The sequence below is a fragment of the Triticum aestivum genome, chromosome 4A (genome assembly GCF_018294505.1).
Source record: "Triticum aestivum cultivar Chinese Spring chromosome 4A, IWGSC CS RefSeq v2.1, whole genome shotgun sequence".
Classification (NCBI taxonomy): Eukaryota; Viridiplantae; Streptophyta; class Magnoliopsida; order Poales; family Poaceae; genus Triticum; species Triticum aestivum.
In genome coordinates this window covers 520,349,550-520,421,638 of record NC_057803.1, presented here as the reverse complement: position 1 = coordinate 520,421,638, position 72,089 = coordinate 520,349,550, and the positions used below count along the sequence as shown (strand labels likewise).

General features: G+C 46.3%; 1 pseudogene; it reads right to left on the bottom strand.

Moving 5' to 3' along the window:
• Window positions 1-19,245: 19,245 nt before the first annotated feature.
• LOC123086680 (SWI/SNF complex subunit SWI3C homolog) lies at window positions 19,246-57,451 on the bottom strand (annotated as a pseudogene).
• Between the last annotated feature and the right edge of the window lie 14,638 nt (window positions 57,452-72,089).

The window sequence follows — 72,089 nt, the reverse complement described above, 5'->3', positions numbered from 1 at the left end:
AATATACCTCAGGAATGGTCTTTTCCATCCCCTGTATATTGAAGTTCATCGCAAAGCTCTTGTAGCTCGGTGGAAGCGACTGAAGTATTTTGTCAATGACCGCGTCATCCGGGAGATTAACTCCCAGCTGAGTCAAGCGGTTATGCAACCCAAACATTTTGAGTATGTGCTCACTGACAAAACTATTTTCCTCCATCTTACAGCTGAAGAACTTGTCGGAGACTTCATATCTCTCGACCCGGCCATGAGCTTGGAAAACCATTTTCAGCTATTCGAACATCTCATATGCTCCGTGTCTCTCAAAACGCTTTTGGAGCCCCGGTTCTAAGCTGTAAAGCATGACGCACTGAACGAGGGAGTAATCATCAGCACGTGACTGCCAAGCGTTCATAACGTCTTGGTTCTCTGGGATGGGTGCGTCACCTAGCGGTGCTTCTAGGACATAATCTTTCTTGGCAGCTATGAGGATAATCCTCAGGTTCCGGACCCACTCCGTATAGTTGCTAACATCGTCTTTCAGCTTGGTTTTCTCTAGGAACACGTTGAAGTTGAGGACAACGTGGGCCATTTGATCTACAAGACATATTGTAAAGATTTTAGACTAAGTTCATGATAATTAAGTTCATCTAATCAAATTACTCAATGAACTCCCACTCAGATAGACATCCCTCCAGTCATCTAAGTGAAACATGATCCGAGTTAACTAGGCCGTGTCCGATCATCACGTGAGACGGACTAGCCAACATCGGTGAACATCTTCATGTTGATCGTATCTTCGACTCATGCTCGACCTTTCGGTCTTCCGTGTTCCGAGGCCATGTCTGTACATGCTAGGCTCGTCAAGTCAACCTAAGTGTATTGCGTGTGTAAATCTGGCTTACGCCCATTGTATTTGAACTTAGAATCTATCACACCCGATCATCACGTGGTGCTTCAAAACAACGAACCTTCGCAACGGTGCACAGTTAGGGGGAACACTTTCTTGAAATTATTACAAGGGATCATCTTATTTAAGCTACCGTCGTTCTAAGAAAATAAGATGTAAAACATGATAAACATCACATGCAATCAAATAGTGACATGATATGGCCAATATCATTTGCTCCTTTTGATCTCCATCTTCGGGGCTTCATGATCATCGTTGTCACCGGCATGACACCATGATCTCCATCATCATGATCTCCATCATCGTGTCTTCTTGAAGTTGTCTCGTCATCTATTACTTCTACTACTATGGCTAACACTTTAGCAATAAAGTAAAGTAATTACATGACGTTTATGTTGACACGCAGGTCATAAATAAATAAAGACAACTCCTATGGCTCCTGCCGATTTTCATACTCATCGACATGCAAGTCGTGATTCCTATTACAAGAACATGATCATCTCATACATCACATATATTATTCATCACATCCTTTGGCCATATCACATCACAAAACACTTGCTGCAAAAACAAGTTAGACGTCCTCTAATTGTTGTTGCAAGTTTTACGTGGCTGCTATAGGTTTCTAGCAAGAACGTTTCTTACCTACGCCAAAACCACAACGTGAATTGCCAATTTCTATTTACCCTTCATAAGGACCCTGTTCATCGAATCCGATCCGACTAAAGTGGGAGAGACAGACACCCGCCAGCCACCTTATGCAACTAGTGCATGTCAGTCGGTGGAACCAGTCTCATGTAAGCGTACGTGTAAGGTCGGTCCATTCTGCTTCATCCCACAATGCCGCCGAATCAAGATAAGACTAGTAACGGCAAGATAATTGACAAGATCGACGCCCACAACTGCTTTGTGTTCTACTCGTGCATAGAAACTATGCATAGACCTAGCTCTGATACCACCGTTGGGGAACGTAGCAGAATTTTAAAATTTTCTACGCATCACCAACATCAATCTATGGAGTCATCTAGCAACGAGGGAGAGAGGAGTGCATCTACATACCCTTGTAGATCGCGCGCGGAAGCGTTCAAGAGAATGGGGTTGATGGAGTCGTACTCGACGTGATTCAAATCACCGATGACCTAGTGCCGAACGGACGGCACCTCCGCGTTCAACACACGTACGGTTGGGAAGACGTCTCCTCCAACTTGATCCAGCAAGGGGGAAGGAGAGGTTGATGAAGATCCAGCAGCACGACGGCGTGGTGGTGGATGCAGCAGGATCCCGGCAGGGCTTCGCCAAGCGCAAGGGGAAAGGAGAGGTGTTACGGAGGAAGAAGGAGGCGCCAAGAGCAAGGGTGTGCGGCTGCCCTCCCTCCCCCCTCTTTATATAGGGGCCTTGGGGGGCGCCGGCCCTGGAGATGCAATCTCTAAGGGGGGCGGCGGCCAAGGGGTGGCTTCCCCCCCAAGCCAAGTGGGGGGCGCCCCCACCCCTAGGGTTTTCCAACCCTAGGCGCAGGGGAGGCCCAAGGGGGGGGTGCACCAGCCCACCAGGGGCTGGTTCCCCTCCCACTTCAGCCCATGGGGCCCTCCGAGATAGGTGGCCCCACCCGGTGGACCCCCGGGACCCTTCCGGTGGTCCCGGTACAATACCGACGACCCCCAAAACCTTCCCGATGGCCGAAACTGCACTTCCTATATATAAATCTTTACCTCCGGACCATTCCGGAACTCCTCGTGACGTCCGGGATCTCATCCGGGACTTCGAACAACTTTCGTATTACTGCATACTAATATCTCTACAACCCTAGCGTCACCGAACCTTAAGTGTGTAGACCCTACGGGTTCGGGAGACATGCAGACATGACCGAGACGCCTCTCCGGTCAATAACCAACAGCGGGATCTGGATACCCATGTTGGCTCCCACATGCTCCATGATGATCTCATCGGATGAACCACGATGTCGAGGATTCAATCAATCTGTATACAATTCCCTTTGTCAATCGGTACGTTACTTGCCCGAGACTCGATCGTCGGTATCCCAATACCTCATTCAATCTCGTTACCGGCAAGTCACTTTACTCGTACCGTAATGCATGATCCCGTGATCAACCACTTGATCACATTGAGCTCATTATGATGATGCATTACCGAGTGGGCCCAGAGATACCTCTCCGTCATACGGAGTGACAAATCCCAGTCTCGATTCGTGCCAACCCAACAGACACTTTCAGAGATACCTGTAGTTTACCTTTATAGTCACCCAGTTACGTTGTGACGTTTGGCACACCCAAAGCACTCCTACGGTATCCGGGAGTTGCACAATCTCATGGTCTAAGGAAATGATACTTGACATTCGGAAAAGCTACAGCAAATGAACTACACAATCTTTGAGCTATGCTTAGGATTGGGTCTTGTCCATCACATCATTGTCCTAATGATGTGATCCCGTTATCAATGACATCCAATGTCCATAGTCAGGAAACCATGACTATCTTTTGATCAACGAGCTAGTCAACTAGAGGCTCACTAGGGACATGTTGTGGTCTATGTATTCACACATGTATTACGATTTCTGGATAACACAATTATAGCATGAATAATAGACAATTATCATGAACAAAGAAATATAATAATAACCATTTTATTATTGCCTCTAGGGCATATTTCCAACAGTCCGAGTGCGGCGCCTGAGAACCTCCGAGGAGGGCTGCGACGGCGCATGGTGCCGGTGCCGTGAAATGCGCGACGAAGAGGCCGCACAGCTCCTCCCAGGAGGCCATTGAAGACTCCGGCAGGCTGAGAAGCCAGGTGCGCGGTACGCCATTGAGGGCCATGAGGAACTAGTTTGCCTTGACCTTGTCATCACCGCCTTCCGCCCAGACGGCCTCCACATATGCCTGGAGGAAGCGTGTCGGGTCCGCCGCGCCGTCGTACCGAGGCGGCAGGGCTGGCCTGAACTTGGACGACCACTACTCTCGCTGCCAAGAAGGGGTGAAGGCTCGAAGGCCCTTGGCACCTCTGCGCAAGCCGGTCGATCGAGCCGGAGGGGCGGCGCCTGCCATGGAAACCGAACGAGGAGACGAAGCAAGCAGAGGGACGGAGCGACGGAGAGGCAAAGCTTCGACGCACCCCTACCTGGCGCGCCAAATGTCAGATTAGGGGTTCCGCAGACCCTTGAGAGGTTCGAACACTGGGGTGCATGCGAAGGACTCCCTCTTTCCAACCTATCGTCTCAACGATCCTACGGCCTAGCTCGACGAACCCAAGGGACAAGAGACACAATAGTTTATCCTGGTTCGGGCCACCTTGCGGTGTAATACCCTACTCCAGCTTGGTGGTGGATTGCCTCAAGAGGCTAAGGATGAACTAGTACAGTGGATGAACAGCCTCGGGAGGTGAGATGTTCTTGAGCTCGATGAGCTAGTGAGGTGGTCAGGATGGAATGGATCCGATCTCTTCGTCTTTCTCTTCTACGGTGGTGGCTAAGTCCTATTTATACTGGCCTTGGTCCTCTTCCCAAATGTAGGCGGGAAGGGATCCCACAACGGCCAAATTTGAAGGGAGACAACTAGTACAAGCTATCCTGACAAAAGTAGTCTTCGCCTGCAAAAGGCTCTGGTGGTGACGCTGCGGCGGGCTCCGCGATGACCTCCGTCCCGCCGTCCTGGCGATCTTGGTCTTGTTGCCCCGACATGGAAACCTTTGCTTGATTCCTCGGGACCCCGCGCCTGCGCTTGCCTCCTTAGCACTAGAGGGGAAACTAGTACACTGCACTCACTAGCGCCCGCCTGGCCTTGGTCATCATGGCTCACATCACGTGAACCTCGCGAGGTGCACCATTGATATCTCCGCTCCTCAGGAGCTAGCCTAGTGAGGCCGCCCCCTAGGGAGCTCTTGACGTCATCCGCCTCGCGAGGCTTGGCCCCTCGTGAGGGTCTGGGGTTGTTGTTGCTGAAACTGGGCCATACCGGGCCGTCGATCGGGCCACGCCATGGGCCGCGGGCAAGCAAGTCTGAAACCCCCGTTCCTAGGACTCCGACAAAAAGAGAGAAGAGACAATGTTACTATCCTTTTTACCACACTTGTGCTTCAAAGTAGCGCCATGATCTTCATGATAGAGAGTCTCCTATGTTGTCATTTTCATATACTAATGGGAATTTTTCATTATAGAACTTGGCTTCTATATTCCAGTGATGGGCTTCCTCAAATTCCCTCGGTCTCTATGAGCAAGCAAGTTGGATGCACACCCACTTAGTTTTCTGTTTGAGCTTTCATAAACTTATAGCTCTAGTGCATCCGTTGCATGGCAATCCCTACTCACTCACATTGATATCTATTGATGGGTGATACGTCTCCAATGTATCTATAATTTTTTATTGTTCCATGCTAGTATATTATCATTCTTGGATGTTTCAGAATCATTTTATATCATTTTTGGGACTAACCTATTGACATAGTGCCAAGTGCAAGTTGCTATTTTTGCTTGTTTTTTACATCGCAGAAAATCAATATCAAACGGAGTCCAAATGCAGCGAAACTTTTTGTGGATTTTTTATGGACCAGAAGACACCCAATGGGCCGGAGAAGCACCTGGGGGTGCCCCGAGGGGGGCACAACCCACCAGGGTGCGCCTGGGCCCCCAGGCACCCCCGGGTGGGTTGTGCCCACCTCAGTGGCCTCCCGCACCACCTCTTTGCTCCATAAATACCCCAATATTCCAGAAACCCTAGGGGAGTCGACAAAAATCAATTCCAGCCGCCACAAGTTCCAGAAACCACAGATCCAATCTAGACACCATCATGGAGGGGTTTGATACGTCTCCAACTTATCTATAATGTTTTATTGTTCCATGTTGTTATATTATCATTCTTGGATGTTTTATAATCATTTTATATCATTTTTTGGTACTAACCTATTGACATAGTGCCTAGTACCAGTTGATGTTTTTTGCTTGTTTTTTACATCGCGGAAAATCAATACCAAACGGAGTCCAAACGCAGCGAAACTTTTTATGGATTAGAAGACACCCAATGGGCCGGAGAAGCACCTAGGGGGTGCCCCAAGGGGGGGGGCACAACCCACAAGGGCGCGCTTGGGCCCCTAGGCGCGCCCAGGTGGGTTGTGCCCACCTTGGTAGCCTCCCGCACCGCCTCTTTGCTCTATAAATACCCCAATATTCCAAAAACCCTAGGGGAGTCAACGAAAGTCAATTGCAGCCACTGCAAGTTCCAGAAACACCAGATCCAATCTAGACACCATCATGGAGGGGTTCATCATCCTCATTGGTGCCTCTCCGATGATGCGTGAGTAGTCTTTTGTAGACCTTTGGGTCCGTAGTTAGTAGCTAGATGGCTTCCTCTCTCTCTTTTGATTCTCAATACAATGGCCTCTTGGAGATCCATATGATGTAACTCTTCGTGGTGTGTTTGTTGGGATCGATGAACATTGAGTTTATGATCAGATCTATATTTTTATCCATAAAAGTTATTTGAGTCTTTTGATCTCTTATATGCATGATTACTTATAGCCTCGTATTTCTTCTCTGATATTTGGGTTTTATTTGGCCAACTTGATCTATTTATCTTGCAATGGGAAGAGGTGCTTTCTGATGGGTTCGATCTTACGGTGCTCGATCCCAATGACAGGGGAACCGACACGTATGTATCGTTGCTATTAAGGATAACAAGATGGGGTCTATTTCTACATAAATAGATCTTGTCTACATCATGTCATCGTTCTTATTGCAATACTCCGTTTCTCCATGAACTTAATATACTAGACGCATGCTGGATAGCGATCGATGTGTGGAGTAATAGTAGTAGATGCAGGCAGGAGTCGGTCTACTAATCTTGGACGTGATGCCTATATAATGATCATTGCATGGATATCGTCATGATTATTTGAAGTTCTATCAATTGCCAAATAGTAATTTGTTTACCCACTGTTTGCTATTTTTCTCGAGAGAAGCCACTAGTGAAACCTACAGCCCCTGGGTCTCTTCTTTATTATATTTTCCTTCGCGATCTATTTTTATTTGCTTTTATTTTCAGATCTATTAATCCAAAAACCCAAAAATATCTCACTGAATTTTATTTGCTTTTATTTGCATTTATCAATCTACTACAATTTTTATCCCATCTACTTGCCAATTTCTGGCGTCGTTACCCAAAAGGGACTGACAACCCATTTAATACGTCTGGTTGCGAGTATTTTTTATTTGTGTGTAGGTGATGTTCACGAGTGTTGTGTGGTTCTCCTACTGGTTCGATAACCTTGGTCTTATCACTGAGGAAAATACCTACCGTAGCTGTGCTGCATCATCCCTTCCTCTTTGGGGAAATACCGATGTAGTTCAAGCCGCATCAGGGTTCATCATCCTAATGGGTGCCTCTCCGATGATGCATGAGTAGTTCTTTGTAGACCTACGGGTCCGTAGTGATTAGCTAGATGGATTTCTCTCTCTCGTTTGGTTCTCAATACAATGGTCTCTTGGAGATCTATTTGATGTGTGTTTGTTGGGATCCGATGAACTTTGAGTTTATGATCAGATCTATGTTTTTATCCATGAGAGTTATTTGATATCTTGTATGCATGGTTACTTATAACCTCATATTTTTTCTTCGAATCTTTGATTTAGTTAGGCCGACTACATCAATTTTTCTTGCCATGGGAAAAGGTGCTTTGTGATGGCTTCGATTTTACGGTGCTTGATCCTAGAGACAGAAGGGGAAACGGCGCATATGTATCGTTGCTATTAAAGATAACAAGATGGGGTCTATTTCTACATAAATAGATCTTGTCTACATCGTGTCATCGTTCTTATTGCATTACTTCGTTTCTCCATGAACTTAATACACTAGATGCATGCTGGAAAGCGGTCGATGTGTAGAGTAATAGTAGTAGATGCAGGCAGGAGTCGGTCTACTAATCTTGGATGTGATGCCTATATAATAATCATTGCCTGAATATTGTCATGAATATTTGAAGTTCTATCAACTGCCCAACAGTAATTTGTTTACCCACCGTATGCTATTTTCTCGAGAGAAGCCACTAGTGAAATCTACGGCCCCCGGGTCTCTTCTTTATTATATTTGCCTTCGCAATCTATTTTCATTTGCTTTTATTTTCAGATCTATTAATCCAAAAATACAAAAATACCTTGCTGCAATTTCTATTTATTTATTTTATCTCGCGTTCCCGCAAGACCTATTTATCCAATCTACTGCAATTTTACCTATCTTTTTACCCGTGAGGGATTGACAACCCCTCTCTTACGTCAGGTTGCAAGTATTTGTTCTTTGTGTGCAAGAGATGTTTATGTGGTGTTGCGTGGTTCTCCTACTAGTTCGATAACCTTGGTCTCATCACTGAGGAAAATACCTACCGTAGTTGTGCTGCATCATCCCTTCCTCTTTGGGGAAATACCGATGTAGTTCAAGCCGCATCAAAAGGAATTTTTAGAGCCGTTGTCGGGGAGACATAATCAACAGCTACCAGGTTCCTAACCACAAATCTCATCTCCTTGCAGTTTACATTATTTACCATTTGCCTCTCGTTTTCCTCTCACCCACTTCACAAAAAAATGCCGTTTTATTCGCCCTCTTTTCTCGTTCGTCGTTTTTTCATCATATCTGCTTTTAGTGCAATCTTGTTGCGTAGTCACGATGACTCAAGAGAACACCAAGTCGTGTGATTTCTCCAATACAAACCACAATGATTTTATTAGCACTACGATTGCTCCTCCCGCCACTAGTACGGAGTCTTGTGATATTAATGTCGGTTTGTTGAATCTTGTTATAAAAGATCAATTTTCCGGTACGCCTAATGAGGATGCCGCGTCCCATCTTAACACATTCGTGGAATTATGTGATATGCAAAAAAAGATGTGGACAATGATATTGTGAAGTTGAAATTATTCTCGTTTTCTTTGCGAGATTGTGCAAAATTTTGGTTTTCTTCTTTGCCTCGCAATAGTATCGATTCTTGGGATAAGTGCAAAGATGCCTTTTGTTACTAAGTATTTTTCGCCCGCAAAAATTATTTCCCTTAGATCCTAGATCATGAATTTCAAGCAACTTGAACATGAGCATGTTGCACAATCTTGGGAAAGGATGAAATTAATGCTAAGGAATTGCCCAACTCATTGGTTAAATCTTTGGATAATCATACAAAAAAATTATGCGGGGTTGAATTTTGTTTCTCGTAATCTTTTGGACTCAGCCGCGGGTGGTACTTCTATGGAAATTACTTTGGGTGAAGCCACCAAATTGCTTGATCATATTATGGCAAATTATTCACAATGGCATACCGAAAGAGCTCCTACTAGTAAAAAGGTTAATTCGGTTGAAGAAATTTCTTCTTTGAGTGAAAAAGTTGATGCTCTTATGAAATTGGTTGCTAATAGAAGTGCTCCTATTGATTTTAATGATGTGCCTTTGTCTAGTTTGATTGAGCAAAATAGTGATGCCATGGATGTGAATTTTATCTCGCGAAACAATTTCAATAACAATGCTTATAGAGGTAATTTTAATCCTAGGCCTTTTCCTAGTAATTCCTCTAATAATTATGGTAATCCTTCTTACAATAATAATAATAGGAACACCTCTGATTTTAAGAATAATATTAAAGAATTTATCAATACTCAAAAGGTTTTCAATGCTACAATAGAAGAAAAGCTGAATAAGATTGATGATATGTCTAGAAGTATTGATAGAATTTCTCATGATGTAGAAAATCTCAAGATTAAATTTTTTGTGCCTAAGGTTGAGGAATCAATTAAGGCTCTTTATGTTTCTATGGATGAAAGTAAGAAAAGAACCGCTATGCTTAGAGGTAGAAGAGAATTTTTAGAAAAAGAAACATTTTCTAGTGATTGCTTTCATAAAAGTGCTGAAGATCTTAAAATGATTGGTGTTTCCTCTATTGATTACTTGTTTAGTAAGATTAAGATTCATAATAAATGGACTGAAGAAGATTCAACTTTAGCTAGAAGGCGTCCCGATAATTCGGAGGGTGAAAATCTTGTTGAGAAAATTGATAAGAGTGGGTTTGAACAGGTCAAAACTTTAACTAGTGATGTGCCCACTCTTTTGGATTACAAAGACTTTAATTATGATAGTTGCTCTTTGATTGATTGTATTTATTTGTTGCAATCCATATAAATTCACCCCATGCTTATGAACAAAATAAAGCTTTTACTAAACATATTGTTGATGCTATGATGAAAGCTTTGGAAGAGAAGTTGGAATTAGAGATTTCAATTCCTAGAAAATTACATGATGAATGGGAACCAAACTATCAAAGTCAAGATTAAAAATTATGAGTGTTTTGCTTTATGTGACTTGGGTGCTACTGTCTACAATTCCGAAATCTTTATGTGATGAGCTTGGTCTTACCGATATTGAAGAGTGTTCTCTAAATTTGCACTGGCGGAATCTACTACTAAAAAACCTATCGGAAGAATTAATGATGTTCTTATTCTTCCAAATAGGAATTATGTGCCCATAGATTTATTGTTCTTGATATTGATTGCAATCCGTCCTGTCCAATTATTCTTGGTAGATCATTTCTACGTATTACTGGTGCTGTGATTGATATGAAAGAAGGCAATATTAAATTTCAATTTCCAGTAAGAAAGGGTATGGAACACTTCCCTATAACTAGAATTAAGCCACCTTATGAATCAATCATGAGGGCATCATATGGATCTAGAAACAAAGATGACAATACTTAGATCCTTCGAATTATGCCTAGCCAGGGGCGTAAAACGACAACGCTTGTTGGGAGGCAACCCAACGAATAAAATGTATTATTGTCTTTTTCTTTCTGTTCTTGAGTGTTTACACAAGTATGCTACTGTTATGATTGTGTTTTTTGTGTTTTAGTTAGTGTTTGTGCCAAGGAAAGCCTTTGGGATCATGTTGGGTGATAGTTGATTTGATCATGTTGGGATCATGCTTGGTTCTCCGACTGGATTGATACCTTGGTTTCATAACTGAGGTAAATACCTACCGTACATATGCTGCATGATACGTCTCAAACGTATCTATAATTTTTTATTGTTCCATGCTATTATATTATCTTTTTTGGATGTTTTATATGCATTTATATGCTATTTTATATTACTTTTCGGACTAACCTAATAACCTACAGCCCAGTGTCAGTTCCGGTTTTTCCCTGTTTTTGAGTTCCGCAGAAAAGGAATACCAAATGGAATGAAACCTTTCGCGATGATTTTTCTTGGACCAAAAGCAAACCAGAAGACTTGGAGATGAAGTCGGAGCAGCCACGAGGCGGCCACAAGGACGGAGGGCGCGCCCAGGGGGTAGGGCGCGCCCCCACCCTTGTGGGCCCCCTACACCTCCTGACCTAATTCTTTCGCCTATACATTCCCAAATATCCCCAAACCACCAGAAGCATCCACAAAAACACTTTTCCACCGCCACAACCTTCTGTACCCGTGAGATCTCATCTCCGGACCATTTCCGGCACCCTGTCGGAGGGGGATTCGATCATGGAGGGCTTCTACATCAACTCTATTGCCCTTCCGATGAAGCGTGAGTAGTTTACCACAGACCTACGGGTCCATATCTAGTAGCTAGATGGCTTCTTATCTCTCTTTGATTCTCAATACCATGTTCTCCTTGATGTTCTTGGAGATCTAATTGATGTAATACTTTTTTGCGGTGTGTTTGTTGAAATCCGATGAATTGTGGATTTATGATCAGCTTATCTATGAATATTATTTGAATCTCCTCTAAATTCTTTTATACATGATTTGATATCTTTGTAATTCTCTTCGAACTATCGGTTTGGTTTGGCCAACTAGATTGGTTTTTCTTGCAATGGGAGAATTGCTTACCTTTGGGTTCAATCTTGCGGTGTCATTTCCCAATGACATTAGGTGCAACAAGGCACGTATTATATTGTTGCCATCGAGGATAAAAAGATGGGGTTTCATCATATTGTTTGAGTTAATTCCGCTACATCATGTCATCTTACTTAATGTGTTACTCTGTTCTTAATGAACTTAATAATCTAGATGCAAGCAGAAGTCGGTCGATATGTGGAGTAATAGTAGTAGGTGCGGAATCATTTCGGTCTACTTGACACGGACATAATGCCTATATTCATGATCATTGTCTTAGATATCGTCCTAAGTCAGCGCTTTTCTATCAATTGCTCGGCAGTAATTTGTTCACCCACCATATTATTTGCTATCTTGAGAGAAGCCTCTAGTGAAACCTATGCCCCCCGGGTCTATTTTCCATCATATAAGTTTCTATTTTCCATCATATTAGTTTCTCATTTACTATTTTTGCAATCTTTCACTTTTCGATCTATAAACTAAAAATACCAAAAATATTTACTTTATCTTTTATCTATCTCTATCAGACCTCACCTTTGCAAATAACCGTGAAGGGATTGACAACCCCTTTATCGCGTTGGGTGCAAGTAGTTTGATTGTTTGTGCAAGTATTCGGTGATTTGTGTGTGGTCTCCTACTGGATTGACATCTTGGTTCTCAAACTGAGGGAAACACTTATCTCTACTTTCCTGCATCACCTTTTCCTCTTCAAGGGAAAAACCAACGCAAGCTCAAGAAGTAGCACTGCATCATCCCTTCCTCTTTGGGGAAATACCGACGTAGTTCAAGCGACATTAGCTCACGACGCCCGTGTTCACAAGGCTGGCGACGAGCTCCGATGGCTGGAGGCTACACGCACCTGCTAGCGAGGCTCCTCATGGTGCTAGCGTCATCCATGGGGCCGACCGGGGCCTAGGGCAAGGACGTGCTAGTGCTCGACCTTGCCAGAGCGCACTAAGGCCCATGGGGATAGGCCGTTTGTCGTTGCCTTCCAGATTGGCGACCGGATTGAACAGAGGAGGGCTCATGCGTGGCGAGCAAGGAGGGGAGGGAGGGTCAGTGGTAGCTCGGCACTCCTGTTGGGAAACGTTGCATGGAAAAACAAAAAAACTTCTACGCTCATGCGAAGATCTATCCATGGAGATGCATAGCAATGAAGGGAGAGTGCGTCTACGTACCCTCATAGACCGAAAGCAGAAGCGTTTGACAACGCGGTTGATGTAGTCGAACTTCTTCTAGCTCCGACCGATCAAGCACCGAACGCACGTCACCTCCGAGCTCTGCACACGTTCAGCTCGGTGACATCCCTCGCCTTCTTGATCCAGCAAGGTGTCGAGGTAGTAGATGAGTTCCGTCAGCACGACAACGTGGTGACGGTGATGGTGAAGTGATCAACGCAGGGCTTCGCCTAAGCACCGCGAGAATATGACCGGGGGTGTAAACTATGGAGGGAGCGGCGTACACGGCTAACAATTGACGTTGTGTGTTCTAGGCGCCCCCTCCTCAAGTGGGGCCGAATCCCACTTGGGCTCCTGCCCTGGTTCGCGCCCCCTTCCTTGTATAGGCGCCAGGGGAAGGAAGGGGGAGGTGGCACCCCCCTTTCCTTTCTCCCTTGAGGAGGGGAAGAAAGGAGGGACTTGACCTCCCCCCTTTCCTTTCCCTAGGACTGGCCGGCCTGATGGAGGGGCGCACCAGCCCCTTGTGGGCTAGTTTGTCCCTCCCTTGGCCCATTAAGCCCATATCTTTGCCGGGGGTGCCAGGAACCCCTTCCGGTGACCCTATATGTACCTGATACCCTCCAGAACACTTCCGGTGTCCGAATACCATCGTCTTATATATCAATCTTTACCCCTCGACCATTTTGAGACTCCTCGTCATGTCTGTGATCTCATTCGGGACTCCGAACAACATTCGATCACCAAATCACATAACTCATACTCCCTCCATTCCACAATGTAGTGCTTCCTCTATCTCCGTGCTTCAACTTTGACCGTAAATTTAACTACCAAGACCGATTGCGGCGGGAGCAAAAGTTATATCAGTGAATGCGTATTCGAAAGAAGTTTTTAATTATGTAATTTTTTCTCCCGCCACAGTCGGTCTCGTTCGTTAAATATATGGTCAAAGTTTGACCTCGGAAAGCGCGGGCGCACTATATTTTGGAATAGAGGGAGTATAATACTATATCGTCATCGAACGTTAAGCGTGCGGACCCTACGGGTTCGAGAATTATGTAGACATGACCGGGACACCTCTCCGGTCAATAACCAATAGCGGAACATGGATGCTCATATTGGCTTCTACATATTCTACCAAGATCTTTATCGGTTGAACCGTAATGACAACATACACAATTCCCTTTGTCCATCAGTGTGTTACTTGCCCGAGATTCGATCGTCGGTATCATCATACCTAGTTCAATCTCGTTATCGGCAAGTCTCTTTACTCGTTCCGTAATACATCATCCTGCAACTAAATCATTAGTCACTTTGCTTGCAAGGCTTCTTATGATGTGTATTACCGAGAGGGCCCAGAGATACCTCTCCGATACTCGGAGTGACAAATCCTAATCTCGATCTATGTCAACCCAACAAAGACCTTTGGAGATGCCTGTAGAGCATCTTTATAATCACACAGTTACATTGTGATGTTTGATAGCACACAAGGCATTCTTCGGTGTCCGGGAGTTGCATAATCTCATAGTCGAAGGAATATGTATTTGACATGAAGAAAAGCAATAACAATAAACTGAACGATCATTATGCTAAGCTAACGGATGGGTCTTGTCCATCACATCATTCTCCTAGGTTGACTCATGGCCATGGTTAGGAAACCTTAACCATCTTTGATCAACGAGCTAGTCAAGTAGAGGATCACTAGGGACACAGTGTTTGTCTATGTATTCACACATGTATTTGGGTTTCCGATCAATACAATTCTAGCATGAATAACAAACATTTATCATGAATAAGAAAATATAAAATAACAACTTTATTATTGCCTCTAGGATATATTTCCTTCAACTCCGGTGACGAGCTCAACGGCGGGAGTAGTTTTGGCCGTCGAGTGCGCTGCAAGAGAAGAGTGTGGGCGGCGATGGACATGTTGCACACAACAAGCTCGAAATAATGCACAAGAGGGTGAAGTGTATGTGTCTACTGATGGGTGGGCCCCTTGTTAATTTAAGGTTCCGGTAGACGACATTAGATTTTGGTGCCACGTCAGCCCTAACAGCATGCCTAGCCTGTCATATATCGCATCAAACTTCTCTCAATCGAGGGTTTATTGCTTTCAACAAACAATTATTTAAAATCAATGTTTTCGGTAAACTTGTACTAAAACGATGGTTTTGGCAGATGCAATTGTGGTGGTTTTTGGCGATTTAATCAACATAGGGTGAGGGTGAAGCGACTCGTAGTGAGAGTTTGGAGCTTAAGAGCATCTCCACTCGCCCCCAATAGGCCCCCGGGCTCCTTTGTTATCGCTGGCTCGGAAAAATCGGCCCAGTCGCACCCCAGAAGCCCAAATTTCGCCGGTTAGGGCCGAAATTGGCGCCGCGGACCCAGGCCGAACCCAGGGCCAGTCCTCAGATTTGAGGGGCCCGGGGCGAAAACAAAACTCGGGACCTGGGGCGAAAACAAAACTCGGGGCCCTTTATGCATCTTGCATGGTATGATTATTTTTAAACACATGTTACCCTTAAATTTTATTAAATTTTATCAATGGAGTGAGTACAACCCAGCATGTCGACCTAGTTTCCTGATTTAGTTGTATATGGTTATATTAATTCTATCTTATTTTAGATTTTGCCAAGAAAACTGCATGCATTGTATATTTCACTATATAGTTTGCCACACACACAAAAAATACACAGAGCACACATACGTGGGCCCCCCTATGTATCGGGGGCCCGGGGCAGCCGCCCCTGCCCCCCCCCCATCCGGGCCGGGCCTAGCCGAACCCGACACGCTGGGGGCGTCGAGGGAAATGAATTTGGTGCAAAAACTGGTGGACCCGCCAAGTCAGCGATTGGGCGACATCGGGAACCTTCGCCGTCCTCATTGGCTCGGTTCCCACGGAAATCAATGCGAAGGTTGCCGCCAGTCAGCCTTCCCTTGATTCACGAGCGACGCAGTGAAGGCGCCCCGCCTCGCATCCCGCCATGCGTCCACATTGCGGCCGCCCGCTCGCCGCTATAAAAAGCACCCTCCCTCGCCGATGGCCGCACACTTGCCACAACCTCTCTCTCTCTCTCTCTCTCTCTCTCTCTCTCTCTCTCTCTCTCTCTCTCTCTCTCTCCGCCGACGCCCCTCTCTCCTTCGCCGCAACGCCCTCTCTTCCCCCATCTCAAGACGTGACCGATGGCCGAGCGTTTCCCCGGCGACGGAGCGGCGGCCAATGGCTTCGGTGTCGCTATCTCCATGAGTGGAAGGTGCGCCTCCTCCACGAGGCGGACTACCTGGAACGGGCCGACATGTGCGTGCTGGGCTCGTGGAGGCTCAGCACCGAAGGAGTCCCCCTGCCCCCGCCGCCCACTAGCGCTGACCGCGGTGCCGAGATCACGCGGATCCGATCGACGTTGCCGAAGGAAGTGCGGCAGCAGGCGAGATACGCCCCCGACAACACCAACCTATGGACGGCGTACTTCAAGCGCCGCCACGCCGACCAGCTCGTGTCGACAAACGGCGCTCCGGCACCATGGGGGCGGCACAACTCCGACGGCCGTCGCCAATGGTGGGGAGTCCCCGGGTGCACTCTCCACGCCGTCCTCGAGCACATCGAGGGTGGAAACCCGCCGCGGATGGTGTACCCGGCGTCATCCTTCTCGCCCCGGAGCGGTAGCTCGTGGCTGCCGAGGCACATGGCGGGCGCGTCCTCGTCTTCCTCCGACTCCCACTCCCCCGGCACCCCGCCGCCGCTCACCGCCGTCTAGGCCGAGCCCTAAGAGACGCCAAAGCGCAGGCGCAATGGGAACCTCGTCATAAACGAGGGCCGTCGTCGCCAACCTTCTCCTCCCCGCGGCCATATTCGCCTGGTCAGCCGAAGAAGGAGCCGAAGACGTCGCCTGCCGTCGTCAAGCAAGAGCACATCTCCATGGCCGCTGACCTCGAGACTAGCCTGAAGTGGGCGCGAGACGACTACGTCCGGGAGGAAATGGAGTGTCAGCGCCACGCCCTCGAGGAGATCACCGCTCAGCGCCGCGACCGTGACGAGGACGACATCGTCATCCTCGACGACGGCGGTGAGGAGGCGTCGGCGCCGTCCAACCCCATCCGCCTCGGCGACCCAGGCCAGGGCTGCAGCAAGGACGGCGGCGTCCAAGACGACAACGACGATGACTACACCAGCTTCTACAAGCTCCTCGACATGTAGAAGGCTCGGGACGGCGGCGGCATAGTTTTAGGGTTTAAACATGTCTTTTTTAAATTATGTACAAATATGAATGAATGTCGTCCAAATTCTTCAAATTTTAGCTGAACTACATTTCAAAAAAGGGCGTCTGAGGGCCAACTTGGGGCGGCGAGTGGGAACTCAACCACCCCCATGGCGAAAATAACGTCGGCTCGCTCCCCGGGAGGCGCTATTTCAGTCCGTGGGGCGCCGAACAAGTGGAGATGCTCTAAATGCTCTGACTTAGTTAGATTTAGTGTGGGAACAGTGGTTCCTTGGAGTATAGTGATTGGGAACAGTTGCAATACAGGTTGGCTCGATTCTGATACAATTGATATTGCCCGAGCATTATCTCTGAACCATTCCCTCAAAAATTATGGACGCCAATAAGTGCCACACGTGTGGGCGTTAGAGGGTCTGCCCACACATTTTGTGTGATGTATAAGAGGAACAACTCACACACCTACGTGTGGGCAAAACAAGTAATGCCCACATATCTCTTTTTTCCCTCCCGATCCCTCTCACACGCGTGCATGTGGGCAAAATAGATAACACCCACACGCCCCTTCATCAGGCCTCGTACCTCGTGGTCCCGCACGCCCCGCGTGACAGTCACCGCGCGTCCCGCAGTTGCCATGATCCAGACCCTCGTCCATGTTCATTTAACTGTAGTTGCCATGTCGCTGAATTTCGTTGCCATGTCAGACAACTACAGTTGCCATGGTTGCTCAACTGCAGTTGGCATGTATGGTCTGGTCTACTGTAGTTGCCATGATTTCAAAACTTTAGGGGTTGCCACTCACTAACACTAGGCAAGTTGTCGTGTAGCACTACAAAAAGGCATGGCAAAAAAGCATGTTCGGGTAAAAGAAAGAGTTGTCGTGTGTTCACAAGCACACTAGGGCAGTTACCATGTAAAGAGAAAGAGTTGCCATCTACTTACGTGCACGCTAGGGCAGTTGTCATGTACCATGCAAAAAAAAACATGGCAACTCGGGTAAAAGAGAGTTGTCACCTGCTTACAAGCAAAACTAGGGCAGTTGTCATGTACCCTGCAGAAACACATGGCAACTGCCAGCTTTGGGTGTGAGTGAGGAGACGGGTGTGTGGTCGAAGTGATAAACACCTACACACCAGCCCCCTCTGCGTGCGTGAAAACTGGTGTGTGGACGAATTGTTAAACACCCACACATCAGCCCCCGTGTGATGAAAAAAGACATGTGGACGACCAGATGAATGCTCACACATCAATTTAGTCCTACGTGGCACACAAAAACTGCCAGAACGCGCCAAGATTCATGCAGAATTGGTTGGACGAGAATTCATGTGTGTGGGCGAGTTGCCAGACGCCCACACGTGTAGGCGTTAGTGTTTTCAAAAATTATCTCTAAACCATTGGTTTCGAGCTCTCTGAGAATATATGGTGTCCGGGACCGGTTCCGATACAGACCGGAGCGGTTCCGATACAGGCCGATACTGCGGGGACAGCTTCCTACGCGATAGTGGTACTATGCAGCTTGACTTGTATATCTGATATTATCTGGAGACTGATCATGGCTTTCTGTGTGATTCTATGCGGCTTGACTTGTATACCTTAGATCTCGGGTCCCAACAGATTCTTTGAAGATCCATGGCGCACTCATCAACCTTACCACAGACGTCGACTCCAAAGTGGCATAAAACTTCTGGACTGATTTCTTTCATTGCATTTCGCGGCAAGCGTTGTAAAAGCAATCCCAAGCAATCCCATCAGACAGATTTCATTGCATTTCTTTGACCTGAGCCAACCTTTCAGAGTTCGCACATATGTTGCTCAAGTTGGCCAGTCTGAGAAAATCCACGGTGGTTACTAAAATATTTTATTAACACTTCCCCCAGTTTTCGTTGTGACTATTCAGTTTCAAAGATACTGAAAAGTCTGAATGTTGTCGAATAAAAGTCACTGCTCACCAATTCGGGTGCATTTTCTCTACTGGGGGCGATAACTGGTCCCTTGGCTGTTTAAATAAAAAAACACAGGGTACGCTCCCCCACTCAGGCTTCTGCAGACCATAAAACAAACGGAGCTCTAATCATAAATATTCACACGGCCAACAGAAGGTGTCGAACAATTGAACTGCAATTGAGATGCTTGTAAGAACTACTCCCTCTGTTCCTAAATACAAGTCTTTGTAGAGCTTCCACTATAAACCACATACGGATATAAATAGATGCATTTTAAGTGTAGATTCATTCATTTTGCTTCGTATGTAGTCCACCTAGTGGAATCTCTACAAAGACTTATATTTAGAAATGGAGGGAGTATATAAATCTAGCTAACAAAATTGAGCTTGTTAACTATCTATCCTTGAGTAGAATTGTTTCCTGAAGACTTATATTTAGGAACGGAGGGAGTATATAAATCTAGCTAACAAAATTGAGCTTGTTAACTATCTATTCTTGAGTAGAATTGTTTCCTGAAGACGACTACCTCAACAGCTGATGATGGTGATTTGGAGTTACCGAACCGGGCATTGCACCAGCACTGAACATAATGTTCGGCGCCTGTGCAGCTTGCTGAGTCTGGATAGCCGAAAACGGTGAGCGAGGCCCAAACGAGAGCATCCGTGGCCGCCGCTGCACGGACGGCATCTGTGGATGCACATGCACATGCCCATGCCCCTGCCCCTGCATGTTATTAGCGTATGCCGCTGGTACCGTGGCTTCAGCCATGGAGCGTGGCATGGCCAACGGTCTAGGGCTTATATTCGTTGGATTGGGTGACATAGTGCTACAGCCACTGGTGGGCAAACTAGTTTCCGGGCGATTTGAGCAGGCTCGCATCGCCTGGATACGGCCAGCTGAAATCCTCTGTCTCGCTCTATCCACTTGCTCGCATTCCTTCAAAAGCAAGGTCTCAACTTCAGCAAACTGCTTCAACTTTAACTCCAGCCTCTTCAACTGCAAGTTCAGTAATTGCAGATGGTATCAAAACAAATATGTAAGCATCAAAACTTCCAAAGTGCCTAGGAACTAACTGTGATACTCCATCCGTTCCTAAATATTTGTCTTTCTAGAGATTTCAACAAGTGACTACGTACGGAGCAAAATGAGTGAATCTACACTCTAAAATATGTCTATATACATCCGTATGTGGTAGTCCATTTGAAATCTCTAAAAAGACAAATATTTAGGAACGAAGGGAGTAGATGGTAAGAAAATATTGATCATGAGTTTAACTTTCTACCCTGGTTTCAGGACATTAAAATGTAGGCATGAGGACAAAAACCTTCAAAAACTCTTTAGATTTCACCATCGAGCAACTTCTAGACAATTAATACAGCTAAATGATTATTGCATAGGAACATACCTGTATTGGGTAACCAGAGCGACCGAGGTATAATCTTTTAGGACTTCTGTGCCAAGTTCGACTATTAACAGATTTAGATGTGTTTTGTTCACTGGCTATCCCTGGGTGGGATATAGAGGGCCAGTTTTTAGTTTGTTACCACCTGTTTCGTTGAGAGGATGATGGATAGAGACAACCACATATATGGAATATACCCTCCAGATGCTGGTTGAGCAGACATGGAAATTTTGCTGAATCAGGACAACCACCCGCACTCGCTCCGCTCGTCGCCGCTTGCCTCACATGGCTCGCTCCGCTCGTTGCCTCACGTGGAACTTTCTTTTCCTGTTACATCACACACTACCCCAAAACCAAACCATATCTCTTCTCCCATTTCTCTCGTGCGGCGGCGGCAGGACCTAGGGCGACGCTGGTGGCTGGACATCAGCGGCGAGGGAGATGCATGTTCACTGGACATCTTCACTTGCAAGTTGTTGGTGCCATAGGAGCAGGAAGAGTCTCTAGATGGAGGACATCTTGGGAAAGCACACATTGTCGAGCCGAAGAAGAGCACAGGGTGGGTTCATAAGAGAACGTATCATAGTGAGCTCAGATGCCAAGAAGAAAAGGGCTGAACAATTGTGACAGTGATCCTCGGACACACAATATATACTAGTCATATGTAGCATCTGAACTGTTTGTATCATTGAGTAGCAAAATTAGGCTTATATAGAGAGTTTGAGTAGATGCCAGTCTATGCCTGGTCCATTATTAATATTAAAAAAGGCGTAATAAGTGCCGAAAGCTCCCACACAAGGTGGGGTCTGGAGAAGGGAATTTCTAGAAAGCCTTACCATGCATAATAATTCTGCAAGGGGGCTGGTTCGAACCCAGGATCTCCAGTGCCACAAGTAGAGAGACTCTGCGTGCACCATGCCCGCCCTTCTGGTCCATTATTAATATAATGGGAAAAAGAATCAAAGCTAACTTGTATTTTGAAGTGATGATTTTGACATGTGGGATTTTCTAGTGATGTATTGTGTTTTTGAGTGGCTAGAATGAGAAAGAAAGGAAGAAGTGAAGCCACACACGCATGGATATTCTTTCATGCTAAACTTTTCCTGTGTTGCAATTGCATGTGGGCTAAATTTTTTTTTTGAACAGTCAACGGGGGGGAGAGCTTCCCCACCTGAATATATTACCACTCAAAGAGTTCAGGGGAATACAGGCAAATTATTGTTACAAGTTCAGCTAGAAGGGATTGCAGAGGAGAGAAAATTTAGCCACTGTCTAGCCGAGTTGCTGTCATCAGTTTTTTTTAACCGTAAGACCCAGAGAGAGAAGTCTGCTACAATATTTCTTAGCGTTAATCTGTGAGAGTGATCATCGTTCCTGAACACGAGAGCATTTCTTGAGTCACAGAGCTTCCAAGTTATGGTCAAGGCCACCGATGGCCAGATGTTGGGGTTGAAGCCCTGAATCGGTGGGTGTTGGGGAAGAGCAGTGAGGGAGGTCGGAGCAGACAGGCCCAAGCTGGACCAAACTTGTGTAGCAAAGGAGCAGGTGGAAATGAGATGAAGAGCATCCTCATACGGGTCTTGACATCGAGGGCAAGCTGCGGATTGAGCCACATTTTTGTGAAACATGTTGGCCTTCGTATTTAGCCGATCGCGGAGGAGAAGCCAAGCGAAAATTTTGACTTTGATCGGAACCTTAGAGGCCCAAACAAAATCATGGTGTGGATTGAAGGAGTCATCAGCAACAATGGAAGAGTAAGCGTTCTTGGCAGAGAAAGGAAGCCCATGTGTGAGGGACTGCTCGTCTGGTCGGTCCACCTGCTGGAAATCCTGCAACAACAACAACACACAGTCCAACTCTCGAGCAGCAGCATTAGTAAGACGGTTCCGCAGGTTCGATAATAAGCTGGTTTGCTAAAGTGTAGCCACTAGAACCTTGTCATCTATGGAGTGGAGTATAGGTGGGGGGAAACTTTTTGTAGAGGTGATTCAAGAATCCATTTATCTAGCCAAAAGAAGGTGGAGAAGCCGTTGTAGGTGATCACGAAGGAGTGCTCAATTAGGAGAGGTAGGTTTTTGTTTATAATCTTCCAAAGGAAAGAGGGCCTAGGAGTTTTTGTTGCAATCCCAAGTGGATATTGGTGATGATACCACTGGGTCCAGGGGATGTTTGGGTGTTGCAAAATTTTGAAAGAAAATTTCATAAGCAGGCAGCGGTTCTGAATTTCAAGATTTTTAATGCCTAGACCACCAAGTTCCTTAGGCCTGCAAACGTTTTTCCACGCGACCAGACACTTTGCACCAGTGCAAGTTTCTTCGTTGGACCAGAAGAAAGCTCTCCGGATGGTGTCGAGCTTAACTAGGATAGACTTCGGTAGGCGGAAAACGGACATGAAGTAAATAGTTAAGGAATCGAGGACAGCAGAGAGCAAGGTTAGTCTTGCTCCACGTGAGAGCAGACGCGCGACCCAACCAAAAAGGAGTTTTCGAAAGCTATCTAAGATAGGGTCAAAAGCTGAGAGTGGTAGTTTGGTAGGGGAAAGAGGGAGGCCTAGGTAGATTAACGGGAAGGAGGAGAGCTTACATCCAATGGGTTGCAGCGATGTTATTTTGGATGAGGTCATCTGTGGCAATGGTGAGAAGCGAGGTTTTTTGGAAGTTGATGACTAGGCCAGTCGCTAGGGCGAAATCATGCAGGGTGTTTTTGAGAATAGTGGTTGCTGCGACGCTGGCAGCAGCAATAATAAGTGTGTCATCGGCGTACTGTAGGGTTACGGGTGGTTCATTCGAACGGAGGGGGTGGCATAGTTCGTTTTGCCGGAAAGCCTGTGCGATCAGTCTTTGAAGGATATCTGCGACGATGATGAATAAATACGGCAAGAAGGGGTCACCTTGTCGAAGGCCAGCTCTACATTGGATCCAGGATCCCGGAGTGCCATTGAGGAGAATAGCCGTTTTGCCAGTGTGGAGAATGTTTTGGACCCATGCACAGAAGATAGGAGGGAAACCTCTCGCTTGTAGGATCGATGTTAGAGAGGACCAAGAAATGGAGTCAAAAGCTTTTCTGAAGTCCAGCTTGATGACCATGGTGGGGGCCTTTCTTGTGTGGCAAGCGCTGAGAATATCAGCAGCGTAAATAAAATTTTCTGGCAATGTTGCGGCCATGAAGAAATCCTGTTTGGTCGTAGTGAATGAGTAGAGGGATGAGTGGTTTGACCCTGTTTGTAAGAACTTTGGCCACCGCTTTTGGGGTACAGTTTTGCAGAGAGATTGGTCTAAATGCATCGGGGGAGGTTGGGGCTAGGGTTTTTGGAGGGAGGACCATGAATGCTCGGTTAAAGCGATCGAGAGAAGCTGTTTGATCATGGAAAGCAGCAAAGAACGTGAGGATGGAGTGTTTGATTTCGTGCCAATATTTTCTAAAGAAAATAGGGCCAAATCCGTCTGGTCCAGGGCTAGCGTTTGTGTTCATGGAGAGAAAGGCTTGATGAATTTCCTCCAGGGAGAACGGAGCAGCAAGATCACATAGCTGGGGTAGAGTTGCCGGATAGAGCTGTAGTAAGTTGAAGTTCCAGGTTGCAGTTTTTGTAGTACCGATGAGTTTTTGGAAATAATTTTTTAGGATTGCAGCTTTGTGTTCGTGCAGGAAGATTTCAGAGTCATTGTGGATGAGCAACGGGATTTTATTTGAGCGAGATCGTTGTGTGGCAGAGGCGTGGAAGAACCTGGTGTTTTCATCGCCGTCGACGGCCCCTCTGATCTTACCCCTCTGTTTCCAGAAGGAAATCTTCTGTTTAATAGCAGCTTGTAACAGGTTTGAAATTGTGAGCCTAAGCTTTAGTTCCAGAAGGGAGAGGGGGGCAAGTTCCTCACTTAGGTCGAGGGCCAGAATTGCAAGTTTGCAATTTGCCTCCCGTTGGTAGATGGGCCTAAGAGTTTTGGCCCAAGATTTGAGGGCTGACCGTGTTTTTTTTCAGATTTTGAGCCAGAGAAGTCGCGGGGTCCAGTACAGGCCCATTGTTGTTATGTTCAATGGGCTGCCAAGTGGCTTGCACTATGGTTTTGCAGGCCTGGAGGGAGGTCCAGTAACGTTCAAAGCGAAAAAGGCGGGAGGAAGGGATAGATGTGGACACAGTAACCAGTAGCGGAACGTGATCGGAGGCGAAACGAGAGAGAGAGGACAGGTGAGTGTTGGGAAAGAGCGCATCCCAGGCGAGGTTAATAAGAACCCTATCTAGCCGTACAAGCGTAGGGGATGCCCTCTTGTTTGACCACGTGAATGGGCGATCAAGAAGAGGGAGCTCAATGAGAGCAAGTTGATCAATAGTATCATTGAAGGCATCTGCTTCAGATCGGCGAAAGTTATTATTGTTCTTTTCATTGGGGAAGCGAATCAGATTGAAGTCACCGACGAGGAGACAGGGGGATTGTGGTGGTGGTTCAGTTTGTTTAAGCTCATCCAGGAAATCTCTTTTTAGATCCCTTTGCGAGGGCGCGTAGACGTTGGTGATATAGACGGCGTGTTGCGAGGCAAGGCAAGAGAGGGTGAGAGGGGAGGTAAAACGCCTATGGTCACAGCTGAGAAGTGTAAAACAGCGTGAGTTAGTGGCAGAGAGAATGCCACCCGCAGAACCGATAGCGTCTAGATGGTTGTTTGAGTCTAGGAAGCATGGTAGAATCGAGCGTATTTTAATGGTATCTGGTTTAAGAAGTTTAGTTTCTTGAAAAAGAGCGATCGATGGGCGCAGTTGATTGATTTCAGAGAACACATTAGCACATTTATCATTGTCACCAAGACCGCGAACGTTCCAAGACATGATAGAGTAGGATTCATTTCTCATAGTGGAAACTTTAGCAAGCACCATACATAGGATAAGCAACCCAGCAAGCGAGCATCCAGGTTCAGGATATAGTGGGACAAGTTGATAGAAGCAGGCGTGAGCACTAAAACAGTTAACTTAAACCTAACAGAGCCTAACAAAGCACCTACGGTAGGGTGCGACGCACTGGATACATGCCCAACAAGGGCCGCCATCAGAGTGGCAGTGACATAAGGGAGATGTAATCATGGCGAACCGAAGTCGCCGGAGCCCGAAGCGATATCAGCCGCCATCTCCGGCGGAGCACCGCAAGCACCAGCGATGGCCACGAGATCCTCAGGCGAGGCAGGACCGCGGGCCGTGTCGTCGATGAATCCATCCATGTAGCAGAGACGAGCGTGAACAAGGGCGTCCGAGAGGTCCTTGGAAGCAGCTGAGAGGTCGAGCTTTTTCGCCTTGGAGCGCATGGCCTTGGCAGTCATGGAGGAGTAGTTGGGGGCTCGATTTCGGCCAAGCGAGCGCTGCGTCTAGCCTTGACACTAGAGTCAGCCGCCATCTTGGCGCGCCTGCTGATGCGCCTGGCCAGACACTCATGCGTGGATTCAGGAGGCAGCTCGGGAGCCGGATCGGATACGACCACAGGCAGTGGTGGCTCATGGTGTACAGGAGGAGAGTGGGGGGGGGGGGACAGGGGCGGTGGTAGGGGAGCTGGAGAGGGTGGAGCTGGTAATGCGGGCATAGGACGGGGAGCGGTCAATCGAACAAGCTTTCGAACGGGAGTGGGAGTGCATGCGGGAGGAGACCATGAAGCATGCACCAGCATGGCGACAGGCATGCCATCGGCCATGACAGCAAGGATTGGGATGCCGTCCAGGGGAGTCGTAGTTGCAGGTGTTGGTGGAGGGCCCGAGGGAGATTTAGGCGTGCATGCGAAAGGAGACATGGCTGCAGCGATGGATCGTATCTGGCACGTGGTGGCGGGAGACAGGCGTGGGTTGGATATCTGGTAGGAAAGGGAAGAGTTGTCCTCGTCATCTAAGGAGAATGGGGAGGCGCCCGAGCCATGGCGGAAGAGAGCACGGCTCTCAAGCTTGACGACAACTATGTCGTTGTCAGGAAGGCGCACCATGAGGCAAGGAGGAAGGACGAAGTCGCGGACCACCATGACAAGAGCACGGACACTGGAGTGGTCACCCTGGAAGCAGTGCTGGTCAGCTGACACGAAGTCTCCCAGGTGTGAGAAGAAGTATTCTGCCCCCACAGGGTGCCAGAGCTCGTTGGGATAGTCGAAGGCCTCGATCTCAGCCATGTGAATGAAGATAGCCAAGGATCTGTTGTCTGCGTGCTCTGGACGCTCGAAGAAGAGGGTGTTGCCCTTGTGGTGGATAGGGCCATGGACAGTGACGGCGAAACGCTCATCAGTGTTTGCAAAGGAGAGACGCGCAGCGCCACGGCCAGAGGAGGTGAGCCCGAACGTAGGGTTGTTGTGGTGGAGCACGATAGCCTGGCGGATGAAGCGAAAGGGGTTATGCATGGGGGTGGCGAGGTGGACGTAGGAGAGGTTATCGACCTGGCGAATGAGACAGCTTGGTGGGACTAGTAATGGGAAGTGAGGCGCCGGAGGAGAACGGCTAGCAGCAGACGGAGCTGCGGTGACTGGGGAGGGGTGGGGTGGCGGGGCGAAGGACGGCACCGGAAGGGAGGCGGTGGAGACCCGAGGACCGAAGATGAGGGGGAGGCGGAAAGGAGGGAGGTCGTTGGTGAGGATGCAGTGGGAGCCGAACCAGATGGGAGCGCCATCCGAATGCCTGGATCCGGCCGACGAGCCGGAGGCGGTGTGGGTGCCCGTCGTGTGCGCCATGGAGCTGCATGGCGGGCGCACAAACGCACGGTTAATACGCGGGGAGGGGGCATAGAGGGGAAGAAAGGAAGGAAACGGACAGCTTTACACCTGAAACTCCGGTGGCCGGAGCACCAACAGCGAGAGCAGCGGACGGGATCACGGCAGTCGGAGATGGTGTGGTCACTGGCGAGACACCGGAAGCATCTGGGTTTTTGCTTTCGACTATATTTGTGGTGGATGTGTTTGAGGCTGGTCGTCCAGAGAGGGGCTGATTTATAGGTAGGAGAGGGCAGTGGATGGGAGGGGGCGATTGCAGCGGCGCGAGCTGGGGAGCTCAGCAAAACCTCTCGGTAGGAGCGCGGGGTCTGCAGAGGCATGGAGACCGAAGAGCACGCAGGGATGGCAGTGGTGGCAGGAGCGTGGCACTCGTCCATGGCGGTCTCGAGACGAAGCTGAGGGGAGGGGCCGGTTTGTAGGCTGGCGGAGGTAGGGAAGGCAGGTGGTGGTGTAGACGTGATGATGGGCGCATGCGTGTGCATGCAAGCGTTGGTTGGTGCGAACGGTGAGGGCGAGCGGGTGGGGGAGGATGGGTCCCGAAAATCAGCGACAGCAGGGTATGATTTTGGGTCAGCACAAGCGGTGGCAATATCGAGCAGCCCCGGGTGCCGACCGGGGGGCGGCTGCGGCGACGGCAGCGGGTCCAGGCAGTCAGTGGTGGATAGAGGGCTTGGGGGTGGATGGTCTAGCGTTTTAGGGTTTAAATAAGTGAGTAGGCTGGGAGGGGAGGGGGAGGGGACAGCGCAGGCCACGCCCAGTTCTTGTTTTCTTTCCTTTGAAAGGTTTCGGGGAGACGTGACGGGAGAGCCAGGCTGGCCGAGAGGTCCACGTGTCCCAGGCCATCGAGTGGATTTTGGTCAACCAGAGGCGATGCAGGAGAATCCTCTCCTAGAACAGTGTGATGTATCCCCGGGGTCTGATGGGGTAGATCTTGTGTGTTTATTCTAGTCAACAGGTGCGGTCCAAGCAAGGACGTGGAGTGGGTAGGCCGGACGGTGGAGGACGGGTCAATTGAGTCCGGTTCAAATACAATTGGCAATGGTACTGATCGCACTGTTTGTGATGCATGGTCAAACAAGTCAAAGAGCAGTAGTTTGAAATTTGAAAACTCTAGTGGCGCGCAACGGAGAACTTCCCCTCTGACCAAGACCGAGAACACATGCACTAAGAACAGGTTCGGAGCAAGCGTGGTTGCGTGGAAGACACGTTTAAAGGAGAACTGGTGATCTAAGGCATTATTAATCAGTGTTTCATTAGCGCAAACCGAGCCAGAGTGGAAGACAACCCATATAGGGGTGGTTGGTTTATGTGTGAGGCATGTAGTGGGCGTGGTGACAAGGCAGTGGTACTTAGAAAATATTAAACGAGATCCCAGGACGGAACGGCCGTACCTTTGCATGTGATCGCGAGAGGCTGAGTGTTGGGGAGGTCACAGGAGCCCCAAGTGGCGGACGACCGTTGGCGGTTGCGGGCCCCACCTACATGGAGGACATGCACGGGGGAGAGCTTGGTGGCGGAGCGACAGCAGGTTGAGGTGGCGCAACCGCAAGCAAGAGCGGCAAGGCCACCGAAGATGGAGGCGGGACCGGCATCGCAAGCGGCGCGACCGTGACCGTGGCGAACATGCGAGAAGCAGCGATCGGCGAGCAGGCGGCCATGAGTGTCGCAACGTGGTAAGACGGTACCGACGCCGCGAACGCCGCGTGAGAAAGGCGCGTGATGAAAATGCTTCGCGGAGATCCACCAAAACGGAATGAGAGCAACACCGAGACGAGCGTTTCGTCAACCATGAAGTTAGCTTTGTGGACGAAGAAAATTATCCTAGTGGGCGAGGAGTCTTGTGGCGAGGTGAAGACATTGGAGGAGAACAGATCGAAAATGTTGCATGAAAAGTCGATGCCGGGCGAGGGGACGAACCCGAGTTGCGAGCGCAGGAAGGCATCAGCATGGCCAAAGCGGTCACCGATGTCCAAGGTTGTTTGGATGTTGGTGGGTGGGGCATGAGCTTGTTGAGGCAGAGGAAATGGCAGAATTTGGATAGAGTGGGTGGTGGCGACGAGCACGGGCTCGGCGAGGAGAGCGCTAACGATGCGCATGTCGGAGACAGAGATTCGGAAGAGGTCATCTTGGAGGCGAGTCACCTGGAAGGCAGGAGCGTTGCCGCCCAGACAAGCTTGCATGAGGACGGCAACGAGCTCCTCGTCGAGGTCGAGTGAGGAGTGGTGAACTTGCATAGAGAGAAAGCATGGTGGCTCGTGGTGGCGCGGGTTGATGTGCTTGGAGAGGCAGCGCCAGACCTGCGCCTGGAAGTCATCACCCATGGCGTCCCCAACTCCAAGAGCCATGCGCAAGGCTCGGGAGGTGGGGGAGTCGTGCCATGGGATGGGGTCGTGGAAGGAGGCCGAGGCAGAGGGTGCGGGCGATGGTGGCGGAGAGACGGCGGCCGTGGCGGCCTGAGTTGTGCGCAGGGTGGAGCTGGGAGGGGCCGAGGGGCCGCAGGAGAGGAGAGGAGGAGGAGCCATCCACGTCTCTGCTTTATTGGTCAGAGTGAGCAGGTTTAATGGATGTGGGGTAATATCACCACCTGAAACAAAGAGATCATCCCAAAACCTATCCACCCCTCGACCCTCCAACCAAACATAAAACTGGTTATCGCTAACCACCTCTAATCTTTCAAACCAAACATAAAACTGGCTATCGCTAACCACCTCCCATCTTTTCAACCAAACAAAAAATTGGCCCATACAACCCACCCCACAAACAAAACAAAAGGTCATGCTCAACCACGTGGATGTGGATGTCCTAGACGATTGAACATACTGTAACAGCCCAGAGTTTTCCCCAAACTAGAAATTAATTGCATTAGCTAAATACTTAACATAAATATTTTATGTCACCATTTTCTCAAACGGTGAATAAGTAAACCCCTTCGCTCTTTCGGTGTTGTGCTTCGAGACTCAACCCCGAACCTTCGAACACGACCCTCTTGTGATGTTTGGGAGCTACTCAAATTATGTCACAACATTTGCACAAGCCTAGCCCCTTACCCATAATGCAAACCCCTACTTATTTAATAAATGGAGATATTTCCTCTCCGCCTATGTTGTCTCAACATAGCCGGTCCCAAGCTCGGGTAAAGGAGGGTTGTCATAGGCTTGGCGAGTCAACACGTAAAAACTCAACCACTCTTATGGAGATGAAACCCAAAAGATTTTCATCGGGGCATAACCCTCTCAGCGACGTGCCACATCGAAACCCAGGTGTGGTGTCAAATGGGCAAGGGCCGGGCCGTCCCCCCCCCCCCTCCCCGATGGCGCGCCGTATCTTGATCTGGATACGGTGGCAAGTGAGCGAGGATCGGGTCATCACATCCTTAGTGGTGCGCTACATCGGTGCCCATATGTAGTGAAAAATAAGCAAGGGTCTTCGCATTTGACTCGACGAATGCGAACGGTAAGGAAGCTAGCCGAGCCTAGGAGGATCCGCTTAGGTAGTTGGAACGTAGGATCTCTGATAGGGAAGCTTCGGGAGCTAGTTGATGCAGCGGTGAGGAGAGGTGTTGATATCCTTTGCGTCCAAGAAACCAACTAGAGGGGACAGAAGACGAAGGAGGTGGAGGATAACGGCTTCAAGCCGTGGTACACGGGGACGGCTGCAAACAGAAATGGCGTAGCACTTGATCAACAAGAGCCTCAAGTATGGAGTGGTAGACGTCAAGAGACATGGGGACAGGATAATCCTGATCAAGCTGGTAGATGAGGACTTAGTTCTCAATGTTATCAACGCGTATGCCCCGCAAGTAGGCCACAATGAGAAGATCAAGAGGGAGTTCTGGGAAGGCCTGGAGGACTTGGTTAGGAGTGTACCGATTGGCGAGAAGCTCTTCATAGGAGGAGACCTCAATGGCCACGTGGGTACATCTAACACATGTTTTGAAGGGGTGCATGGAAGCTTTGGCTATAGCATCAGGAATCAAGGAGAAGATGTCTTAAGCTTTGCTCTAGCCTACGACATGATCGTAGCTAACACCCTTTTTAAAAAGAGAGAATCACATCTAGTGACTTTTAGTAGTGGTCAACACTCTACCCAGATTGATTTCATCCTCTGGAGAAGAGAAGATAGGCATGCGTGCCTAGATTGTAAGGTGATACCTGGAGAGTGTTGTCCCTCAGCATAAGCTGGTGGTTGCTGACTTCCGCTTTCGGATTTGTGTCCGACGGGATAAGCGTGCCAAAGTTGATAGAACGAAGTGGTGGAAGCTCAAGGGGGAGGTAGCTCAGGCATTCATCGAGAGGGTCATTAAGGAGGGCCCTTGGGAGGAAGGAGGGGATAAGGACAATGTGTGGATGAAGATGGCGACTTGCATTCATAAGGTGGCCTCAGAGGAGTTTCGAGTGTCCAAGGGAAGTAGAAGCGAAGCTAAGGACACCTGGTGGTGGAACGATGATGTGCAAAAGGCTACTGAGGAGAAGAAAGACTGTTTCAGACGCCTATACCTGGATAGGAGTGCAGACAACATAGAGAAGTACAATGTGGCGAAGAAGGCTGCAAAGAGAGCTGTCAGTGAAGCAAGGGGTCGGGCGTATGAGGACCTCTACCAGCGGTTAGGCATGAAGGAAGGCGAAAGGGACTTCTATATGATGGCCAAGATCCGAGAGAGGAAGTCGAGGGATGTTGACCAAGTCAAATGCATCAAGGACAGAGCAGACCAACTCCTGGTGAAGGACAACCAACTCCTGGTGAAGGACGAGGAGATTAAGCATAATGGCATGAATACTTCGACAAGCCGGGAGAATGAGAGTTCTACCATTGAACTGGACGACTCCTTTGATGATACCAACAGGCGTTTTGTGCGGCGAATCTAGGAGTCTGAGGTCAAGGAGGCTTTAGAAAGGATGAAATGAGGCAAGGCAACGGACCTGATTGTATCCTCATTGAGGTGTGGAAAGGCCTCAGGGACATAGTGGTAGTATGGCCAACCAAGCTTTTCAACCTCATTTTTCGGGCAAACAAGATGCCAGAAGAACGGAGACAGAGTATATTAGTACCGATCTTCAAGAACAAGGGGGTGTTAGAATTGTACTAATTACCGTGGAATTAAGCTGATGAGCCGTACAATGAAGCTATGGGAGAGTCATTGAGCACCGCTTAAGAAGAATGACAAGCGTGACCAAAAATCAATTTGGTTTCATGCCTAGGAGGTCGACCATGGAAGCCATTTTCCTGATACGACAACTTATGGAGAGATACAGGGAGCAAAAGGACCTGCATATGGTGTCCATTGACTTGGAGAAGGCTTATGACAAAATACCGCGGAATGTCATGTGGTGGGCCTTGGAGAAACACAAAGTCCCAACAAAGTACATTACCCTCATCAAGGACATGTACGATAATGTTGTGACAAGTGTTCGAACAAGTGATATGTCAGCACTAGTTACTTCCCGATTAAGATAGTACTGCATCAGGGGTCAGCTCTGAGCCCTTATCTTTTTGCTTTAGTGATGGATGAGGTCACAAGGGATATTCAAGGAGATATCGCATGGTGTATGCTCTTTGCAGATGATGTGGTGCTAGTTGACGATAGTCGAACAAGGGTCAATACGAAGTTAAGTTGTGGAGACAAACCTTTGAAGCAAAAGGTTTTAGGCTTAGTAGAACTAAAACCAAGTACATGAGGTGTGGTTTCAGTACTACTAGGCACGAGGAGGTTAGCCTTGATGGGCAGGTGGTGCCTCAGAAGGACACCTTTCAATATTTGGGGTCAATGCTGCAGAAGGATGGGGGTATTGACAAAGATGTGAACCATCGAATCAAAGCCGGATGGATGAAGTGGCGCCAAGCTTCTGGCATTCTCTGTGACAAGAGTGCCACAAAAGCTAAAAGGCAAGGTCTATAGGATGGCGGTTCGACTCGCAATGTTGTATGGTGATGAGTGTTGGCCAACTAAAGGGCGACATGTTCAACAGTCAGACGTGGCGGAGATGTGCATGCTGAGAGGGATGTGTGGCCACACGAGGAAGGATCGAGTCCGGAATGATGATATACGAGATAGAGTTGGGGTAGCACCGATTGAAGAGAAGCTTGTCCAACATCATCTGAGATGGTTTGGGCATATTCAGTGCAGGCATCCAGAAGGTCCAGTGCATAGCGGACGGCTAATACATGTGGATAATGTCAAGAGAGGTCAAGGTAGACCGAATTTGACATGGGAGAAGTCAGTAAAGAGAGATATGAAGGATTGGAGTATCACCAAGGAACTAGCCATGGACAGGGGTGCGCGGAAGCTTGCTATCCATATGCCAAAACCGTGAGTTGGTCGCGAGATCTTGTGGGTTTCACCTCTAGCCTACCACAACTTGTTTGGGACTAAAGGCTTACAGCCTCCAATTGGCTTGGGATGACTTGTGTGGCCTCAATATACTTTAGAACAAAAACCTTCAAAACACCTCATGTTAATTAATGGGTTAATTAAGATTCTACCCCAAACAATATTTTAGGAGTGGTTAACAGGAAAAGTAATAGCAGTTGCAATATACGCATTTTTCCTGGTCCAAAAACCATATATAAAGTTGTGATCCGAGATATAGTTAGTTATGAATTTAAACATTTAGCATATTAATTGATGCAATTTAAATTCAAACATGAAATTAAACATTTTTAACGGGTGTGAAAGTGACATATCTGGAAACTAGACAAAATTCTAGGCAAGTTTCATACTCCCTCCGTCCCAATTTACTTGTCTTGCATTTGTCCAGATACGAATGTATCTTAGACACGTTTTAGTGTTAGATACATCGTATCTAGAAAAATCTAGGAAAAAACTAACGCCCACACGTGTGGCATCTTGCACATCGCCCACACGCCTCCTTTACCACTCATTTTCCACATGTGAACAGATAACATCAGCAGGAATCTTTTTGGTTTTTGGCTTAAAAATGTTTTATCTCCTAATTAAAAAATCGAACTAAAAATCCATTTTCACCATTAAACACGTCTCGACGAGATCTTCAAAACTAGACCCCATGTTGATATGTTTCGACGAAATTTTTTTTGCCCAAAAGTTGCCATGATGTTTACACTGTAGTTGCCATAGTGCTTAAACTAAAGTTGCCATGTGGCAATTTCAGTTTGTAGAGCATGGCAATTTTAGTATTTTGATGATGGCAACTCCAGTACTTTGACCTTGAAAATTATTTTTTGTATGAACCATGACAATTTTAAGTGCATGCATCATGGCAATTTTAGTATATGGTTCATGGCAAGTCTAGTTTCTTAATTCCCCGTTTTATAAATGTCAAAATTTACTTTTAAATGTAGAAGAAAATAGCTAAAACATATCATGGCAATTTCAGTGTAAACACCATGGCAATTCATGTGCAATAGACATGGCAACTTTTAACCCAAAAAAAATTCATCGAAATACTCCCTCCGTCCGGAAATACTTGTCCAAGAAATGAGTGTATCTAGATGTATTTTAGTTCTAGATACATCCATTTGTATCCATTTTTAGGACAAGTATTTTCGGACTGAGGGAGTATATTGATATGAGATCTAGTTTCGAAGATCTTGTCGCGAGGGATTTAATGGTGAAAACGGATCTTCAAACGGATTTTTCATTTAAGAGATAAAATATTTTAAAAACTGAAAATCCAAAAAGATTCCCACATGCATGCATACGGTGACGTGGCGGTCTGTCTGTTATAGAGCGTGTGGACGGGTTTTGCTCCCACCACACGTGTGGGCGATAGCGTTGTCCAAAATCTAAGACAAGTAATTTGGATTGGAGGTAATATATAACATGTTCTAATCCGATAAACGGTAGATTTTATATGGAATTTGCAAATTTATTACATATTCTGGAATTCTTGTAATTATTAAATGTGCGGAATGTTACACGGGCCGAAACAGAGCCATACTGGCCCAGTAGAGCTGAGCGACGCCTGCTATCCAAGGCGCTGCTTAGCGCGGTAGATATTGGGCCAAGGTCTACGAAGCAGAGAAGGTTGGCTGGGCTGGAAGCTCGCCTAGAAAACTACGGGATGTTGGCGGATGGACGGCCGAGGCAGGCTAGAACGGGGTATGCGGCCCACGTGCAAGGCAGCGAACGCGACCCACCAGCCAGGGCGCGGTGCAATCGGGGACGGGAGGACCAACGTGAGGATGGGGCGGCGCGGGGATGGGCGGATTTGACGAGGGAGGCGACGGATCCGCGAAGAAGAGGGTGTACGGGCGGCAGCGAGGGTGTGCAAAGGACGATGGCGTAGATCATCCCAAGCCAATCGGGGTGTTTGACATTATTTAGAAAACATCTCCATTTATTAAATAAATGGGGGTTTGCATTACGGGTAGGGGCTAGGCTTGTGCAAACATTGCGACATAATTCGGGTAGCTCCTGAAACATCACAATAGGGTCGTGTCTGAAGGTTCGAGGTTGAGTCTCAAAGCGCAACACCGAAAGAGAGAAGGGGTTTACTTATTCACCATTTGAGAATGGTGAAATAAAATATTTATTTTTAAGTATTTAATTAATGCAATCAATTTCTAATTTGGGGCAAACCCCAAGCTGTTACATCGACCAACCCTTTATGGTCTTGCCCTCAAACCAAACGCACCCTTAATGATCCTGAGTGAGCTTTGTATTTGTTGAACCGGTACGGGCCTTGCTGCCCATCTCCACTTAAGCCCATGTGGCCTAGGGCCATGACCAAGAAGAGGAGCCTCCAGCCAGAGAAATCCAAGCCGCCACACACAGAGAGAGCCAAGGGTACTTCTCTCCGTGACTCAACATGGTATCAGACCAAGGGGCGACAGTCAAGGTGACTCGAGGCAGAGCAGCGACCGGAGAGGTGCGGGGCAGCTGGAGGCGCGAGCGGCCCAGCATCGCAGGAGGCGCTGCTGGACCTGTAGCTGCACATCATCATCAGTGTTAGTGCCCAGAATCACCCAGAGTATGAGACACAGCCTGCTCCCCTTCTTGACCATCCTTCATAGAGTGTAAGTGGTCAAGCTCTGCAAACAACTGGAGTTGGCGTCGTTGGAGCTGCGGATGCTGCTGCTGAGGGAAAGAGAAGGAGGTGGATGTGAGTGCTGGAGGAGCGGCTGAGATTGCTACTGCTGGTGCAACTGTTTGTTGGAAGAAGGTTCTCCTATTGTTATCGAACTATCAAACTTGTTCCAGCCAGAGTATCCGACCTGTTCCAGTGGGTCTCCTCAAGTCAGACTATCTAACCTGTTTCTGTCCTGTATTTTGCTGCTGTTGGGCATGTGCTGCTGCTGATTGCTACTGAATGTTTCTGCTGCTGACCGTCCCGAGCGAAGATGGGTGAACCAAAAGCCCTTACAAAGGCTTTCGAGAAGCTAGCTAAGCTCCTCGCGGCCGCGAACTTTAGGGCATCGTTCCTCGACGGGAAGTGGCTCAGAAGATCGAACTGTCGCCCACGGACATGAAGCTAGAGGGTGCTACAAATTATCTGAGTTGGTCTAGGAGGGCTTTGCTGATTGTGGAGCAAAAAGGAGCTTGATGGGCACTTGTTGGGTACTGGTGAAGAACTAGGAGACAAGACTAGCGCAAAGGGAAAGAGGTGGAAGGTCATCAACTTTGTGCTTATTGTCTGACTGTTGAACTTGGTGGTGCCCTCCATTGGTTGCTCTATGGAGGAGCCATTTGCATCTGCTGAGAAATAGAAGACACTGTCCACCCAGTACTCTGACAAGGGTAATATCATGCTCATTGCTCAGATTGAGGGGAATATTAGACGGTAGTGCCAAGGTGACATGTCACTGATGGTATATGTGGCAGAGCTACAGGCTTTGTGGGCAGACCTATGCGGCTTCAATCGAGTCAGGGCACAAGTGGATGGCACGCATGCATGTGGTGAAACTTTTGGAGGGTCTCAAAGGTTGCTTTGCTGGCACAAAGGCATCCCTACTACACCAACCTCTCCTGCCTACTATTGATGAGGCTATTGCAGCGATGATCAAGAGGAGGTGCGACTTTCTCTTGAGTAAGCAGACATGAAAGTTGTGCTTGCTTCGACGTTTGCAATCACTGAGGGCACGGAGTGGAAAGATCCTAGGGGATGTTATACTTGTGGAGAGGTAGGTCACCAGAAGTATGAATGCCCAACTCTGGCAGAGGCAGGGGATATAATAGAGGGGGTAAGTGGCAGAGGCATGACTGCTAGAGGCAGAGGTGGATACTCGAGAAACTCAGGGGGTCAAAGAGCACACATGGCAGTTGAAGGGGACACTGGGACGTCAAAGGCCAAAGGAGTAGATGCTGATTATGGAGACTTTGCGCACTGGACCTCAAGTGATGAAGGTAACCGGAGAAGGCATCTCTTGCTACTAATGAGAATGCTCCGCAGAGTGGGCCCTAGGCTCTGGAGCATCTAACCATGTTGTGAGTAAATCCTGTGTATTTGAGTCTTACAATAAGCATCCACCTGCTCACAACACAAGGGCACGATACAAACTGTTGTTGGTAGAAAATAGCCTGTCGTAGGGGTTGGCACAGTAAAGTGCACTTCAACCATCTCCCTACTCTTAGTTTTGCATGTGCTAGCTTTTCTTGTCAATTTGGTCTCTTCCAGTGCTCCAATTGATCAAATAGATTGTCGTATAATCCTTGAAAACTTTGGTTGCGTGATTCAGGAGCGACAGACGAGGCAGACGGTTGGGACTGGCACGGTATATGGACCAGGAGGTGCAGACGGACTTGGTGTGTGCTATGACCATGGAGGACAAAAGCAGGCAATGATCCATCAGTGTAGGATGGGACATGTATCTTTTGGTAAGATGTGTAAAATATTTCTGAATGTTATGTGTGGGGTAGGCAAGGGCAAGTTGACCTGTGATGCTTGTGAATATGCTAAACACACAAGAGTCTCATATGTGAGTAAGGGGCTTAGGAGAATATCTCCTTTTATGCTTGTTCATTTAGATGTATGGACTAGCACGGTGATGTTAGTGAATGGAATGAAATATTTTGTTGCCTTTATTGACTACCATTCTCGCATGACTTGGATTTACTTGATGCATCACAAGGATGAGGTGTTCGGTTGTTTTCAGAACTTTCATGCCTATGTGCAGACTCAGTTTTAGGTGCAGGTAATCACGACTGATAATGGCACAGAGTATGTCAACAACACCTTTGGGGCAATCTTGTCTGGCCAAGGTATCCTTCATCAAACATCTTGCACAGACACCCCCCCCCCCTCCCCCCTCAGAATGGAGTGGCAAAAAAAAAGAATCAGCATATTCTTGAGGTTGCTTTGTGGTTGATGTATACAATGAATATGCCCAAGTCCTTGTGAAGTGAATCAATTATGACAGCCACATACTTGATCAACAATACTAGGTACACAATGTATGGACACCATCAAGAATACTAGGCATGAAATCTCCTAGTGAGTTGCTGTTTGGAGAAACGAAGTTTGTTTGTTCCCCCATGTTGAGAATAGCAACTTAATATTATTAGGAGGCCAAAGCCAACTTATATGTGTGTATAAAAGGATGCCAGGAGACTAGAATACAAAAGACACACTAATATAACTCTAACACCCCCCCCCCTCAAACTCATGGTGGATTCACAACACTAAGTTTGGAGAGGTGAAATCCATGTTGCGCTCTAGTCTGGGCCTTCGTGAAGAAGCCTGCTAGCTGTAACTCAGAAGGAACATACTGAAGAGCAATAACATGATTCTGCACAGCAGCACGCACATAAGAAGCATCAACACCAATATGCTTAATAAGCTCATGCTTCATGGGATCCCGCGCAATGTTGATGGCACTTGTACTGTCTGACAAGAGGGTGGTAGGTGTAGTACAAGAAACACCAAAATCCTCTAGTAACTTAACCAAATCACCTCTGCCGTCACAAGAGCCATAGCTCGCAACTCAGCCTCTGCACTCGAACAGGAAACTGCAGTATGTTTCTTCGTCTTCCAGGTAATGAGAGAACCATCAAGGAGAACACAGTAAGCAGAAAGTGAACGGCGATCCGTAGGATCACTAGCCCACGTAGCATCTGAATAGGCCTGGAGCTGTAACGAGCTAGAACAGGGGAAAAAGAGACGATGAGAGATTGTGCCACGAAGATATCGTATAACACGAAGGAGGTGACTATAGTGAACTGAAGTGGGAGCAGAAACAAACTAACTCAGAATATGAACAGGATAGGAGAATCTGGACAAGTGACAGCAAGATATACAAGACTCCCAACAAGATGACGATAACGCGTCGGATCAGAGAAGGGCTCGCCATCAGAAGCTCGAAGCTGAACATCGAGCTCCATAGGAGTCTCAATAGTGCGCTCATCACTAAGAGCCGCACGAGCAAGAAGATCCTAGATCTACTTTTCTTGAGAAATAAAAAAGCCATCAGAGGTGGAGGAAACCTCAATCCCAAGAAAGTAACAAAGAGGACCAAGATCAGACATAAGGAACTCCTCATTAAGATGGGCCTTGACAAAGGCAATGTACTCAGAATCGTCACCAATGATGATCATGTCATCAACATATAGAATAAGAGTGCGGCCACGAGTAGAAATATGGACAAACAACGCTGGATCATGATCACTAGGAGAAAAACCAGCGGCAGTCGAAGGCAAAACACTCAAACCAAGCACGGGTGGCTTGCTTAAGGCCATAAAGAGAGCGACGAAGACGACAAACCATGCCATCAGGAACCAAATACCCAGGTGGTGGCTGCATATAAACCTTCTCACGAAACTCACCATTAAGAAAGACATCCTTAACATCAAGTTGAGATACAAACCAGTGGCGAGCAGAAGCCACAGCGAGAAGTGTGCGAACAGTGGTCATATGAGCCACAGGAGCAAATGTCTCATCGTAATCACGACCATGCTCCTGCTGAAAGCCACGAGCCACAAGACGAGCTTTATAACGCTCAAGAGAACCATCAGAGCAAGTCTTAATCTTATAAACCCACTTACAAGTGATGGGACGAACATGGGGAGGAAGAGAAACTAGATCCCATGTGCCAGTGCGCTCAAGAGCAGCAAGCTCCTCTCCCGTCGGAAACTACCATTCAGGATGAACAATAACATCGTGATGAGAGGTAGGCTCAAGAACAGCCGAAAGACCATATCGAGGAGAATAGCAGTCAGGAGGAGGACAAGGCCTAGTCCGAAGACCATAAGTCGGCTAGGACGAGGAAGACGACGCACCAGAAGCAGATGTCACATCAGTAGATGCATCCACAATACATGGACGACGGGTATAATGAAAAGGAAAAGTGGGATGAGAAGGAACAACCGGAGGTGATGGAGATGGAGAAGACATCTGTGATGAAGGTGGAGAGTCATGTAACAAGGAAGGAGAAGAAGGCGTCAAATTTGCAATGGTGAGACGAGAAGTAGGAATACAAGGCAGAGAGGGAGGTGTATCAAGAAACGCGAGAAAAGAGATATCCTCTACTGAAAAAGTCGAGGAGGATGGTCGCGGGTAGAATGGACGAGACTCATCAAAAGTCAAGTCCCGAGAAATACGCATCCAATGACCAACTGGATCCCAACAACAATAACCCTTATGCTCATCATTGTAGCCTAGAAAAACACACTCGGCAGACTGAGCGGTCAGTTTGGTGCGTTCTCGTGGGTCAAGATGGTAATGGGTCGGGTCGGCCCGCTGGGTCACTGACCCAGCCCAAAAAGTCGAGGCCAATGGGCCAAATGGGTTGGCCCTAAGTGATAAATGGGACAATGGAGCTGGCACTGTGCGACCCGATGGATCAGATGGGGCGACCCAGTCAGATCGCTAGTCGCTGTTGGCCGCCCCTGAGCATCACTGCCACCGCTGGCCGGCCCGAGCATCTCTGCCGCCGTCGTCGTTCCTCCCACTCCTGGTGTGCTCCCGTTCTTCGTCTCGGTCGCCGTTGAGCTCACTGTCCTGCGGTCCCGGTCGCCGTCGAGCTTGCCGTCCTGCGTTCCCGATGCCGTCGAGCTTGCCATCCCGGTAGCCGTCCAACTATCCAGCTCGCCACACGCTAGCCTTCGCGGTCTCTGGATTCTGCTCACTTGACGGCTTCCTCCCCTTCCCAGCGCAACTGCCAGCCAAGCACATATCAAACTAGATCGTCCTATTTTGGTTCTTGGTCAGTACGTATATGTGTAGATTCTCTAGTAGGAGCTTCAGTGTAGTAGATTCTATAAACTACAGTACTACAAAATTCAGTGTAGATCCAATTGGAGTTTCAGTGTGTATGATGATTCTAGAGTTTCAGTACGTACAGGTGAGACTACTATAGTTTCAATGTTAGTTCTGCAGTAGTTTCGGTGTGTATATGTATAGGAGTTTTTGTGAATCTTGTAGATTGCAGACACACTCCTTTTCTTGCTGTTTGGTGGTGTACCATGGGCATTTTTTTCAAAAAAAGTGTGAATTCACTGAATTTTGGGTCAATGAGGCCATAAATTTCTGACGAAATGGGCCAACCCATGGACTCACATATTGACCTTGGGTCCACAGGGCCAGGTCCAAGGCCAGGTCCGGGTCGGCCCATTCCCATCTTGACTCGTGGGGCAAGGAGAACATAGCAAACACAACCAAACAACAAAAGCGCCGACTAATCAGGAGAACAATCATAAAGACGCTCAAAAGGAATACCACCCTGCAGAGCAGATGAGGATTGAATGTTTATGAGATATGTGGCAGTAGAGACAGCCTCAGCCCAAAAATGAGGCGGAAGAGAGGCGGCAATCATCATCACAGGAGCTGTCTCAAGAAGGTGGCGATGTTTGCGCTCGGCCACGCCATTCTGAGCGTGAGCACCAGGACAAGAGAATTGAGCAATAGTACCCTGCCCAGCAAGAAAACCACGCAACATTTTAGAGATATACTCGCCAGCAGAATCAGCATGGAACACGCGGATAGGTGTTGAGAACTGAGTGTGAACCATGGCAGCAAAACGCTTATAAATAGAGAGAACCTCACCACGAGAAGACATAAAGTAAAGCCAAGTCTAGCGAGAGAAATCATCTACAAAAATAATATAGTATCGATGACCCCCTTTGGAAGCGAAGGGAGCCGAACCCCATACATCGGAATGTACTAAATCAAAAGGGTGCTGAGACACTCACTAGTAGGATAAGGTAACTGAACCTATTTACCCAGCCTACAACCTTGACAGTGTAAGGAGACATCTCTTGAGACAGGCCCCAGAAGACCACGACGAACTAAAGACGATAGTCGAGAACCACAAAGGTGACCAAGTCGATGATGCCACTGCTGGAAGGAGCTGATAGCCGAAGCGGCAAAGGCAGATGGACTGGCGGGTGTGGTGGCAGCGAAAGGAACATGAAGCCAGTCTAACTCCCAAAGTCCCTGAGAATCACGACGGTGAGGGCCAGCTCCAACCAGAGCCTTCGTGTGACGATCCTGGATTGTGCAAGAATCAACGTCAAGAATGACACGACAACCAGAATCAGTAAGCTGACTCGCGGAAAATAGATTCATGGTAAGGCGAGGAACATGATAAACATGTGGAACATAAAAGAAGTGGAAAGAGTGCCTCTACTAGCCACAGGAAGAGAAGTACCAATATGCGGCAAGAACATTAATAGGAAGATCGAGAGATCTAAGAGAGGACAAGATAGAAGAATCGAAAGACATATGAAATGAAGCTCCAGAATCCAGAACCCATTGGGATGTACTTGACTGTGTAGGATGATCGCTCAACACAGGAAGCACCAGTCACAGAGCCTGCAGTACCCGTCGAAGAACCTGAAGCAGCAAGTAGACGCTTAAGCTTCACAATATCCTGCTCTGTCAAGGAGACAGTAGATAACGTCGATGAAGAAGCACGAGTCCCAGAAGAAGAATTGCGCTCCCTGTTACGCGTATCACGCTTCTTGAAGTAGACAGACTCGGGGTGACCATCCCTGTTGCAGTAGCCACAATGAGTACGAGGACGAGAGCGGCCCTCACTACCAGGAGTAGGCAGTGGTGGAGCACTTGACCGAGAAATCACTGGTGGAGCAGCATGCATAGAGCGAACCTGAAGCAACCCAGCACCACGGAGGCGAGTCTCCTCAGAGCGAAGCTCCAGCATGTCGAGGCTCAAACTCCCCATGGAGCCGCGATAGAAACTCATAGACACACTGAAACTCCAAGTCGGATCTCACAATCCGGCAACACACGCAAGTGCCACAAACAGCAGTGCGAAGGGAGTCAAACTGGCGCCAAATAGCAGAACTTTGAGTGTAGAACTCATCAATAGTGGAGTCTGAAGGAAATATGCCCTAGAGACAATAATAAAGTTGTCATTTACATTTCCTTTTATCATGATAAATGTTTATTATTCATGCTAGAATTGTATTAACCGGAAACTTGACACATGTGTGGATACATAGACAAAACACAGTGTCCCTAGTAAGCCTCTACTAGACTAACTCGTTAATCAAAGATGGTTAAGTTTCCTAGCCATAGACATGTGTTGTCATTTGATGAACGGGATCACATCATTACGAGAATGATGTGATGGACAAGACCCATCCATTAGCTTAGCATAATGATCGTTAAGTTTTATTGCTATTGTTTTCTTCATGTCAAATACATATTCCTTCGACTATGAGATTATGCAACTCCCGTATACCGGAGGAATACCTTGTGTGCTATCAAACGTCACATCGTAACTGGGTGGTCATAAAGATGCTCTACAGGTATCTCCGAAGGTGTTTGTTGGTTTGGCATCGATCGAGATTAGGATTTGTCACTCCGAGTATCGAAGAGGTATCTCTGGGCCCTCTCGGTAATGCACATCATGATAAGCCTTGCAAGCAATGTGACTAATAAGTTAGTTGCGGGATGATGCATTATGGAACGAGTAAAGAGACTTGTCGATAACGAGATTGAACTAGGTATGAAGATGCCGACGATCGAATCTCGGGCAAGTAACATACCGATGACAAAGGCAATAACGTATGTTGTCATTACGGTACGACCAATAAAGATTTTTGTACAATATGAGCATCCAGGTTCCGCTATTGGTTATTGACCGGAGAGGTGTCTCGGTCATGTCTACATAGTTCTCGAACCCGTAAGGTCCGCACGCTTAACGTTCGATGACGATTTTGTATTATGTGATTTGGTGACCGAATGTTGTTCGGAGTCCCGGATGAGATCACGGACATGACGAGGAGTCTCAAAATGGTCAAGAGGTAAAGATTCATATATAGGACGATAGTATTTGGACACCGTAAGTGTTCCGAAGGTACCGGGTACGTTTCGGGTCACCGGAAGGGGTTCCGGGCAAACCCCAGCAAGCTATATGGGCTTAATGGGCCTAGGGAGGGACAGACCAGCCCACAGGGGGCTGGTGCGCCCCTCCACCAGGCCGGCCAGCCCTAGGGAAGGCAAGGGAGGAGGGCTAGCCCCATCTTTCCTTCCCCTTCTCAAGGAAGAAAGGAAAGGGGGGGCGCCACCTCCTCCTTCCTTCTCCTAGTGCCAAAACAAGGAAGGGGGGCGTGAATTGGGGTGGCACCCCAAGTAGGATTCGGCCCACTTGGGTGCCCCCCTGGCTGCATCTTCCCCCCTCCAACCTATATATATGTGGGGAGGAGGGCGCCTAGAGGACAAACAAACATCTATTAGCCGTGTGCGGCGCCCCCCTCCACAGTTTACGCCTCCGGTCATATTGTCGCAGTGCTTAGGCAAAGCCCTGCGCGGATCACTTCACCATCACTGTCACCATGTTGTCGTGCTGACGAAACTCTCCCTCGAGACTTTGCTGGATCAAGAGTTCGAGGGACGTCATCGAGCTGAACGTGTGCAGAACTCGGAGGTGCCGTACATTCGATGCTTGATCGGTCGGAACGAGAAGAAGTTCGAGTACATCAACCGCGTTGTCAAACGCTTCTGCTTTCGGTCTACAAGGGTACGTGGACACACTCTCCCCCTCTCGTCGCTATGCATCTCCTAGATAGATCTTGCGTGAGTGTAGGAAATTTTTTGAAATTGCATGCTACGTTCCCCAACAGAGTCTCCCTGCTGAAGAGCATGCTCCTGACATACCACAAACAAGTAAAGAGCATCACCAGAGGGCTGATAGCATTGACGAAGACGAGTCCACATCTCAAACATAGAACCGAGGCCCATAAACTCAGATGCAAACTATGGTAAAACCCTGGAAGTGAGGACAGCCGCGGCACGAGCATCATCATCACACCTCTGAGTGTAAGTAGTCAAATCATCACGATAAACGGAAAGAGCGTCTGCATAAACCACAACCTGCTGGTCATAAGCAGCAACTCAGGCTGCAGCCCTATCATCATCAGAAGCATCTGCAACAAGAGACGGTGGAGGCGGCGGTGGGATAGGAGCCACAAGAGGAACTGGGCGCTGAGGACAGGGAACCTCACTGGAAAGAACTCCCCATAGACAAAGGGCACGCATGTGAATGCGCATAAAGGCAACAAACTCACCATAGTTAGCACCATCAAATATCACCAGACAGCATGGAATGGCGACATAGCCCAATGAGGTTGAAGACCTAATGCTCCTCTTGTGTCTTTCTTTTTCCTTCTTTTTCTCTAATCAATCCGCGCATATGAACAAGTCAATTGGACAGAGACAAAAGGGCCCACGGCAAAGGCCGAACCACGAGCAGCAGGGGACCTCGATCAACCAGACTTTGCAACTGGCGGGTGGAGACGGCGACCGGCGTCAGGACCACCGGCTCGACAGGGGGCCACGAGCGGGGCAGGACGGGCCGCCGGCAGCAACGGGCGGAAGGGGCCGATGGTGGCTGGCAGCGCCAGGCGGCCGGAGCCAGAGGGGCATTTGGGGGCCGCGGACGGAGGGGCGTCGGGCGGCCAGGAGAGCAACGCCCGAAGGCAATAGCGGCGCGGATGGGGCGAGCAACCAAAGGCGGCCTTGGAGGAAGATGAGCAGCGAGCGGCTGGATCAATCGGGACCAAGTCCGATAGGATCCAACACACGGCGCTGAATCTGTGGATTCCACAGAGCGGTTGGATGGGAAGCTCCTGTAGCTAGAGATGAATGCAGGCAACAGCAGAATCACGGGCCGGCAGAAAAGAAAGCAATGGCGGCCGTGTAGGAGATTGGATCGGGAGCAACACGAGTTGCGCGTGCGAAAAAAATATCTAGAGCTCTAATACCATGTTGAGAATAGCAACTTAATATTATTAGGAGGCCATAGCCAACTTATATATGTGTACAAAAGGATGCCAATAGGCTAGAATACAAAAGACCAAAAGACACACTAATATAACTCTTAACACCCCAAAGTTGTTTAGCAGTACTTGTTTTGTTCGAGATACCAACCTTCTTTGGGAAGTTAGATCCACAAGCAGTGAAGTATGTTTTTCTAGGCTACTCTTCTAGTCAAAGGGGTATAAATGTTGGTGCCCCTCTGAGAAACGCAGGCTTGTTAATATGGATGTCACCTTTAGGGAGTCTGAACCATTCTATGGTGAGTTGACAGATCTAAGTTTGTTGTTTGCAGAGCTTCACCACTTACACTCTGTGAAGGATGGTCAAGTGAGGGAGCAGGCTGCGTCTCACACTCAGGGTGATTCCGTGGGTGCAGGTTCAGGTCCAGCCAATAGTGGGTCAATTTCAATTCGTACTCTCCCGATGATGATGTGCAGGTTTAGGTCCAGCCAACAGTGGGTACAATTCAGATTGGTAATCTCAAGCTTCCTGTTCAGGATCAGTGGCAGAAGATTCCCCTGGTGTACTCACGACGGCAGCCACAAGTGCATAGCCCATCTGACACACTCCTGGTATACTCATGACGGCAGTCTCAAGTGCAGGGGGAACAGTAAGGTAGTGATGCAAGCTCATCTGACACAGTGAACTGCCTATTGCGTTGCGAAAGGCGAATCGTGAAGCGACAAGAAAGGGTGAAGTGGCAAGGAAGGTTCTACCACAGGATGATGTTTGTGGTGACCATGACATTGGCAACTTTGTGTCTTATGAGGCTGTCTCCTCCCTATAGAGCGTCCGTTGCCTCTCTTCAAACTTTCAATCCCAAAGGATTGGAAGGCTGCAAAGCAAGATCCAAAGTGGCGTGCAGTGATGATAGAGGAGTTGGATGCATTAAAGAAAAACAAGACGTGGGTGCTAACCACATTGCCGGTAGAAAAGAAAATAGTGAGTTGTAAGTGGATCTATACCATTAAGCAGAATCCTGGGGGGAAGGGAACGGTATAAGGCCAGATTGGTTGCCAAGGGATATAGTCAAACTTGTGACGAGACGTTTTCTCTAGTGGCAAAGATGAACACATAAGAATATTGGCTTCCTGTGATGCAAACTATGGGTGCAAGTTGCATCAAGTAGATGTCAAGAATGCCTTCTTGCATGGTCAGCCGTAGGAAGAAGTGTGGAGGGAGATACCATCAGATTTTGTACTTCAATGACCATGGGGAAGGTATGCAGGCCAAAGAAATCATTGTATGGGCTGAAGCAATTACCGAGGGCATTCAAACGTGTTGTCTGTGGTATGGGGGTATGACCAGTGTAACGGTGATCACACGATGTTCTATAGACACAGATCGGAAGATCACCATTCTTGCAGTTTATGTGGATGGCATCACTGGAGATGTTAAGGAGAAAATAGAGATTGAGGGGGTGCCTGAGCAAGGAGTTTGAGGTAAAGGATTTGGGCAACCTAAAATACTTCCTTGGCATTGAAGTGGCTTGGACAGAGAAGGGAATATCTTTGTGCCAACGGAAATACACCTTGGATCTCTTGCGTGACATGGGCATGATGAGACGTCATGCAGCCCTTACTCCGATTGAACAAAATCATCAAGTGGCAGCACAATCTAGAGAGCTAGTGAATAAGATTATCATAAAGTGGTTGGGAGATTATTGTACTTGTGTCATACCAAGCCTGACATTTCATATGCCTGGGTGTGGTGGCGGATACATGCATGAAGATCAACTAGAGGTGGACGGCTATAGTGACTCTGATTGGGCTGGTTGTCAAGATGATAGAGGATCAACTTCTGCCTACTCTATGTGTGTGTTTGTGGGAGGAAATTTGGTGTCATGGAGAAGCAAAAAACAGACAGTGGTGTCTAGATCAACTGCAGAAGCCGAGTATAGAGCCTTATTCAAGGGTTGAGTGAGATGCTTTGGGTGAAGCACCTCCTGAGCGAGTTGAAACTTCTGAGGAAGGGACCCTTGCGGGTATGGTGTGATAATCAGTCAACTATAAGCATCGCTAATAACCTTTTTAACATGATAGGACAAAACATGTGGAAATTGTTCGATGCTTCATATTTGTCAACTAATTTCTCACGGTAGCAACTAGCCTTTGGATTTCACGTTCCTCCTGAATTGTTATAAAATGATAACCTTTGTCAACTAATGCATACTGATGATTTATCACGGTAGCAACTAAATTGTGCATGCAATAAAATGACAGAATGCAGGCTAACCTGATGATTTATCACGGTAGCAACTAGCCTTTGGATTTCACGTTCCTCCTGATCCGCAAAGAGTTTAGACTTAATTGCCGCTGCCGACAAACCACACAGGGTGGCATGCTTCGCATTTTCTAGAGAAATGGACGATGAAGCACCTGTTACGGGATAGGATAATAACTTAATGGTAAAACTCTTGAATGAGTAAACAAATGAGATTTCACAGCAAAATTAATTGTAACAAATATGAAGCAGCTACCATTATGGCCACAAAAGTTTGGATGCGCACCATGGGCCCCATCATCAGTATGCATTCTTTCAGGAATCACCCTTCAGCAAAAGGCAGGTCAAAATCACACTATAGCAGAATATGGGAAGGGAACTGGTAGCAAAACCAAAGGTCGAAATATCATCACCAAACAGATTTTTTTTACCTCAAGGATGTAAATTATTCAAAGTGCCAACCGTGTTTGATAATGGTAATAAAATTCACTCAATACAGAAAAGGATGGCTAACCTGGGATCATCATCTCTTGTCAACGCAGATAATGCTGCACTTGCGCATGATGCTGCAATTCTTGGTCCAATTGCAGAGGCCAAGAATGCAACCTACACAATATTTATGAACAGTGAGACCAAATATACAGAAGACAAAAAAGCCTACAAATGTTTTGGTCATGAGGAAGTATAAAGTGCAGTACCCTACAGCCAGACAAACCCAGCTAGAGAACATGGTATGTAAATACACTCAGGACAATACTTACTGACCTTTGTTACTTATCATTTTATTGGTCATTAGTACTTTTAGTTTCTACATACTTTGTAGTATTTGCACTTTTAGTTTCTAAATACTAATTTGTCATTAGTATTTTAGTGTAATCATGTTTAGTTTCTAAGCATAAAATTATGCAAGCAATTATAGTATCTCTCCATCAACCAATATATACCTTTTCAGATGACTAAGGCCATGGTTTCATAGGATAACATGGAAGTACAGTTGTGCACTACATGCACCACATAGACATCCCTTGAAAGAGTACATGCAAAGTGCAATTTGAGTTCACTTAAACCTGGACGTTCAGCATTGAATTGTATGCTTTTCAATTTGAATCAGACAATTAATGGTGTTAAAGGAAAACAGATTTGATGTGTGTCAAAATGGCACTAAAAATGGTACATTTTATATCTCTACTAGTAAAGGGGAGTTGGCAGCGTCGCCTCCCCTGGTTTTTTCCTCCCCACACCTCTTTCCTGTTAAGCTTCATGCACTAGCCAACGCAACCAAAAGTCCGAACTTATGGTAAGAGCTAGGCAATCCACATATACACTTCAACACTCCCTCTCACGTGTGACGCGGGAAGTCAACACGTGAATAGACTCAAAGGTATGACTCATGACGCCTATACATGGACAAAGAGGGGGGCGGAAGGAATTTTTTGATAAATTGCGAAAGCCAGAACTTAAACTCAAGACCTTAGCTCCGATACCATGTTAAGCTTCATGCATTAGCCAACGCAACCAAAAGTCCGAACGTATGGAAAGGTTTGGCAATCCACATACACAATTCAACACTTTTCTGGTTTTCTGTTGGTTTTTCTTTTAGTAATCTCAACTGATGGCACACAAAACAAAAACCAACGCAAATAGAGTAACTTGGAATAATGTAAACCAAATCGGTACTTTCCCAAAACCATGCCATGCATTAACTCAATCAAATTAAATCTGATCTCAACTAAATCTAAACTTCCCTTGCCTTCCACTACTCATACCCAAATCAAATCAAATCTATACTTACTAATAAAGGAAATTGATATTCTTAATCCGTCATGTGCAAAGGACAGATTTACACCTCCATCGAATTACATAAATATGACCAGTACCCCTTCCTTGCAGGGAAAGGGAAACCACCACGTGCCCGATCCCCTTCGTCCACCCCCCGTACGTGAAATAATAAACCTGACCGGATTTCCTAAAAAAAAACTTTCCAAGTTGGACAAGGAACAATCTGGGTTGGACAAGAAACATCTCTATCTCTTCTCTTCTCTCTTATCCTTCCTATCTTAAAAAAGAGTATTGTAAATTATGTAGGTCTCAGCACAAGCGGACCGGATCGCGGGACGAAAGAGCACTTAGGGTTCGCCACTGGAGATCACTCCACTACAGACGCAACTACTGCTCCCCGACATGCCGTCCAAGCGGGTGGCGACCAGCGGCCATTGTCCTTCTCCCCTTGCCGTCATTCTGCAGCAGGCGCCAACACTGGCCTAGATTCCCAAACAGGTCTCAGCCTGCTACCACAACTACTGCGTTGTCCTCCAGCACTGCTACCACCTCCGTGCATTAAGTTACCCGATCTGTTGTGCTTGTCCTTCGCTGACTGCCTCTCGCTGCCCGACGATCGTTGCATTTGTCATTAGATGTAAGCTTCGATTTCTGTTGCGCATGGTGTTGCACGCGATGTGTTGCTCCTCAGTGATAGAAGATGAGAAGAAGCCCGAAGATGCACCACAGTCTGAGGTTGAGAAGTCAAGGAGAGTGCAGAGACTGAAGAGGAAGAGAAGGATGCTGACCATAAGATATATTTCTGGAGTTCGCTATCGGGCGTGTGGGGACGAAATGAGCTACGACAATTCAGGCGGCCAGCGGATTTGGCGCCACGACGGCCAACCGATGTGTTGTGCGTGCATGATGGTGTAGGGGTGTTGTGCATGAGAGTTGGCTACCAGAGGGCATGCACGGCTGGCCGACGTCTGTGCTTGTTGGTTTGGTTGTGCATGCATGTTCAATACCGTCGTGTCGTGCTTGTGTGCGTGTTGGCCGGAGTGTAGTCCACTAAGCCATGTGGCAAGGCAGCGGCCCAAGAAAACGGTGTGCTTCTGCTCATTGAAACCCGTTTGCTTCCGTTCCATCCATTCTGTTGTGCGGTTCGGCGGTATGTCGGTTCATGGTATAGAAGGTGTCGAACCCACTGTTCGAGAAGAAGCCGAAGAATTCGGCATCTGCAGCATTCTTCATCCCAGTTCTTCCTCCCAACGACCTACGCCGCTTCATGAAGTGGCCCAAGAGTGTGTATCGAACGTCAGCGCCACGTTCTCAAGCTGCACCTCCCGGTGCTCCAATTCACGTACGCATTGGACAATAACCTTGGTATACTTCCTAACTGTTTTTTATGGAGCTTTGACTAGGAGCTCTCCAAACAAACAATTATATGAACAAACATAATTCATCATAATATTGATATACGGATCGCAAATAGGATTTGTAATCTTTAACTCAAATCTATAAATGGTTTTAAGTAGAGGCAATATCAATAAGGTTGCCTTATTGATCGAAGTGAAAATGGATCAATTATTAAAGATTCTACTTGGGACTCAATTATTAAGGATTCTACTTGAGTCTCGAGCTATGTAGTCATGTAACCGATTTACCCCATAGGTTTTTAGGTGTATGAGTTTCTACTCCAATTGGCACAAAATACATAATTTTCCGACAAATAAATATGGCAAACACATGTGTGTTTCAAACATCTTTTTGAATTTTTAGAATATGTTAATACTTACCTTTTTATTAAATTATCGTTCACCTCCAATACCAGTGTTAAACCCTTTTTTTGTTAGATAAACACGATTCTTTGTGCTTGGTCTTTCTTTTTTGGGGTGAACTATATTTTACAACTAATCAATTATTTATTTTGTTTTCATAAAAATTTAACTTTTGCATATGGTGAGAACATTGTGGGTAATAGGTTTCAAATTATCACTTTAGCTTTTAATATTTTATCATTCATCACAATTACAACACACACCCACACGAAGAGAGGGGCGACAAGAAGGACGATAATAGTAACATGAGTGGGGTGTCGTGTTGAAATAGATGGCGTGGATGTGTGTGCATGCGCACGCACGGATGAGAGGGGCCGTCATGCTTATTATGTTAGGGGCATGCGACATTTTTTTCTTCCGTTGCAACGCACGGACATGTTTGCTAGTCTTACAAAAACCTCAACTAAATCAAAACTTTCCTTGTCTTTTCCTATCCATAAACGAATAAATTAAATCTTACCAAATTCTAATATATGGTGGATGTCTCTATTATCCCTCTATTCCCTACTGTCAAAGGAAGACCATACGTCATGCTCGTTTCACTTCTCTTCATAACACCACGGATAGATCAAAGGAAAAAATCCACTCTCTTGCTCGATCCCACCCACATGCAAAAAAAAGCGAGTTAAAAACCCAACAGTTGAATCCCACGCACGCATGCCGACTCCACCCTCGATTCCTTGAGCAACCTCTCTCCAATCGACACCTTTGAATCTTCCATCCCCATGCTGCCACCCCAAGCATGCCGCTGCCCGTATGAGTCCCCTCACCCATGCCGCCACAAGCCCTTCCCCAGGCCCTATTTCGCCTTTGCCACCACCTCCGCCCTCCAGCATGGACCTCGTCCCATTCAAGCGTCGGTGGGTGATTGACCAGACCCACTCCAAGGGCAAGGTCGAAATCAAGCGGCCGAGCCTCAGGGCGGCAACGCGGTGATGGCGGATGGCTGGTTGTGGCCGCCGCATAGATGTGGAGCGAGTCGCGAGAGAGGCGGTAAACGAGCGCGGGATGGACAAGAAAGTGATGCCGGCGATGGCGACCATGCCAGCGGGCAGAGCAGTGTCGAAGGTGGCCGCCATGGTGTTTCCGAAGAGCAAGGCATCCACTATCGCACAACCGAAGAAGTCCAAATCCAGACCGAGGTTGGCCACCGTGGCCGACGTTAAAGCTGGCGGAGGACCTGAAGGCCGATGAAAGCTGGCGGAGGACCACAGTGACCAGTTCAAAATCATAAGGGTTATATTGGATGTTAGAATTGAATTCATCTCTTGGAATCAGGTCCCAATTCAATTTCAAAGAGAGGGGGGAGCGAATTACGAATTCAGCATTTTCTGTTTCGCTGCCAAGGAATTCCCTACACTGAAATGATACCACGTCGCAACTCCAAATCATGCTTGGTTACCTAGATTTCACATTGCATGAAAACGGGAAACTTCATCTTATTCTCCAGATTTGACATCACTCAATCCTCTTCTTCTCCATAGAGACAACACTACTTCATGCATCGATGTGACCCCGCCAATCTTCGACGAGGTCATTTTCCCTTGCAGGAGAGGAGAAAGTTCTGCCAACATGAGGACTAACCAAGTCAAGAACGACAATATTCACCCAACAGGACGAACGGAGTAATGGAAGAAGGCTCTATGCCCTGGGTATTGGAGTTATGAAAGACCGTAGTGAAATCTTGACGAGCGCGCGCCTGCTTGTAGTGAGAGTGGTCGAAGAGACCGATGCAGAAGGCCAACAAGGTCTCATGAGCTTGATAGTGGTCAGCAATACTTGCCAGCGACAGATCTAGACTTTAGCAGATGGAGTTGAGGAAGTTGGCCAGATTAAAACAAGGTCAGCAGCTGCAAGAAGATAGGAAGCAAGGGCTCGCTGGCGAAAGAGTTCACAAAGACTAGCTAGCGTCGGCAATTGAGCCGGGAACTTGCCGACATTGGCAGTTGTGTCTTAGCGGCCACATGCTAATGAGGTTCTCCTGAGTTTCACCGGCTGTAGAGGTGAAGGAGTGGCGTCCATGGTCTCGAGCTGTGAGCTAAGTGATAGTTTCCGATACATTTGTTTCGGAGCAGAAGAGCTCGGTATTGGATGAGGCCATAATGGTCCTTCACAGTAGTCCACCAAAGCCCACTGAAGTGGGACCCAAAACCAATTCCAGTTTCTGGACCATCCAAACAGTTGGTATTGAGGATGTACGATTCCAATCCCGGAATACCAACTCCAGTTACAACATCCAAACGGAGTCTAGTTGACATTTCTTATATTTAAAGTACATAAGTAGGCAAGTAGAAGTACTGGCTTCCATTTCCAACATTCTCTGTAGTTGAAGACAGAACCATGCTTAGTGAAACTTTGAAGTATGGAGGCTAATCTAACTTTACTAAGGGATTTGATATAAAATTAAGTGCCAATAAACATACTCAGCATGTCATTATAGTACTATACATTATTGGCAACCCTCTAGTCCTTTAACCAGGTGGAATGGAGTAACTCCGTTCATCAATTATCTAAACAGAAAGTGATGAAAAATAATTTACCAGGGACATGACTGGATTAGAAGAACTGATGAACGGAAGTTCGTTTCCATGTTGAATACTTTGAGGTAGATTTCCTGGATAGAGAATAAACAGAATTGTCAGTGTTAAAAATGGAATCACACACAGTTTACAAAAAGGTGGAAAATAAACTAAGGAATTCTGATGGTGGAGCAAATAACAACTTAATGATGTAGAAGACCTGAAGTACTGCCATTGGAATCTGAATGTGGATATCCATTGCTTTGCAGTCTAAATGGCATGGATGCATCTGGTACCTCAATGTTCTCTAACAAACTATCCTCCACTGGAAGACGAATAAAATGGTAAATACATTGTGCCTTTGACTATGTTCCAACATGGTCTGCAATACTATTCCAGTTGTCTTTGTGCTTTTCTATGCCCTCCAATAACAATAATGTTTCTTGATCAGTCCAGTTATCCCCCTCATTTTCTGATCCATCTTTAGCCCCATCGACTCTCTGCAAATCTAAGCTTGAATGCCCGATAACATATCTTGCATCATGGAAGCAATCAGAGCAAAGAGCAATATCTGCCTGCTCAATCAGTTAAACAACAAGCTTTTTACCACTAGATTCTTACCCACAGAAGAGAAAAGAAAAACAAGAAGCAGACTGGCTAATTAACTTGAAAGAATGATACAGCCTTGCAAACTCCCCCTGATCATCACGTCAAAGAAGAAAACGGTATCGTAGTTCATTTATACATCATTAACGAAACAGTACGAGCTGAAATTGAAACAGAACATATCTGGCCCAAGCCACCACATATCACAAGTTAACCAACACTAAGTTACATTGCACCTAGACGCAGGTCGTTTCACATCACATAAATGACACCATAAGGATTTGTGTTCTGAATGTTTTTTGGTTTGCATATAAAATGTGGAGATATTACTATGGGCTTCCAACATTATGATGCATAAGCAAGATTTGTGACAACCACATGGGCACCAGTATCTGCTGGGTCAGAAAATCCTGAATCGAGATAAATTGGGGTTTAAAATTAAATAAAAAACTGCAGTCTTTATGAACCCAACCAAAATTCAACAGCATACTAAACTCTGCGACAAGACTATTTAGAATACGCCTTTTGAGCACATGTGAAATTCATAGGGTTAATAACAATCCTAGATACAGAACAAGTTTTCCTGCATATGAAAAAAAAATGAAAACATAATATGTATATGTATATGTAAATATGAAGATGAGCACCTCTTTCTGTGACTGATAACGCAAACTGCGCAAAGACTGTGAGCAGTAACTGCAATAGCTCTCTGATAGACGCTCTCTAATCTTCCCGTCCAATTCAGTAAACTCAGCACCGGCATCAAAATCCACCACCTCCGAATTCGATGAAGATGAAGCCAGTGAAGAAATGTTGTCTGCTTGGAGACTACATTTAGGCCGATCAAACAAAACTAAACCATCAATGGATTTCAGCGGTGCAGTCAACAGTTGCAACTCCCCTGCTGGTTCCTTTATTAGAAGTGATGCTGCCACCCTCAGACCCTGGTGCACCAGCCCAACCGCGAGGTAATTGATGATTCCCCAGGTGTCCAAGAACCGAACGATCCTACTCAAATCATATAGTTCACCTGTGTTAACAACAAACCCCTGGCACTCCGCAAACGCAAGCCTCTTGCATGGGTTCTCCAAATATTTGGCAATAATTTTATTCCTTAAGATTATGAACTTCTCCGGAGTGTGCCCTGGAGATTTCCCTGTGAAGAAGTGTGGAACAACCTGCCTTTCCAGCCTGTGCACCACCCCAGGAGAGAACCACTCTACAAAATGTAAACTAATTCATGTTGCAGTGAACTTAAAACCAACGTATGTTCAGTAATTCAGGATTTGGTCGCAACAAGCGAACCTGAATGCTTGGGCACGACATGGAGGCGGCCCTGGAACTGCTTGTGCACGCCATGCCCCTCCATGAGGGGAGGTGGCGTGCAGACGTAAGAAGACGGCCTGTCAGGATCCGTCGAAAGGGACGGGTGGTCAGGGAGCGCCACGGAGAGCACCTGGAGCTGCCCATGCGAGATGTTCTCCAATGGCGGTGGCGCGGCGGCGGAGACATCACCCACATACGCAGATCGCTCAGCTGCAAGGCCATGACCGACGGATGCGGCCGGTTGACTGTGCGGCGGGTGGCGGCAGGGAAGGCGGAGATAACCTCGGCCAAGGAGAGCAGCTCTGCCTCACGGGGGTCGGGCACCGGGTCCCTGGCCGCGGCACCGGCCAGTATTTCGTCGTCGGCATTGTCGACCGCAGGCGATGGAACGGCCGTGTGCCCGTGTCGTCGTCATCATTGTCGGCGGCAGAGTCGGAATTGTCCGAGTGGTCGGCCGCGGCCAACGGCAAGGGAACGGCGTCGGAGTTTCGCTTCCGTTTCCGCCATTTGGTGCGCGAATCTGGGAGTTAGGGTTCGGACGGCGAGTGCAAAATCAGTTGGTAGCAGCTCAGATAATTAGGTCCGGCGAGAGGTTGGACGTACGAACCTGGCGTGCAGGAGGCCTTGCGCGGCATCGTAGGCGGCGACGACGCGGGGGCTGCCGACGCCGAAGAGGTGGTGAGGTTTCGGAGTGTGACCGCGAGAGAGGGGACCGACCGTCTAGACGATGACGACGAAGGGAACATGTGCGAGCAGAAATTGGATCATTTTGGGCGCGTTTGGTTGCACCGTGTATTGCGTATACGTCTCAACTCAGCCTCGTTTTCGAAAAACAGGCTCATATGCGACATATGCAAGCTGTTTGGAGTTGTTTGGTTGCATGTATATGAACTTTTTGTATTAGGGGATCAACTTTGGCACGTTGTTTGGTTGCCTGCATTGTCTCGGCGCATACAACTACACGATATTTAGTTGCCTGCATGGGGTATGATTAAGAGCTACCACTTGCACTTAGCACACAGGGTTAAAAGCTAGCAGAGGAAAAGGGAGAAGAAATGCAGTGTGCGCCGGACCATGGCGACGGCGGTGGACAGTGACCGTGGCGTCATGTCCGACGTGACGAGCACGAAGTCATGGGCGAGCGACCCCGTCGGCAATTTTAGTTGAAGTGTTCGCGCAAAGACAATGGACAGAGGAGGAAAAATGCACTGCTCACAATATGGCATTGTCATTGTAGTAGGACGAGAGAGAAGCTGAGATGATCGACGCCGGAAATGACTCCAGTGTAGTAGGACGAGAAAGAGGAGGTCGGGAGGAGGCCAAGATGATCAACCCCGTCGGTGGCAAAGAACAGAGAAGAAAAACCCCGTCAGTGTGCGCGCCATGGCGGCTTAACTATAGTAGGATCATGGAGAGAAGACCGAGATGAACGACGGCGACGACGATGAGAGAGGAGATACAGAGAAACCATGCCGGCTAGAGGAATAATTAAGCAGTATCTTAAATCACAGCACACATATCCATATGTACGGCCATGAGAAATATGTAGATCTTCTCGTCTACGATCGTCGAAACAGAAAACTTGCAACACGAATATTGTGCAGAGCTGCGAGATTAGGCTGCTGGTCAAAGAAAAGTTCAAACAATGGATCGTGCGCAATAAATCTGACAAAATTCGTACAAAACAGCTTCAAATGGGAACAAGAAATTGAGTATGTACTCGACGAAACTACAAACCGGTCGTTTGAATGGAACCGTAACATTGATGTGCATCTTTTTCGTGTAGAGCTTACCTCAAATCAAAGCACCGTTGTGTAGATTAGAGAGATATAGAAAAGAGAAGATTAGAGAGGAGCTTACTAGAGGTTAAAGAAGACACCACGTAAACACCTCACATCTCTCCCATCTTCATTCGTGTAAGGGCTCGCTCGCTTGCGCTCGCCTTGACTTGACTCGTAAGAAACTGCCGATCTGAGCATTTCCAGCAAGGCAGGCCCAAAAATGCTTTAAGAAGCGTGTGATACAGGCTCATCAGTGAATCCAGGCAACCAAACAGGCCTCTTTCTTCTGACGCGGACCTGATTGGGCTTGCTGTGGGCAACCGAACACGCCCTTTACGGCGTTGGACAAAAACTCCTCAATATCCACTCCACGCGATCCAGCGCACTACACAGACCGATTCGTACATTTGAATTGCCACAAACCGAAAGAAAATTAAACCGGTAGAGATTTGTGGACGTCCAATGTAGGCGTCCGACTCAGTAGTCTCACTAAAATCTTCATCGTCCATTTCGCTCCAAAACCATCGCTGTGCATTCATGCCACTCATGTCAATGCACTAAAAGGCTACCAACCGCATTCATAAAATGTAAAAGCTTATCACATAATTTCTAAAAATGACAATGCCATATAAAAAGAATGACCACACCTTCTAAAATTGTTGACAACATGTAGCGATCCGACCTTAGACGGTCAAATTTCTGTGTATAAGTGTCATCTCTGGATCGTTAATGCTGACACACACAGTTTGTGGGATTTATAACAGAGTTCAATTACACACTTATTACATCGAATGTCTCTAAAATGAACTTATTACAATAAAATGGCTGAAGGCCATCTAAATAAAATAACAGCAGAAGCTTCAGAGGTAAATGAGTCCATCAATTCCAACGGCATAGTTGAGTGCATGACAACGACCTACCACACCTTACTCTTCGTCTGAAAACTGCAGCATAATACGTTGCAGCCTGTATAGGTCAGCACATGAAATATGCTGGCAAGATAACACTATAAAACAATGAATAAATAACAACTATAATCTATATGCATATTCTGCTAGTGGAGGCTCTATGTTTAGCATTTGCAGAAAGCTAGTTTTTCCCTACAACAAAGAAATATATTTTATTTATCTACAAAGTTTGTTGAAAACATTGAGAAGGTTCCTCCAACTCAATCCCAAATTAAAGTAGTTATCACCCAACAATTTAATTAAGTAAAGTGAAGAGATCAAATCAATAATTCAAGCACCAGATACTCAAGATGTCCATAACCGGGGACATGACTAACCATGATTAGTTTGTACACTCTTCAGAGGTTTGCGCACTTTTTCCCACAAGACTCGATCTCCTCCATTGTATTTCTCGCACTGCATGGTGTTTGAGAAACGGATGACCGAGACACGGTCTTTCCGAAGAGGTCCCCTTAACTGATAGATATGTCGGTACACCTACAATCCCCTACATCTGCTAGCCCATCATGGAAAGGTTTCCCGCAACTTACTCAACTATGCCAGAGCCCATAATGGCTTGTGGCTACACACGAAAATTTCCAGCATGAATAATTTTATGATCCCTTTGAGCCTGGATGGCAAACCATAGGATAATCACACGGGTAATCTGGGATATCCCAGGACAACGCTGGATTGCTCCAGGTGCCCAGACAACCACTGGGTACTTCAGGATGCCTCAACCAATCCACCAGATGTGTGTTAAAGTAGCCACCTTAAATAAACCCTTAGTTCATAATAATTCTCACAACTATCATGAATCACTCAATCCAAACCACGTCTACACGCATAGCATAAAAAAGTATAATAAGCGTAACGTAGTAACTCCCGAGGTTTGAATGAAAAGGGCAATATGTACTACCTCAACATCTACTTCCCAACACCCACATGTTAATCAGGTCCTAACCATGCAGTGTTTGCGGATTGAAACTAATGCACAAAAACTGAGTAATAAAGGGGCATGATCAAAGTGTTACTTGCCTTGTTGATGATCTGAAAACCCTAGTGACTCGTAGTAGCACGCTTCGCACTCCGGAAACTCTATCGCAAACAAACAATAACATACATAAACACTAAAGCAATAGATGAAAGGGTAAAACTCAAGAGAAAATATCCAAATTGAAAGTACAAGTGAAGAGCTTCGATTTGCAAAAAGAAACAACCAAATCGGAGCTACAAAACTCAAACTACGATCAAAAGAAGTTCGAATTCAAATATGCTTGCAACAACATTTTAAATTGTCAAAACCGTGTTCAAGTTGGTTATCTAGAAAGAGGGGTTCGAGACGAAGATATTGGCATTGGTTTCACTGGATTTGGACGAGCGAGCAAAAAGTTGTGAAGGTTTGAAGATCAGGGGCTAATTTGCGATAAAAATAATCGCTGATAGGCCCCTGGCCAAAAATAAAATAAAAAGAAAAGGCTATCGAATGAACGTTCACTATCAGGGTCAAATGAGTGAATACGTTCGCTAACAGACACGTTCGAACGAACGCTCGCTAATTAGCAAACTCAAAAAAAAACTAAACAGATCTAACGAAAAACCCAAAAAAACCAGGCGACGGTTCGGTCTTTACCGGTTCTTTTAAAAAAACAGCGGGCGGCGGCGGCGGGATCCAGCGAACGGCGCGGCGGTGGCTCCGGCGGTGGCGGCGCGGGGCTTCGGCAGTGGGCGGCGGCGACGACGGAGAGCAGCGGCGACAGCAGGGCAGCGGCGGCGAGTGGTAACGGTGGCGGTGGTGCGGCTCGGCGGTGGTGGCTGCGGCGGCTCGGGACGGGAGGAGGAGGCGGCGGGGCGGGCGCTTATGAAGGCGAGGGGGTCAGCTTCGCCTTGCGGGAGGGGGCGCCGGGTCAGACCGGGAGTCGTGCCCTGGCCGAACCCGGGAGGCGGCGGCGGCTCGGTCTTCCCGCGCGGGAGGAAGGCGGTGCGTAGGTGGGTCGCGGCCTGCTCGGCTGGGCTTCGGCCTAGTCGGGCGGGAAAAGATTTTTTTTAAAAGTTCGCCCGAACAAAATATAAAAAATCCTAAAAATACCAGAAACAATTTTCACCGTCTAAACCTAATATTTAGAACAAAGTGAACATTTTTCTGGTCTAAAAATGCAATTTTTAAAATGCATATTTTTCTAATTCAAATAAAATAGCTAATAAAATCCAAATAAAATATAAATTTGATTTTAAAATTTCTCCTCTAATATTCCTCTCTTTTTGAAGAAGTCATATTATCTTCTCTCTTTTATTTTTAATATTGGAAATATTTTAGAGAGAGAAATATTAAAACCAAATTGATTCTCTTTTCAAATTTGAGAAAATTCAAATATGAAAATAAATGAAATCCCCAACTCTCTCCTTGGGTCCTCGAGTTGCTTAGGATTTCTAGGATCCCGAACAAAATGCAAATGAAATATGATATGCATATGATGACCTATATATAATATCCAAATTGAAAATTGGGATGTTACAAACCTACCCCCCCTTAAGATGAATCTCGCCCTCAAGGTTCGGGTTGGCTAGAAAATAGATGCGGGTGGTCTTTCCGTAGGTCTTCTTCTTGCTCCTAGGTGGCTTCATCCTCGGTATGGTGGCTCCACTGAACTTCGCAAAACTTGATAACCTTGTTGCGTGTAACCCGACTGGCAAACTCGAGAATCTTCACGGGTTTCTCCTTGTAAGTTAGGTCATTATCCAATTGAATTGCTTCCAGGGGCACTGTATCTCTTAAAGGAATATCGGCCATCTCAGCATGGCACTTCTTCAATTGGGAAACGTGAAACACATCGTGAACTCCTCACAATCCTTCGGATAACTCCAACTTGTAGGCCACCTCTCACATACGTTCCAGAACTCGGTATGGCCCTACAAATCTTGGGGCTAACTTACACTTCACTCCAAATCGTTTAACGCATCGCAGGGGTGACACACGGAGATACGCTCGGTCTCCAATTTCATAAACTACCTCCTTGTGTTTTGTATCGGCATAACTCTTCTGCCTAGACTGAGCTACCTTCAGTCTATCTCGTATCAACTTAACCTTCTCTTCAGACTCTTTGATCAAATCCGATCCAAACAACTGACGGTCTCCAACTTCATCACATATCAACGGTGTCCTGCACCTCCTTCACAAAGCTTCAAAAGGTGCCATCTTCAAACTAGCCTGATAACGGTTGTTGTATGAGAACTCCGCGTAAGGTAAATTACCATCCCAACTAGATTCATAATCTAGCGCACAAGCTCTCAACATATCCTCCAGAATCTGATTGACTCTCTCAGTCTGTTCATCTGTCTGCGAATGAAAGGCTATACTGAACTCTAGTCTAGCACCCAAAGTCTGGTGCAGCTGATTCCAAAACTTTGAGGTAAACTGTGTTCCTCTATCTGATACGATGGTCCTTGGAACTCCATGCAGACATACGATCCTGGTCATATATATCTTGGCCAACTCCGCGCTTGTATAAGTGGTTTTCACTGGGATCAAGGTTGTCAGAATCGTGATTTTGAATCGGATCGGAGCTCCGATGGCAGGATCGCAAATCGTAGAATCTTCACTATCAGGATCGTAGAAACGTAGATTTTATGAACTAAAATCATACAATCATAGGGGTTGGTTTGGATCGTAAAGTCGTAGAATCGTACAATAGAATCGCGATTCTGACAACCTTGACTGGGATAAAGTGAGCTACCTTGGTCAAGCAATCAACTACTACCCAGATAGAATCGTACCCCGATCGGGTCCTGGGTAATCCAGTCATGAAATCCATGCCAAGCTTGTCCCACTTCCATTCGGGTATCGGCATAGGCTAAAGCAATCATGCCGGCTTCTGATATTCTGCCTTCACTCTCTGACATACATCACATACTGCTACATACTCGGCAATATCCTTCTTCATACCTGTCCACCAGAAACGCTCCTTCAAATCCAAATACATCTTGGTGTTTCCGGGGTGAATCGAGTATGGCGAGTCATGAGCTTCCTGAAGTATTAACTTCCTGATCTCCGCATTATTGGGCACATATACACGATCCTCGAACCACAAAGTCTCGTGTTCATCCTCACAAAAACCTTTGGATTTTCCTTTGCTCATCTTCTCCTTTATCTCAGCGATTTCCTTATCATCCGTCTGAGCTTCTCGAATCTTTCCCAATAATGTAGACTGAACCTCCATTGCTGCAACAAAACCTCTTGGAACTATCTCCAAACGTAGTTCCTTAAGATCGTCAACTAACTCATGCGGTAATCCTCCGCTTACGAGGGTATTTGCATAACTTTTGCGGCTCAAAGCGTCTGCTACGACATTGGCCTTTCCTGGATGATAATGCAACTTCATATCATAATCCTTTATGAACTCCAACCATATCCTTTGCCTAGGATTCAACTCCTTCTGCGTGAAATTTACTTCAAACTCTTGTGATCCGTGTACACATCACAACGGTTTCCAATCAGAAAATGTCTCCAGGTCTTGAGCACATGCACTACGGCTGCTAACTCCAAATCATGGGTGGAATAATTCAACTCATGAGGTCAAAGCTGCCATGAGGCATATGAAACAACTCTTCCATCTTGCATAAGTACACCTCCAAGTCCCAAGCGAGAAGCGTCACAATACACTTGGAAATCCTTGCGTATATCCAGAAGAATCAATACTGGGGCTGTAACCAAACGTTTCTTCAACTCCTGAAAACTGGCCTCACAATTCTCGGTCCATTTGAACTTGGTGTCCTTCTTCAACAACTCTGTCATGGGTTTCACAATCTTGGAAAAAATCTCAATGAATCTCCGATAATATCCTATGAGTCCCAGAAAACTTCGGATCTCTCCAACCGAGGTGGGTGCCAACCACTCGATGACAGACTGAACCTTGGTGGGGTCTACTGCTATACCTTCTCCTGATATAACATGTCCAAGAAAATCAACTTCCTTCAACCAAAACTCACACTTGCTAAACTTGGCATACAACTGATGTTCCATGAGCTTCTCGACAACTAAGCGCAAGTGTTCCTTGTGTTCCTCTACATTCTTCGAGTATACCAGAATATCATCAATGAACACCAGAACGAACTTATCCAAAAACTCCATGAACACCTTGTTCATCATACTCATAAAATAGGCAGGGGCATTAGTCAATCCAAATGATATGACCGTGTATTCATATAGTCCGTACCTTGTGGTAAAAGTTGTCTTAGGTATATCATGTTCTCGAATCTTCAACTGGTGGTACCCTGATCGAATATCGATCTTGGAGAATACTTTAGCTCCTTGCACCTGGTCAAACAAATCACTGATCATCGGTAGTGGGTACTTGTTCTTGATCATCACTTCATTCAATGCCCGATAATCCACAACCATTCTCAAAGATCCATCCTTCTTCTCAACTAAGAGCACTGGGGATCCCCAAGGTGATGAACTTGGTCGAATACAACCTTTCTCCAGTAAATCCTTAATCTGCTTCTTAATTTCCTCCGGATCATTTGCGGGCATCCAATATGGTCTCTTTGATATTGTCCGGTGCCTGGCAACAACTCTATCAAGAATTCTATGCCTCGATCTAGTGGCATGCCTGGTAATTCCTCTGGAAACACATCCGAGTAATCCTTCACAACAGGCACTTCTTCCTGAACAACTCCTGAGAGTGAATTTACTTGGATCCTCCTTGGTGCATGTCATGATACATACTTGATCCGTTTACCCACCGGGGTGGTGAGTAAAATTGACCTACTAGCACAATCGATATTTCCTCCATACATGGATAGCCAATCCATGCCTAATATCACATCCAACCCTCAGTACAAAAAAAGACACATTCGTGACATTTTTGGCCGAACGAATTTTTTTGTCATACTTATGACACTTCTATGATGATAATTGTGACAAAACCCGGTATCATCATAGATGTGGTGGAGTCCTACTTCTATGACAAAAAATCATGACAGAAAATGGGCTTTTGGTCCTGGGCGGGCCGGAGACGCAACTGCATGACATTCTTTGGGCCGTCCATGATGGAAAAAACCATGGTAGTAGCGAGGGCGAGGAAAATATCGGGGAGTTCCCGGTTACGGTGGGTGGTCGGGGGCCGAGCGATGCGCGTTTCTCTCGTACGTACACGCGTGTGTGCGAGGCGTTGGACTCTAACTAAACCCGAGCGAGGCGTTGGGCTCTAACTGAACCCGGGCGATTGCACTTCAGGCTACGCATTACTGAACCCGAGCGATCGATTGATCCCTTGCTGTTAACTGGACCCGAGTGTGATTCCTTCGCTATTGCTGCTAATTGAAGCCGATCGATGCTGCCTCTGGATGAACAGTGAGCGTTGTTGAGGGGGTTTGTATGAACAGTTCCCGGTGGGGGGTTGGATGAAGAGGACCCCGTGGTAGTAGAGGCCGTTGTCGCTGGATGAACAGTGAAGGAAATATGCCCTAGAGGCAATAATAAAGTTATTATTTATTTCCTTATATCATGATAAATTTTTATTATTCATGCTAGAATTGTATTAGCCGGAAACATACTACTTGTGTGAATACATAAACAAACAGAGTGTCACTATTATGCCTCTACTTGACTAGCTTGTTGATCAAAGATGGTTATGTTTCCTAGCCATTGACATGAGTTGTCATTTGATTAATGGGATCACATCATTAGGAGAATGATGTGATTAACTTGACCCATTCTGTTAGCTTAGTGATACGTCTCCAACGTATCTATAATTTTTGATTGCTCCATGCTATATTATCTACTGTTTTGGACTATATTGGGCTTTATTTTCCATTTTTATATTATTTTTGGGACTAACCTATTAACCGGAGGCCCAGCCCAGAATTGCTGTTTTTTGCCTATTTCAGTATTTCGGAGAAATGGAATATCAGACGGAGTCCAAACGGAATAAAACCTTCGGGAACGTGATTTTCTCACCGAACATGATCCAGGAGACTTGGACCCTACTCCAAGGAGTCAAAGAGGCGGTCACAAGGGTGGGGGCGCGCCCACCCCCCTAGGGTGCGCCCCCTGCCTCGTGGGCCCCTCGGTGCTCCACCGACGTACTCCTTCCTCCTATATATACCTACGCACCCCCAAACGATCAGAACGGGAGCCAAAAACCTAATTCCACCGCCGCAACTTTCTGTATCCACGAGATCCCATCTTGGGGCCTGTTCCGGATCTCCACCGGAGAGGGCCGTCATCACGGAGGGCTTCTACATCATCATAGCCTCTCCGATGAAGTGTGAGTAGTTTACCTCAAGCCTTCGGGTCCATAGTTAGTAGCTAGATGGCTTCTTCTCTCTTTTTCGATCTCAATACAAAGTTCTCCCCCTCTCTTGTGGAGATCTATTCGATGTAATCTTCTTCTTTTTGCGGTGTGTTTGTTGAGATCGATGAATTGTGGGTTTATGATCAAGTCTATCTATGAATAATATTTGAATCTTCTCTGAATTCTTTTTTGTATGATTGATTATCTTTGCAAGTCTCTTTGAATTATCCGTTTGGTTTGGCCAACTAGATTGGTAGTTCTTGCCATGGGAGAAGTGCTTTGCTTTGGGTTCGATCTTGCGGTGTCCTTTCCCAGTGACAGAAGGGGCAGCAAGGCACGTATTGCATCGTTGCCATCGAGGATAACAAGATGGGGTTTATTTCATATTGCATGAATTTATCTCTCTACATCATGTCATCTTGCTTAAAGTGTTACTCTGTTTTTAAATTAATACTCTAGATGCATGCTGGATAGCGGTCGATGAGTGGAGTAATAGTAGTAGATGCAGAATCGTTTCGGTCTACTTGTCACGGACGTGATGCCTATATACATGATCATGCCTAGATATTCTCATAACTATGCTCAATTCTGTCAATTGCTCAACAGTAATTTGTTCACCCACCGTAGAATACTTATGCTCTTGAGAGAAGCCACTAGTGAAACCTATGGCCCCCGGGTCTATTCTCATCATATCAATCTCCATCACTTTAATCTTGCTTTGCTTTTTTACTTTGCCTTTTACTTTTCACTTTGCATCTCTATACCAAAAATACCAAAAATATTATATCTATCAGATCTCACTCTCGTAAGTGACCGTGAAGGGATTGACAACCCCTAATCGCGTTGGTTGCGAGTAGCTATCGTTTTGTGCAGGTACGAGGGACTTGAGCGTGGCCTCCTACTGGATTGATACCTTGGTTCTCAAAAACTAAGGGAAATACTTATGCTACTCTGCTGCATCATCCTTTCCTCTTCGGGGAAATCCAACGCAAGCTCAAGAGGTAGCAAGAAGAATTTCTGGCGCCATTGCCGGACAGTCTACGCAAAAAGTCAACATACCAAGTACCCATCACAATCCCTATCTCTCGCATTACATTATTTGCCATTTGCCTCTCGTTTCCCTCTCCCCCACTTCACCCTTGCCGTTTTATTCGCCCTCTCTCTCTCTCTCTTTCTCTATCCTCCCTCTCTATTTGCCTCTTTTTGCCTGTTTCTTGTTTGCTCATCTGGTTGGAATAGTCATTTATTTATTACTAAACAGAGAACCTAAGATTTATGGATCCTCATCCGCTTGCTAATCTTTTTAAGAGATCCAGTTATGTTGAACCAATTGCTAGTGAGTTTTGTGCACTAGATTATCTTTATGAAGTTTTGCTTGAAATTCGTGAATCTGAAAATTGCGATGAAGTATGTTATGAAGTGATTCACGATAGATCTTTGAATAAAGAGCATGGTTGCAATGATGTTATTATAAATTCTATTAATGACAATTGTGCTAATAATATGCAAAACCCTAAGCTTGGGGATGCTAGTTTTGTTATGTCCTCTACTTGTTGCAATGATCATGATTGGGGTGATTCTTCTTTTGATCTTGAAAATTTATTTAAACCCCATGATGAATATGAGATTGATTATAATGTTTGAAATAATATTGAAAGTGGGTTTGGAAGAATGTCAACTTTAGATCCCACATATTTAGAGAATGTTCAATCTTATGAAGTTTTTGATAAAAGTGCGTTTGGGAAGGTCATGACTTTAGTTAATGTTAATCCCACTATTTCGGAAAAGTGCCAACTTTGCATGCATGTGGATCATGTTGAGAATATTTTATGTGATAGCTATATTTTGAATTTGCTTATGATCCTACATGTAATTACTATGAGAGAGGAAAATATGGTTGTAGAAATTTTCATGTTACTAAATTACCTCTCGTTATGTTGAGATTGCTATTGTTTCTTTCCTCTTCCTTGCATATGCTAGTTTTTGCTTGCCTTGATAATTTGTTTGCCTATAAGATGCCTATGAATAGGAAGTATGTTAGACTTAGATGTGTTTGTCACATGCTTTATGATGCTCCTTTTGTGCTTCAATTCTTGTCTTTCTTGTGAGCATCATTAAAATTATCAATGCCTAGCTATAAGGCTTTAAAGAAAAGCGCTTGTTGGGAGACAACCCAATATTTTTCCTTGCTTTTATTTAATAAATAATTTATTTAGCCTCTGTTTTGGTTGTCTTTTTTGTGTTTAATTAGTGTTTGTGCCAAGTAGAACCGTTGGGAAGACTTGCAGAAAGTCTTGTTGAACTTGCTGTAAAAAACAGAAACTTTAGCGCTCACGAGAACTGCTGTCATTTTTATTTGGAAAGTGATATTTAGTTAATTCTTTTTGCCGATGATTAATAGATAAATTCCTCACGTCCAGAAATTTATTTTAGAATTTTTGGGGTTCCAGAAGTTTGCGTTAGTTACAGATTACTACAGACTGTTCTGTTTTTGACAGATTCTGTTTTTTGTGTGTTGTTTGCTTATTTTGATGAATCTATGGTTAGTAAAATAGTTTATAATCCATAGAAAAGTTGGAATACAGTAGGTTTAACACCAATATAAATAAAGAATGAGTTCATTACAGTACCTTGAAGTGGTTTTTTGTTTTCTTTCTCTAACGGAGCTCACGAGATTTCTATTGAGTTTTGTGTTGTGAAGTTTTCAAGTTTTGGGTGAATTCTTGTGATGGATTATGGAACAAGGAGTGGCAAGAGCCTAAGCTTGGGGATGCTCATGGCATCCCCAAGATAATCCAAGGACACCAAAAAGTCAAAGCTTGGGGATGCCTCGGAAGGCATCCCCTCTTTCGTCCACTTCCATCGGTAATTTACTTGGAGCTATATTTTTATTCACCAACATGATATGTGTTTTGCTTGGAGCGTCTTGTATTATTTGTGTCTTTGTGTTTTAGTGTGCCACGATCATCCTTGCTGTACACACCTTTTGAGAGAGCCATACATGAATTAAAATTTGATAGAATACTCTATGTGCTTCACTTATATCTTTTGAGTGTTATAATTTTGCTCTATGTGCTTCACTTATATCTTTTGAGCTATGTAGTTTTGCCCTATGTGCTTCACTTATATCTTTTGAGTGTTATAATTTTGCTCTATGTGCTTCACTTATATCTTTTGAGCTATGTAGTTTTGCCCTATGTGCTTCACTTATATCTTTTGAGCGTTATAATTTTGCTCTATGTGCTTCACTTAGATCTTTTAAGAGCACGGTGGTGGATTTGTTTTAAAGAAACTATTGATCTCTCATGCATCACTTAAATTATTTTGAGAGTGTTAATAGCATGGTAATTTACTTAATAATAACATGCTTGGTATTCAAGATTTGTGAAACTTTCTTTTGAGTGTGTTGAATACTAAGAAAAGTTGGATGCTTGATAATTGTTTTGAGATATAGAGGTAGTAATATCAAAGTCATGCTAGTAGAGTAATTGTGAATTTAAGAAGTGATTGAGTTAAAATTTGCAAGTCCCGTAGCATGCACGTATGGTAAACGTTATGCAACAAATTTGAAACATGAGGTGTCATTTGATTGTCCTCCTTATGAGTGGCGGTCGGGGACGAGCGATGGTCTTTTCCTACCAATCTATCCCCCTAGGAGCATGCGCGTAATACTTTGGTTTTTGATGGCTTGTAGATTTTTGCAATAAGTATATGAGTTCTTTATGACTAATGTTGAGTCCATGGATTATACGCACTCTCACCCTTCCATCATTGCTAGCCTCTACGGTACCGTGCATTGCCCTTTCTCACATCGAGAGTTGGTGCAAACTTCGCCGGTGCATCCAAACCCCGTGATATGATACGCTCTGTCACACATAAACCTCCTTATATCTTCCTCAAAACAGCCACCATACCTACCTATTATGGCATTTCCATAGCCATTCCGAGATATATTGCCATGCAACTTTCCACCATCCAGTTTATCATGACACATTCATCATTGTCATATTGCTTAGCATGATCATGTAGTTGACATAGTATTTGTGGCAAAGCCACCGTTCATAATTTTTTCATACTTGTCACTCTTGATTCATTGCATATCCCGGTACACCGCCGGAGGCATCCATATAGAGTCATACTTTGTTCTAGTAACGAGTTTTAATCATTGAGTTGTAAATAAATAGAAGTGTGATGATCATCATTCAATAGAGCATTGTCCCAAAAAAAGAAAGGCCAAAGAAAAAAAAGAAGGCCCCAAAAAAGGGGGCAATGCTACTATTCCTTTTTCCACACTTGTGCTTCAAAGTAGCACCGTGTTCTTCATATAGAGAGTCTCTTGAGTTATCACTTTCATATACTAGTGGGAATTTTCATTATAGAACTTGGCTTGTATATTCCAACAATGGGCCTCCTCAAGTGCCCTAGGTCTTCGTGAGCAAGCAAGTTGGATACACACCCACTTAGTTTCCTTTGTTGAGCTTTCATACATTTATAGCTCTAGTGCATCTGTTGCATGGCAATCCCCACTCCTTGCATTAACATCAATCGATGGGCATCTCCATAGCCCATTGATTAGCCTCGTCGATGTGAGACTTTCTCCTTTTTGTCTTCTCCACATAACCCCCATCATTATATTCTATTCCACCCATAGTGCTATATCCATGGCTCACGCTCATGTATTGCGTGAAAGTTTATGAGTTTGAAATTGTTAAGGTATGAAACAATTGCTTGGCTTGTCATCGGGGTTGTGCATGATGAGAGCATTCTTGTGTGACGAAAATGGAGCATGACTAAACTATATGATTTTGTAGGGATGAACTTTCTTTGGCCATGTTACTTTAAGAAAACATAATTGCTTTGTTGGTTTGCTTGAAGTATTATTATTCTCTATGTCAATATGAACTTTTGTCATGAATCTTCCTAATCTGAATATTCATACCACAATTAAGAAGATTTGCATTGAAATTATGCCAAGTAGCACTCCGCATCAAAAATTCTCTTTTTATCATTTACCTACTCGAGGACGAGCAAGAATTAAGCTTGGGGATGCCTGATACGTCTCCAACGTATCTATAATTTTTGATTGCTCCATGCTATATTATCTACTGTTTTGGACTATATTGGGCTTTATTTTCCACTTTTATATTATTTTTGGGACTAACCTATTAACCAGAGGCCCAGCCCAGAATTGCTGGTTTTTTGCCTATTTCAGTATTTCGGAGAAACAAAATATCAAACGGAGTCCAAACAGAATAAAACCTTCGGGAATGTGATTTTCTCACTGAACATGATCCAGGAGACTTGGACCCTACTCCAAGGAGTCAAAGAGGCGGTCATGAGGGTGGGGGGCGCGCCCCCCTGCCTCGTGGCCCCCTCGGTGCTCCACCGACA